We start from the raw sequence: 72,089 nt of genomic DNA, 5'->3' as shown, positions 1-72,089 counted from the left end.
AACATTAAAATGGATGTTTAGTTTATCTGGTTATAATTCACAATTTTGTTAAACCAGTTTATTTTATCTGCTTAGGTGAATGTGTTGTTTACAGAAAGTAAAACGCAATGAGGTGTTCAACACAAGCCTTTTCTACCAAAGTGAGGCTGAGATCAGTGGTGTGTCTGCACGGGTAGGGTCAAAGGTCGCCAGGGCCCTAGAAACATGTGCTGAATGACAGGAAGATCTCCCACACTTTCTCCACACGTTCCACCCAAAACACTGACCTCTCTTGTCCCCCCTGGGTGCTCGCCCACCACACTCATTAGGCACTTAAAAGAAACCTTACACCAGAAGAAGCACATTGGAGCATGTGCCAAATTACATTAAGAGGTGACAGCGGTCGAAACATGTGTCGATCCGCCACACTCCTCCATCGCTCCCATCTTCCACTTTAATCTGCTTGAGTCTCATGTAGGGACTGTTGTTCATGGTGATTGTGGCTAAGTTGATTACAGGTTCAAAGATGGACAAATTGACAACAGGCACTCTGCACATCGCTTAGCTGATGGTGATACTGGGGTAAGAATTAAACTATTTAATGCCACTTGGTTAATAATAAAAAAAATAAAAATAAACTTTATTGTGTCTGATATATCTAATCCTGAGATAAAGGAAAACAACTTTCAATTACACAATAGTGAGAGTATATATATGTCTCAGAAAAACTTTACGTATATGTCAAATTGATGTCGCACTTTTCCAAAACCCGGTGATAATAGAGAAAACAGCTGCAACGATTCAAACTATGGTGCACAAGTTTGTATTTGTTGTGGATTTTCTCATATCAAACATTATTTACATACATTCCAATAATATTCCATCTATTGTCCCTTAGCAAGTTGATGAGAAGTCTAGTTTAATATATGAGTTTCATGCATAAATCTAGAAATTTACCAATTTAAACAAAATTGTTTTATCTGATTTTTAAATTTATTGTTCCTGTGCAACATAACATATTAAAGCATAGTTCTCAATTTTTTATTAGGATTGAGGTCAGGACAATTCATAAAGGTTATCGTCCCTCTCCTAAAAATCTACATATTCATTTTGGAATAAATGTCCGAACCATGTTCATATCTCAACCATCCAACCTAAACTGTCAACATCAGATGAAAAACAATTAATTTGAAGTAACTAATGTTCCACCAATGTCCAGGCCTTTCATTTTCTGGAATTCATTGATTCAGTATAACTTAGTTTATTTATGTACACAATAATAGATTCAATTAATGAACGAATTTACAATGATCCTGCCAAATCCATCAAGTTATTGATGGATTTGGTTCCTCTTCTTGACCTTAAGTTCCTCTTTAAGGTCAAGAATTCACCTTCACTGTTGACAGTGAAGCCAGTTTAACATCAACATGAATAAGAAGAGGCTGAGTAAAAGTGAAACCCTTGCTCCAAAATAAAACCATAAAAACTTCACCCGACTGCTCACATGGACAAGTCAGATGAATGCTGAAGAAACATTTCATTTCATGTAATTTTATTTCATTTCATGGTTAAATCAGACAAAGACTGAAGTATTTGGTTACAATGAATGGAAGAATGCGAGGACACCACAAGGCAAGGCATTTAAGCCCAAGCGCGCAATATTTACTGGACTAAAATTGTTTATCAAACAAGGTGATGATACCATCACAAAGTATCACTGATAGTGACACCATTGAATTGGGAAAAATGGGAGGAATGATAAATAAAGAAGACAATGTCCATATTTTCAAAACGTAACCCCAAATTAGCAGCTTGATTGTTGAAACCTGGACAGAATAGGAAGTTCCAACATTACAGTGATCTCAAATACTGTAAGAGCAGACATGGAGTTGGAATGAATAAAACAGACTAACATTAATTTTCTGGAATGTACTTCCCAAAGCTCAGACCCCAAACCTAATAAAAATTATTAATGCCTACAACCCAGGGCTGTGCCAGGAAAGCAAACACTCTGATTTGATGAGTGGTCAACTATCCGGCCAGATTTATACCAGAAATTTGTTGATGGCTTCAAAAATACCATCTGCTTTTTCAGTGACTTACCAACAGCCTTATAATCAGATATTAGTAGAAAAGTCCCAAACATGAATGTGAATATAAGTAAACTTCTGACTGAGTTCATCATCACTTCACAACTCAGTCCAGTGCAGCCAGTTGTACCATCTGTTGTCAATTGCCAGGTCTTTCTGAGCTTACTAAAGCATTATTTTACTAACCTAAATGAACAACAGTTTTTCTTCCCTGTATCTAACTCAAAGGACTGAAAATGAAAGATAAGTATGTGAAAGAAAAGATCTGCTGTCTTGGAAAGTGATGACAGAAGCTGAAAGTTAGATGTGGGAGAGAAGTTGCAACCAAGTTGAAAGCAGGATTAGGATTAGTGAAAAATCTACTGAGATTTTATGTTTTCAAGTTCAGTGACCAGCCAGCCTACAATTACTAATAAAAACAGATAAGTGTACTTGTCTCCAAGTTATTCCAGGTGATTTTTTTAACATGCTACTGGTTTAATTTAATTGCATTCAGTTTATTTATATATTACCAATTCAGAACAAATATCCCAAGGCACTACAGAAAAGAAGGAAAAAAGAGACGTATACCATCAGAAGTGAGAATAATCTGTTTAATAATGAAACAATATGAGAAATAAATATTATAATCAACATTATCCTAGTTAACATGTTAAAATATGCAAAAAATGCAGCTGTAAGTTAATTGACTAACAGTGATGCCAGCAGCACAACATAGTAATATGATGTTAGATATGCATATAATAAATTGGAAAACTGCACTTCATCAAACACAGTTGGGACTCTGCAGGCTTCTTGACTTTTTCCAGACAAAAAAAATAAAATACTGTAAGCAATTAAGTTTTTGAAACATGCTTCTTGAAGTTCAGAGCACAAATACTGGGAAGGTCCGTTTGTAGTTCATCTGTTATTGAGAATTGGCAGTCCTGTTGAATATTTGCAAATAGTTTGATGCAATAATTAAATCCAAGAACACACAAAAAAAAACAAGTGAAAAACAGACATATTGAAAATAGCAGTCATACAGTGAAAAGTTACTTTATTGTGCAATAGATTCCTGCATATCATAAAAACAAAATCCTCTTCTGCCCTGTTAAGTTAGAAAGTTCAAATACCAACAATAATAACATTCAGAACTCTTTTGTGGTTGAAATTTTCCTTTTTACCTAAATATCTCAGAAAGTTTTGTCATTATTACATATAGCTTTGTTGGTTATTTCATTTCATACCACTGATATCAAGTGTAAGAATCTGCATCATACATCTATTTTATTCCTACTGTGAAAAAGTGATTGTTTTGTCAAGGTTTATAAAGCTTTTCAGCAGCTCTGGTTGTAAACGTGTCACTTTATGACGTTTTTGCATGATAATAAAAATACAAAGTGACCACGTTCAGATTTTTTAAAATTATTTTCTCTGTGTTTTTTGTGAAAAGAACACACAAGATGAAACAAGATCATATTCCTGGAAAACTCTTTCCCTCTTACTATGCTCCATTGCTAACATTGGTCCCTTCCACTTCTACGTCTCCCTGCAAGGACATGTCAAAAAATATTCTTGATTATCTTAATCATCCTGTTTGCTCATCTTTAAGCTTTTCCAGCTCTGCCTGTATGGATGCAACACAAAGCCTGCTGTGTTGCCTGTCCTCTGAGAGCCAGCCTTGCTTTTTTAGCTGGAGAACATAAGTGCTGACCCCAAGACAGAGCCCTTTCTCCCCTACTGTGAGTGACAGCCCTGCCTGAAATGCGGACACAGGACCTTGTTGCCCCCGATGGGAGGTAAGGGGTGCGCTCCCTCACAGCACCGCTGTCTGGGTGGCCTCAATCACAGAGGACATCTTCCGTTGAAGGTACAGTACACGCAAACATCTCAAATGTGAATCAGTATATTATGTTACGGTGAAAGTGCCTAACATTCAGCTTGCAGGTTTTCCTTGTGAGGGAAAAGTCCAACCTGCTTCAGCGCTTTAAAATTATCCGTGACGATCAAATTTCTTGTTTCTTTTCTCTGCAGATTAAACCCGGTTTGTGAAAGAAGAACATTAAATAATCAACCAGCTACTTTGGCTGTCGAAGAGGAGCTCTACGCATGACTCCTCCAATCCATAACATTGTATGAAACTCAAACTGACTCACCCCGACTTCTGCCTTTTTAAAACAACCTCACTCTTGGGCCAAAATCATTAGTAAAGTAATCCATCAGCCTAACCCTAAATCAGTGACCCAAACCACAATGTCAGGTTATACAGATGGTCTCATTCATAGTTCAGAAGACCCTATTTGATGTGATCAGAGGAGGATGAAGACACAGGTTCCAGAAGAAAAATGACAGAAAACATATTCGCATAAGGGGCAAAGTTCAATACATGTTTATCAATGTACAGTACCTTGAAAAGTGTGCACACCAGAAAAGTTTTACACGTTTTGGAAGAACCAGAAACTTCAATATATTTATTGTGATTTTATGTGACACATTGACAGAAAGAATCCCAAAGTTGTGAAGTGGGAGAGAATGCTGAATGGTTCTTAGTGCATTTTCAATTTTGAGAACCACCTTTCACTTCAATTGCAAATCTTTGGTTAGCTTTGCAGCTAACCAAGGTTGGACTGAGAACTCTGCATTTTTTGGCCATTGCAGCCCTCCATAATTATTTATACGATATTAGAAGGTACACGATGTACCACAGGAAATATTTGCACTTTGCGTTGTGTCATAAATGAAAATGAAGCATAGCAACCCACATGGAGGAGAGTAAGCATGTTAAAAAATATGTGTTCTTTCAACACTCTTCAACTTGGGACAGAAGACCACAGTGTCACAATTACACACAGTGAATGTCAGAGAAACTCTGGTACAGATAAATTTTCACAGTTTTATGGAATATGCTGTTTATACAAAATGATAGTTATGCTCTTAAAAAGTCCATATATCCATGTAAAAGAAAGAGCTCTTCATCAAAGTGGCTACTTAAAGTATGAAAACTTCACCAGTGTTATTTCACTGGTTACTTACCAATAATAAATCATCCATTTCAGTAGTGCAGTGTAGTAGATGATAATAACTGGCAGTTGCAACAATATAATTGTATTATCATGCAATACTTGCCAGTTCAATCCTGGCTTCAAGTGTTTTAGGTAGGATATCACCATCAGCTTTAACCAACAGCAGACTGAAAACTTTGTACATTCTTCTTTGATAAATATCTGTCAGTATCAGTTTACATCTCTTGACAGAACTTCTCAGTTGGATTCAAGTCTAAACTTTGATCTGGACCATTTCATCACAGGTCAGGCTGCATGTGTTGGATTCATGTTCTGCTTGAAGATGCATCTGCTTAGGTCTCAGTACTTTTTGAAGGTTTTTCAATATTGGCACAATGGATTTTTTCATTAACATTGCAAGTTTAATATTTCTACTAAAGGAAAGCGTTCCTGCAGCCTGACTCTGCCTCCACCATATTTTACAATGATGCATTTTGAGTGATGTGGGATAATAGTTTTCTGCCATATGTAATAATTTGAAAGAAGTTTAAGGTTGATGTGATCTGACCAGAGCACTTTCTTCCACATGTTGACTGAGTCCGCTAAAGATCTTGTGACAAAATGCAAACAAGATTTCTCATGGGTTGACATGATAAGTCTTACTGAGCAGTGGATTTTTGCAGCTCCTCCAGAGTCACTCAGAATATTGTTTACCTGTTTGGGTAGCTGGCTGTGTCCTGGTAGAGTTGCATCTGTGAACATTAATTTGTCAGATGTTTGAAGCAGAAAATATTGCAGTTTGACATAACCCTGCTTTAACATAATCCTTTACTTTATCCCTGACATTTTCTGATGTCTTTATATATGAGCTGTATTCCTATAGAACTCAAATGCCCCACGTGTGGAATCTATTTAATAATTTGTTGGCTTCTGGTGACAATTAGTTTAAATTTTATCAATGCAACAAAAAAATCACAATTAAAATTTTTATTGTTCTATAATTTTAAAACCATCTAAAAGTTATCTTCCATTTTTTTTATTAAATGGAAGGGAATACTGTTTTTGTGGTATTACAAAAATAGTTGTTTTTGTAATTTCACAAGATGCAAAAAGGTTTTGGGGGTGTGAATATTTTTCATAAGGCTCTGTAACTCCTGCATTGGGAAGGCAACGTCTTGCAAAACATTGCAAAACTGCCATCGGGCAAGCCAAGGAAACGACAGCTTCTCTAAATCCAGTTTTCTTTGGCCAGAACAGAAGAAGCCAGAATACACCAAGTACTTACTGCATGACATTTCTGTCATGGTTTACTGATGTTTTTGCATTGGATGAAATGTCACGGTTCTTTTTTTTTTTTTTAAGTTGTCACTTATTTGAATGTCACACTGCTTGTGAATGTGAAATCAGCCAACATTTTAAGAACCTAAAGTGCAAAAACCTTTTTAAAAACAACAATAACTCAATCTGAAAAGAATCTGTGGGTTGTTGAAATAACAGAGAAACATAATATGTACAGATTTATGAGTGAATTAAGCTGTTTTATGAACTAATAAGTTGCATACTGTTTAAAGAGGGCGGAAAAGCTCTGCTCTGCATCTCGCCAAGTATGAAGCTGTGTGGTGTACAAACAAATAAGGCCAAACAAGTCCAAATAAAGCAAAGTACTTTGGCTCCATTTATATAACTGGGCCTCTTACAGTTGGACTGGCTTCCCCTCTTTGACCCCCTTTGATGCGTTCAGCGCTGTGGTGCAGTCAGATCCCATCAGACAGGCAGCCATAATGTAGATACAGTGCACCTGAGCTGCTGAAGCCACCACAGAGAGCAAGTGGGCAGATGTGCTGGTATGCAGGAAAAACCAGCTCTATTTCAGGCTCTTCAAAAATCTCTGAGAGGGCTTCCTTGTAATCCCATCCGTCATATTTACTCCTCTCAAAGCATACAGGAGGGCCTGAGCCCACCCCTCTTCAAACAAGTCCACTGGATCAGAATCAAACATCTCAATCAGAGGTGGGAAAAGCCAGTGTTGTCGTGCACATACTGCTCACACATCAGCAGAGGGAATAAGCCCTTTGCATAAAACACAATGCAGTTCTTTTGGATTTTGGCGAGCCGCTTTATTCAGAGCAGACGTCCTGCCTCTGCATCCTCAGGGTCCAGCCAGCTCAGCAGCCTGTCAACTGGTCAGACTCTTAAAGAGGTATTTAAATGTGCGCCTGCAGCAATGCGCTCTCTCAATGACCTCTTTATTTGTTAAAATAGATTATTTTAAATAAATTACAGAGCACTTTCACTGAATAAACAGAGACTATGGGGCTGCGGCCTGCATTACATACTTACCACAGCCACAGAGATCCTAAATGACTGGTGAGCTGTGTAATCGCCTTTGATTTCACTGATAGGACTCCGATTCTTTGGCCGAAAGGAACGGAGCCGCTGTGGAATCTAAAAGGCAACACCACTAAATGGGGGAAAGGCAAGAAGAAAGTCTCATGTGGGGAATATGAACTTATGATGTTTCTAACCTTGCCATGTTGACGGAGGAGTCCATTAGAAGAACAGAGGGGAGCTTGAAGGAGTCCTGTCATTTCTTTCTCCGCGCAGCCAGAGAGGTTTAACACTCCTTCAGCTTGGATGTGTGCCAAACGCTGAGACGCCACCCTCAGTGAGCAGGGGCAAAAAAGAAATGGCCGGAGGAAAAGATGCAGAGCAGAGTTCTTCCTCCTCTCTTAACCTTTAATTTCTTTTGTTCTGGCCAGTCACTTCAAGGACATATATAAATATGTACATTTTCCTTTTTCCAGTGTTTGTCCTTTTAGTTAAGTTCAGACTCACAGCTCATATTTATTTCCATAACAGATAGAAATATGCAAAATAGTGTGAAAGAAAGAAAAGCTTAAAGCAGTGAACCTGAAAGTTACCAGAACTCATGATATTACATTTGCAACACCTAATTTGGACTTCAGTGGAGGAAATGATGCCTGAGAGCCGCAGTTTGAAGACCCAACAAACCAGCACCATCCAGAGGATTTGAAAGAGCCTTCCACATCTCCAGTCTGCAGTAGTCCACTGCAATAAAAATAGCCACTTTTAATAAAACATGTAATTCAAAAAAATGTAAATAAATGTAATTTCTGCTTTGGTTTTTACCAGCATTGTAAGTTGTATGTGCACAGATATGCCTATAAATTCTCCAGAAAGGACCATGTTATTTCAACAACTCATGCAGAGATGTTCAAAAAAGAAAGAAAAGCTTAACTACGGAACTACAGCAGAGTTTTACTTGATTAACTTTATGTTCACAAACAACATCTGTGGCCTGGTGATTTACTTTTTACCTTCAGCCTTCTGTCCAAGCTGTGTCATCAACTCTGTTTATTCCTTCAATCTGCAATCTATCATAAGACTTTTTCTGTCAACATTAAGGGGCCGCACTCGTGTTCAATGTTTTTGTGTTAAAAAGGACTTTCTTGATCAAAGAATTGTTTTTTCCTATGCACAACTTTATTACATATGGCAAAGGACATGTAGGTCATGTAAATTCATATAACATATCATCCCAATCATTCATATATAGTTTGAAAAGAGGTATTGTTACAAAGGTAAACATGTTTTGCAAATTACTTCTCTGCTTTGAAAAGCAATGGAAAGATATTCTGAGATTTATTTTTCATCTTTGTAATATTTTCACGGCTCTAAAATATAATACTGTTTGCCTTTTAATCACATTTGAGGTTAGAGCTGCTACTAATGAAGACAGGCTTCTACACCAACACACTAACCACAGAAATGCAGAACAAAAAGAAAAGAATCCAAATGTGCGATTCCTGCCATACCACATGTTGCTGCAATGCTACATTCTTCTAACGTGTTATGCAGAAGGTGAGAAACGGATACTCTCACTCTGGCCTACATATGTTTGCAGCTATTTCAGTCCGTGGAGCCAAGTTTTGCCTGGATCGTTGTTGCACAGACAGAAATATATAATAATAATATGACAGCAAAAGTGCAGGACGACCAAAGCAGAGAAACCATAAAGAAATTACATTTGATTAACCTTGTGAGTGCTTGTGTTCAATTCTCGAAGGTCTATTTATTTTTGAACATGTGGTCAACATTCCTTCGGCTGCACGTTTCCCGGCACGTCTATTAAGTCTAATCTGTGAGTGGCTCAGAAAAAAGAAAAACTGACGCACGTATGTGCACATATGTCATACATGCAATTTTAAAAATTGGTTTTTAAATAGGTAATATTGCCTGACTGTCAGTCGTCATGAGTACACAGAATAAAAATAGAGAGAGAGCAGCCTGTCTTGGTACCACATGTAATGGAAAACATCATTGTGCCACAATTCTGTTATTTACATCAGTGGTGAAAAAAGTTCTTGCCTTTCTGTGGTTTAGGAAGAGATGGCAAAAATAATATTCAGTTTTTTCCAGATTTATAAATGAGATTTAAATATTTGTTTATAGATTTTTTGGGGGTCATAGCAACATACAGTTTTTTTTCTTGGAGGTTTTCTGTTGTGTTTTTTGCGTTGTGCCTGTATTTCAACATAATTTCATTGATAGGTAATATGTTGGTCTTGCAAGGCAATCAGGCTCCAGAAAAACCCCAATGTGTCAGAACTCCATGGCCTTGTTTGAGTTGTTGTTAAGAAGCTTTCTCCTGACATCCAAACAAAATAGGTTGTTTCAGTGTTTTATAAATGCAAATATGTATTACTTCATCGTAGTCTCTCAAAATGTACTTCTTTGATGAGTTCAAACTGCCCTAAATGTGATTTTCTTGTGGACAGCCTTTACATACCAATGATTGAAATTGAAAAGTTTGGCGTTACAGCAGAGATTTGGCATCGAGTCTGCCACTTAAACTAAAGTCAAACTTACAAAATAAAGACTCTTGGCTCTTTCTTCAGGGCTGCAACCCAGAGACGCTCTTTTTCTTGTATAATCAGTGGTGTAAGTAAGCTTGCAAGTACAGCTCATTTGAGTTACAGTAGTGTTTGCGTATGACTTTTTGTCATGGTAACATTAAAAGACAGTATGAATAAAGTCTCATGACTGTGAAATGAGGTAACAAAAGCTTTAGAGATAGATTTTGTTTTCACTTGATTATTAGTAACAATAGCTCTATCATTTAGTGAGAATGAAATGACCCCATAGATGCATTTCATGCACTTCGGCACACAAACCAATGCGTTACATCTTTATGAGACAAAAACTCAGAAAAAGTACTATTTACATTCGAGCAAGGTTTTCACATATTTTACTTTTATTTTCTTTATTTTGTGTGCGTGTTAGCTTAATGTCTGAGGATAAATGCGGTTCAGTTTCACCGTTTACGTTTAAACAATGAAATATTAAAATCATGAATGGTTTGATGCTTCTTGATGCTTCTGACCGAATGTGGTCAGGTTTCAGTGTATTTAGGAGATTTTTGACGCTTTGTGGTTTGATGTTGTTCACAGAAAAGGTTTGCATGGCTGCCTCAGTTTCACACCAGCAAAAAGGTGCGTATATTTATGCAAGCTTTCACGCAGTTAAGTTTTATACGTGCTGACTTGTGCGTAAAATATGGAGCTGTACAGTTTTGTGCGCACACACACTTTATGCATGAGGCCCCAGAAACGTATATAGACTGTGAGATATTAATGACCTATTGAACCTATCTATGACATCATGATATTGACCACATGGATGTCTCTCAAGCTGAACTTTGCAAGAAAATAAAAGAAATCTGGCATTTTACTCACTATAAGAGGGAAGGATCATAATTAAGACACTTCAGATACTTAAAAATGAAAACATTTCCTGTGACATTTACTCTGTAATTACATTTTCTCATTCATTACTAAACTGCTCTTCATCGTTGATTGTCATTCACAAAACATAACAGTGGTTTTCAATGCAAATTTATCCAATGATTTCTGAATCATGTCTGATGCAAATTAAGGAGAGGAAAATGATAAGCTTTATATAATGTCATGTGGTTGAGTAACTTCATTAACTTGATTAGTTTCACCACAACACACTTTTTACTGTCACCTATGTAGTATTACATAGAAGTACAGTGGACCCCCTCCAATTTTGGGATTTTTCTGTGGAACATACTGTAACTGCTAACTATTCATAAAAATTTTCTCTTATTCACTCTACTATTATTCTTAAAAGTATTCTGATAATTGAGATTAAAATGTTTATTTCTTGTTTTATATTTTGTAAAAAAAAAAAAAGGGCTGCCAGAATTTGCATACAATTTGCATCTATTTGATTACATCATTTTGACCAAATTTCGTGTACTGAAGTTGTCACTAAATAGATTTGTAGTCATGCTTGATTAGTTTTTTTTTATTTTTCACTAATATTTAGATTAAAAAAAAACAAACTGTTCTACAAATTAAGACCACTTCCTGTTGGGTTCCTTCAGAAATTTGACCTGTTTCAGCTGGCCTCCTAACATTTTTTCACCTAAATGTTTATTAATAATGGAATGTGCTAATTTCTACACAGATTATGATCAATATGTCAAGTGTTCAGGAGTTAAATTAGTCCTTATAAGACAGTATATGAATTCATAATTAACAGCAATGCAGAGTTATAGGCAGACGAGACCTGAGATCTGAGTTGGACTTGAAAAAAATTTGCACTCCTTTTCGCAAGGACGAAGATAAACATTTGTTTCTCTTGAATCATTTCTGAAGTCTTTTGCTTCTTGGCAATGAACCAGACCAGCGAACTACCAAAGCATCTGTTTTAACCAAAGCATCTGTTTTAACCAAAGCATCTGTTTTAACCAAAGCATCTGTTTTAACCAAAGCATCTGTTTTAAGGAGGTGATTAAACTTGTAAGTGGCCAGTTAATGAACTGTTTTCATCAGAAGCTAATGACACCCACTTACCCTCTAAAGTACTATTCAAACAATTAGAGCACTTTATTTTTCACACAATATTGGTTTAGTTTGACAATTATTTTACATAAATTGTTACATTGTGAAAAAATAATCATGTAAACCCCTTCCAGGTTTAATTATTTTTATTTGTAGTCGTAGGAATAGAGGCAGTGGTAGATCTCTTAAAAGTACATTGCAAAGGATGTACTAACAGGTTCAAGAAATATGTATAAAGCTATTTATAAAACGGCAATTAAAAATGTCAAATGCTGAAGATCAAAACTGAAACAGGTTAACTTAAAAGAGGATGGCTTTCTTGACAGTGAACATTATGTTTATAATAATTATTATTATTATTTACCACATTTGGTTTCAGAAATTTTGTTACTGCAATTTTTTGCCAGGGATCAGTTTCATCTCTTAAAGCTGTAGCAAATTTATTATTTTTTTAAATGATGTTATATGTCTTTTATTGCTTTTTTTCTGACACAGAGGGAAGCCCTTGATCCAAGCATTGCAGACGAATGCTTTTGGCAGTTTTGCACAGAAAAAGGAAAAACGCGTCTAGTGGTTTTCACATTTGTTATCAATTTACTCCCGACTTATGATCAGGCATGATTCCAGACCTTTTAACCTGTGACTCCTCGAATTAAAGCTGCCATTATTCGTTACACATGTCTGTCAGCTCAATCGAAGAGGGGATTTTTTTCCCCCTCTGAGATTATGGTCCTTTCATAAAATAACTTCTAAAGGGAATTTTTCCTGTAATTCAGTGTGACAGAATGATCACATCTCTGCTGGGGTGTTGTCATTCTGGATGATTTCACAGCAGGAAAGTTTGTGCCATGCTTCATCTTTTACTTCTGTTAGGATTGTTCATAGTAAGAGTACCAATAAATATTTTTGCTTTTTTTGATGTGATGTGTTTGTGCGCAAGTTTTATGGAGAAAATGACTTGCCTAGATAATCACAAAAATTATCATGTCCAATTAAAACAGTAACATATTTGCAATTTGTCTAAGTAAACCAGAGTTTTATCTTTTCCTAAACAAAAATGTGAATAAAACCAAAGTCTTTGTCATCAGTGTTGCTTATAAAGCTCTAAATATGTATTCAATGAAAATGCTTGACCTGCAGAAAAACAAATAAACTACCATGTTTCCTGAGGTCTCCAAAGCCAAACATGTCATTACCTTTTTTTGTTCAGTCTGATTATGAATAATTAGAAGGAAAACTTAATTCATAAGCTATTAAGTGTTATGAATAGCAATTTCTGTGACCCTCTCAGTGGCTCTTTAAGGCCACTCTGAATACAGCGCACAGAGCCAGCTCAGTTCTCCGTTTTTCTGGCAGCTTTAATTGAGCCTAATAGCTGCACCACAGACATAGGGAACTTCTTTGACACCTAGACCAAATTTTCTAATGAAACGATCAAATAAGCATCATCCAGACTGGCCATATCAAAGCCTCCGGCAGCTGGCAGCATGTCACGGACTGACATTTGATTTTTTTAAGCACTGCCAGGCCTGTTTCCCCTCCGTGTCCTCTGGCCTTGTATTAACACTAATAATAGGCAAAGGTCTACAAGTAGAAGAGGCATAGTGATGAATGCTGGCGGCTTCTGCCAGCTGCTGCGCTGGAGATTATGATTTACTTCAAGCGTTTTTTGTTTTGAACTCAATTTTTATTTAATTTTATTGCGATCATGTGTGATAGACTAACATGAAGTAGTGCATGAATGTTATTTTTCTCTTTTGTTTTCAATAAAACTCTCAATTCTTCTAGAACACGCAGAATTTAACCGATTGCACTCTGATACCCCTAAATGAACAAGAGATTTATTAAAGAACATTCGTTAACATCATGAAGAACAAGAAAGAGCAGAAAGATTTAGATTTTGTGATGAAATTTGAAACAGACATAGACTAGAAAACAATGGTTGTCGTCTTGCAATCGGAAGGTTGTAGGTTTGATTCCAGCTTCCTCCTGCCATATGTCGATGTGCCACTGGGCAAGGTACTTAACCCCAAATTGCCTACCGGTCTGTGTATCGGTGTGCGCAAATGGGTGAATGTGACTTTAGTGTAAAGTGTTTTGAGTGGTCAAAATGACTGGAAAACCGCTATATAAGTTCAGTCCATTTGATGTTTTTTTTTGTTTGTTTTTTTCTTCCTTTTTTTAGGCACAAAAATAAGCAGCTCCCCTCAAAACAGGTGGTGATAATATCATTATACTCCCACTATATGTTATATTAGTATAGCAAGGCCTTCAAGAAAACATTTTCTGTGTTTAGTGAATTATTTTTGCGTGAATGACGGTCTCACCCCAGCCACCACTATGAAAATTTTCCACAGAAAGAAAACAAGAGTCGATATGAAACTGGAGTAAACTATTTCCCAACAAGTCATTGATCATAAAACTGAATCATTTTTAAATAAATCAGTAAAAAAAACCTTTTGCTATAACATGTTTTCTTGCAAAACAAAAAAAGTTAGGATTGTTTTATTCTGAAGCCATTTTATTATTTTTTATTATTTTTCCTAATTTTTTTATTTAGTAGCATGTCAAATAGAAATATATTTTAGAAATATAGTTTTTGACATAGATTGTTAATAAAAAACAGAAATTATACATAGCAGAAAACACTGATGGTGCTTGCAGTTTGACAGTTTCTCTGAAAAGAAAGAAAACCATTTGCCGAACCCCAAGTTCCCATGTTTGACACAGCGGCCCAACAGGAGTGGTTGTAGCTTTCCAGGAATCCCCTACGGAGCTGCTCATGTCGTCAGCCCGCCGCCTGCTTATTTTTCAGGCTTCTATTGGGACCGAACACGTGTAGCACGGTGCCCACTCCTTTCTTCCCTCTGCACTTGTTTGGTTACATTTGTCGCCTTGCAAGATAAGAACCAGATTTAACAGTTGCAGCGCTGAGCAGCATCTGGGTGAGGGGACGCAGGAGGATTGAGCCGCTGAATAACTTCTTACAGGGGGCATGCGTATATAGTCTGCTCTATCTCTGCAGAGTTGACCCGATTATGTTACATTTCAAGTGCTTTGTCACAGCAGAGAGGGCTGGCTATTCTGGTTTGCTTCTCCTGAGAGCCTCGGCATCTAAAGGGCGAGTTTTCTACAAGCCTGAGAGACTGGAGAGTGTTTCCAGTTACCCTCTTGCAGTTTATTCATGGAATATTTTCTGACACCTACTTACGCCATTATCGTCTTGCATTTTTGTTTTAACAGTCTCTGAGTTTTCTGTCTAAAAGGTCCAGCCTCAGCAGACAAGAAAATCGACCTCTTAAAACAAACTGTTTCACAATTAGTGATTTTCAGCTTATGCCAAATGTATTTCTCGATATTTTTTACAGATATGCCAAACATCACAAAATATACGTGCAAGTATTTTCATTACCTGCATTTTATTGTCATGTTTTATTTTACTTTGCTCATAATAAAATTATGGCTATGAGCTTTATAACTATTTTTTGGCAAGAAACATATTTATTTAACTTCATACAGTTAAAATGATGATAATCCAGACATACAGTTATAACTGTAATTTGCCAAACTTTATATTCATTGTTTCGTTCGTTACCATTGTTTGTTATGTTTTCGAAGCTATGCTGAATAGAAAAGCTATTTTTGTTCTACCTTCACAAATATAAACATTAACCACATAGGCTTTGGTCAGATTTAAATTGAGCTTTTCAGCAATAAACACTCATATATGTCCACTGGTGGGCATGGCAGAGGATCTGTGATGCTCTGGGACTTCATGAAATACCAGACAATCTTAAAAAGAGAATCTGGTGGACTCTGTTGATAAACTAGAATAGAGCTGAATCTAGCAGGATAATGATCACTCTTTTATTTTTGTGCCAGTTATTATTTTTAATGACGAATTTCCCCCCACCAAGTATATAGAAATATAAAAATAGTTATTTTTTTTTTATTATTATTATTATTTACTCATCTTTACCAGTGGTACCAAACATGTGGCCAACACTCTATATCTGCTATCTTTTGCTGAATAGTTTGCATTGAAAACTTGATATTTGCAACTTATTAATGTAATATTATATAATATAACAATATAAAATACAGATATAAGTTCACCCTCATTCAAAGATTCTGGATTATGGTGTTGCTCTAAACATACACATTAAAATAACTGAGATTTTTACCTCTACATTCTATAAATAGTGTATTACAAATATGCAAATGCACATTGAATAATTTGTTTAAATGATTATGACTTCTCAAAGTGCAATACACACACACACACGCACGCACGCGTACATATCACATCACATCTTTCTATCTTCATAAGGACTTCCGTTCATTTTTCATTCATTTCTATCTTGATCCGTATCCTACACCTAAGCTTAAACCTAAACTAATTTCTCAATTTAGTCCTAAACCTAATCTCTAATCCAAAACACCAATTCTCCCAGGAGAAAAAGTGTGTCCTCACAACGTAATAAAGAAGGGCCTTACAAGGTGAGAAACCATAAAAGTACTCTACTATACAAATAGACTCACAGCTATACTTTCTAAAGTAAAATACTCCAGAATAAAAATCAAATACTGAGCTAGTTAATTATAAATATGCAGTATTTTGGATTAGTCACATAGAAAATGTAACTAGATGTTCTAACTGTACAACAAAAAATTAAAATGTCTGGAAGCAACTTTTAGCTTTTGATTTCTACCATCAACCATTTTGCTCACAGTCTTAGAATATTTCACATAATCTGATTAAGTATGCAAAGTCCTATTTGAAGTTTGATTAACCTACATGTTTTAACTATTTGCAGAGAAAGCTTGTTTATAGTTCATATTTTGTGGCAATCTATCATTTAATGCACACTTCTGTATATGTGTGCTTCTAAGAAGCAAAATTCATCTACAGGCAAACAAGTGAATGAGATTTAAAGAAAATAAATTTCAAAATGACACACCTGCTTTCTGGAATAGTTATTGATCAAACAGATAATGTTGTCTGTTTACAGATGATATAATTTTCTTTTTTTTTACCTGCAACATTTTACATCATAGACTGTTAAAACCAGAAAAATAATAATATTAAAAAAACAGACTTACATGTCTAAAGTTATCTACAGGTTTTACACTTTATTCTTTTTTTTTTTAATTGATCAGTGGCAAATAAATTGTGATTAGTAATCTAGGTTTTTCTGTTTCATATCAAAATTATTTTCAAATTTTTCTTTTGTTCAAGTAGAACAAATACTTTTGAACATAATCCAGGAGATACCAAGAAAACAGCCACTAGTATGAACTTACCCACTTATGCAATCAGAGTATTAATTTCAAAAAAAATTATGACAAGTACGGCTAGAACGGGATTTAATTTTATTTTGCCATCATACTCAGTAGGCTGAAAGGTAAAGGAGGTGAAAAGAATATCTTCAGTTAGATCACTATTGTTGGATCACTGCAACAGATATTTCAGTTTTATGTTATATAGCTGGAAAATAAAATTGTTTTAGTTTTAGGGCTTTCACATTCATGTGTGCTGAAGATGCAGTGCTAGTGAGCTATGATTAAAACAGTGATTTTATTTGTTACTTTTTACCTTTAGTCATTTTCTGAAAACAGATGTTTTGTAAACCTGCTGTTAAACTTCAACATGTCTGAAAACATCAAACAGCCCATTTGTCCATTTATTATTTTTTTCATTATCACTATTATTTTTGCTGACTCCTGTCTTTCCAAACATGGCTAGGATAGTCGTTCAATTTGTTTCTATTTGGACTGACTCTACCATCCGTGGTTTACCAAAAGCTATACACAACTTGAAGTCCAAACATTCCTCCAACATGTCGGGATTTTTCCAATCATTTCATTGGTAATTTTTACCGCCTTAAGATTGTCATCTTGAGGCATTGGGTGCTAAAGCCAAATCAAAGACAGGGAAATAACTCTAATTCAATCTGTTTGACATTGACAGAAGTACTCTTTCTTCTCTTCTCCTTTCTTTTCCCCTCCCCTCTTTTCTTTCTTTTTGCTCTCTTCACCATCTGGCATTCGGCTCTGACCCCCTTGTCAAGGACGCAGATGGGAATTAGGAAAAGTGGACTTGTTTCAAACAATTATGGAAATTACTTTAATATCTTAAAACAAAAAGACGGAGCAATATATTTGTTTGAGATGTTGTCTGTCAGCTTAAATTTCCACTCCAGTGTGTCAGCGTGTGTGTTTCTACGTGATAAATAAACTCCGGTAAAGCATCCCGCAGGTGTGTTTTTAAGGGACGTAATCTTTCTGTTTAGTTGTTCTAAAAAAAAAAAATTAAATAAAAATAATAATAAAAAATTAGGTCTAACTCAAGCACCTGCCTGAGGAGCAGGTTGTGACCTTCAGCCTCCAACCCTGAAATGAACACCAGCTAATAGAGACCAGTCTGTTGAATTGTAATTGAATGTTACGTGGCTCTCTGAACCTTTTTTTCCATAAGCATGCGGGACTGAGGCAGATGCTCCAATGACAACTTAATTTCGTCATCGAGGAGCAGCGAGTGTTTCAGTTTAAGATTCTCCTTCGAAATTCGGCTCCTATTAATGATAATTAGCAAAAGAAAAGGTGAGTCATGTCTGAGTTTTGTTTGTCTTACATTTTGGATAATTTGAGACACACTTTTGCCAAAGAACAATTTGAATTTGGAAACTCCCAGCACAAAGAGTGTTGCTGTGTTCACCTCATATCAACTTTTAAATTCTTCCGAGAAGTTGGACTTTTACAAAAAGATCTGTATCAGTATGCATTTTAAAAGTCCACTTTTACCTTAAAGATATGTTTAGCTTCTTTTTTTAATTACTGCACCAAACAAATTTGTGAGATTTTTATTTTTATTATTCTTTTTTGTCATTTTCTTGATGACTTTTCATATTTATGCTGGTGAATTTTGGAAAAGGTAGCTATATTATTAAACTGAGTAAAGATATAAAAAACTCAATTGCTAAAAATGTCCTCATTTATTTTATGATCACAGCTGTTGTATTCTTTATTTGCATCGACAAAGTCAGAAGTTTATACTCTGGGGATCATTTTTAATTCCCATCTAAAAGGTATAATCCAACCCAACTCACAATCTTTCTTCTTTCAGACAAGAAACAACATTTCAGACCTGTTTCCCCATCAGTTGAAGGTGAAAGAAATATTTCAGCTTTTCCGAAATTCATGCTCTTGTTATATGTTGTTTACTGGACGGAACAAAATTTCTCTTTAGCACATATAAATCTAACAAATTGTTATTGAAATGTCACTGGAACATCCTAGGGAGTTTTTTTTTTTTTTTTTTTTTTTTTTTTTTTTTTTTTTTTTTTTTTTGCTGAGTTCAGAATTGATTTTAAAATACTAATACTCACATATAACAAATTAAGTAAAGAAATAAGAAATGTATCATACATTGAGAGTAATAAATGATTTTAACATAAACATAAAACAAAAAGATTTGCTAGTGCTTGGCTGGGCACTAACATATCTTATTTTAAAATAGTTTGTAGCAGTTCCTGTCTCTATTTAGGAACCTGTATTATCATAACTTATGACAGAAAAAAAATAGTAGCGATATTAAAATAAAAATGGTCAAAAACGCATAATTCAGAAGATGTTCCCTTCTTTACAAAGATAGAAAAAGTGAGTAAAAATGAATGACGAAGGAAAAAAACACCTGGAAAATCAGATCCAATAATGTCTAAATGTACCAAAAACGCTGATTAAATGGACTGAACAAGAGTCACTTTTAAAGTATCTGTACAGACTCAATTTGGACAAACTACATAGACCTAAAAGTCTCATTTTCAACTATTTTTTCGAGTTTTATGTTTAAGTTTAAAGTTTGAGCTTGGTGCATTTTTAGAAGTTTTTTATTTCAAAAAAAAAGATGAATTTCACACACTACTGTGCACACTCCAAAGCGTGCTCTACATTTGTATATTTTGGTACAACTTATTTATTCTAAAGGTCAAAGATGTAAAATGATTCTTTTTTTCATTTCGATAGCTTTAATAGTGTGTTGTTTGATGATAGATTCAGCCTTTTGTGTGTACAATAAGGTGACAAAGCAGCCAGGGGGAGCTGTGTTTACAGACGAGAGAAGAAAACAGCACTGGGGATTCTCTCGGCATGTCTGTCTGGTCCAGGTAATTTTTCTTATTTTGTCACAAATATTTTCAAATATTAAAATGTGGTGGACATGTTGAAGACTCCTCACAAGTCTTCAGCATAATATTACTCTTGGGTTTGTTGCTGTGGGCTAAAGAGAATTTGTAAGCAACTTAGGGGAGAAAATAAAATAAAATAAAAATATAGAAACAAATACAAAAATGTTAATGCCTACCATTTTCCCAGTAATATTAATTTTTCAAATTGGATTGTCTGATTTATTATTTAGAAGAAAGAAAACATAAGCAGGAAGATTATTTTAGTCACTACTTACTAGTTTAAACTTCTAATGTATAGTCCATAGTGACATTTAAGAAGCACAAAATGTCATATTATAAATCATTATGATGATATTAGCAATACTTATGTAAAAATATAAAGACAACATTTTTTTTGTTTTATATAGAATTTGAGTAACACATTAAGCCTAAAAGTGTTAAGTATATATTTAATATCACCTTTATATAGAAACATTCTAATTTCAAATAATTTGGAAAAATGTGTCCTTTTTCTTCCTTTTTTTAAAAAAAGGACCAAATATGTTTATGCTTATTCATTCTTAATTCTACAGTAAAATAGCTTCTATTGAGTTTATTTCTGTTGGGCCAATTCACAAAAAAAATATCTTTTTGTTCTTACAAAAAGTCTGATTCAGGTTCAGTTGATTATTCAATAAACTATATAAATCTTGTATGTTTTGATGTATTAAAAATTAATTTGTGTGGATGATTAGCGTTTGCGCTGTTACACTGAGGAATTCGGACCTGAGGTTTTCTTTCCCAGACTGTTTTTGTCTATCAAAATAAAACAAAGGTGGAATGTATTTGGCTAAATCATTAAATAAATATGAGAAAAGAAAATCTAGAACTGAACTTTTCTAAAACTGTGCACTCTTAATAGCCCCATAATTGAAGCGCAGGACCCCAGAGGGACCGACTCCTTTCAGGTCAGCTGCAGACAGGAGCTGCCAGACCCATGCACTACAGGGTAATTATCTACGTTTAAACATTTCCTGGTTTAAAGAACTTAAATACTGGGAGAGCAATCAGACAAACAATAGCCTGAGCTAAATGAGTGAATGAGGCGGTTAAAAAAAGAGAAGAGTCCTAAAGCACATGACCTGAGAGGAATTTATGACTTTAAAAGTTTTATTATCTTGAGTTGTAGCAACGCTGATCACTCAGATGTTTATAAAGGAAAATCTATTGCAATAATTGTGATATTTATCACACGTTTTTTCTATTATTTGTGTGCTCTTTATTGGTCCATGTTTCAAATGAAAACCCATAAATTTCTACATTCACTTCTAAATGTAATTTTGTAACAAATAGCGTATCTAAACAACTTTTTATGTTTTGTGAGGACAACTACACTCCTGATGTGTGCATCCAGTTCTTTCTTAAGCTGCTGTCTCACAGCTTGCTGTCTCACAATGAATGCTGGCATGTTGAAAAACACGCTGTGCTGCTCTAAAAATAAGGAAATAATAGGGATCAAGTGAAACATCAAGTACTTTCATGCCACTAAAATATGCGTTTTGTTTTTAATGTATTATTATTCTGAATCGTCTGTGTATATTGACATCAGCTGTGTGGAACTCTGTTGAGCTGAGAAAAGACTTTAAAATACTGGTATTAGTTTAAAAAGCACTGCTAAGCATCATCACAAACCTGGTGCTGCTGTATCTAACTTCCAGATCTTCCAGGTCTTCTGAGAACCAGAACCAAATGTGAAGAAGCAGCATGCAGTTTCTATGCTTTCTAATCTGGAACAAACTACCAGAAAACCGCAAAACTGCTGAAACACAGAATTCCTTTAATTCAAGGCTAAACACCCATTGGTTTACAGTTACTTCTGAACAATCGTAACTGGAACACTGACCAATACATTTCATGTATATTCGCTTGATAAATCTATTTGAGAAATTGTAATATTTAGTAAATTTTCTCAAATGTTTCCTAATTACTTACTGTATTATGGTGTGATGTACTTATTGGTGAAACATATAAACATATATAAACTTGACACTTGACTTGAGAGCTGTGACATAGTCCAAAATATTAATTAGATGTAAATGTCTAACAAATCTATGGAAATCTAACTAGTTAGCATTGGAAGCTAAAGTGTAGGAAGGTAATCCTGCAGTGTTATTTACCTAAAGTTGTGTATCTTATTACACAATTGAAACATAATCTAGATGCACAAGAGTGTGACAGAGGGATACATTATCCACAAGCTATGTTTGGATTGTGATAATACCTTTATGTAAAGTCTGCCTGAAGCATAAGAGAATGTTGTGGCTCTCAGTTTAGCCCCCTGCTGCACAAACTGAAAATTGCACCAATGCACCAATGTAATTACTGCAAATGTTCTACAGAATTTGTGTTGAAGCAAATACACAACAAAAAACTGTAAAACAGTGAGTTGTAAAGACAGGAATAGAATATTTTTCTGCTCCAACTGAATAAAAATAATTAGTTAATTAACAGGCCTATGGAGAACCAACTTTGCTGCTCCAGCCTGGTGTGTTTCAGCAGGGACACATCTAAAAGTTTCAGATCTCTGGGCCCTGAGAACTAGACTTGGGGTTCCTCGTTGAGAACGATGAGAAGCCAGATGAGTTTCAACTTTCCCATAGTAGAAATCAGTGTTAAAGGTCATCATCCCAGATAATTTAGTTTATGGATCCAATTCTGCTCCAAACTTTAAAATAGTACGCGTTTCTGCACAAACAACTGAAATAAATTACTTGTTTGGTATCATAATCTTCCATTAGAAGAAAAGGTAGTTATGTAATATTATGAAATTATTTGCAGGTGCAACGTTTCCTGCTGTCTGGCAGCTTGTCTGAAACATAAATATTTTAAACTGCAAGCCCCCTGAAGCTGTTTACACATATTGTTTGACCCAGGTGTGGATGTCTGAGACCCTTTATAAGGGGAGACTGACCCACCTGGTTTGTTGAGTTGATTCGCAGCATGATGCAAACAAAACAAAGCATCATATAGGTCAGCTTTCCAAAATGTATTTAACTTTCTTTTAAACAGATGTAGAATAATTAAAATATTAAAAAACACCGAACTTAAAGTGTTGTGTTCACACATTTCCACTGTGTGTTTCCATGCTGAGCCCACAATAAACTTAATGAATAGACACCAGGTAGATAATAAAGCGCGCAGCTCTGCACAGTGCTCAGCTCACTGAAGAGCACACCCCTCAACCGTCTGTCAGAGATCATCATTAATGTCGCGTCACTATTTTTCTCGGCTTAGATGCACACACACACCACTCAAGTAAGTAATCCTTTTCATCAGTCGGAGCCAGATTCTCAGTAATCAGCATCCCAGTATAGGATGCTGCAAACCAGTATCATGCTACGGTAATTTGGATTCTAATTAAAAAGGTCTCGGACGGTTTACTCAAATGATCGCTTGAAACTGATGCTGCAGATTAGAGCTGCAATGCCTCGTTTAACCTTTACGTGTAAGGCCTTTGTGATTTAAGCTCTCGCTACTCAGGGAACATGATGTGTATGGAAACAGAGGAGTTACGTGACAGCAGACAGCGAGTGTTTAAAAAAAAAAATACTTTTTTATGTAGTGCTATAATCTACTCAGACATTTCTTTTTGCTTAAAATTGTTTTAATGAGTACTATTACCATGCAGAATAGCCAGAAATTAACTTAAATTCCTAAAAGATAAGTACTAAATTAAAGAAATGTCGTAAAATGAATCAATTAAATTTATTTTTAAAACACTTGCCAACATTCAGCTGAGACTTTTTAACAATTTAACTCAAGTTTCAAGCTTCAGAGCCTCATGCTTTTCTCACTTTCTGAATGCTCCCAAAAATGAAGTCGACATTCAATCTTTTTCATGATCTGTATGTTTTTTTTCCTATCTTACTTACCCTCTTTTTGCCTCAGGGATTTAGTGTCCATCAAAAAAGCTGGAGTGGACAGATATATTTTGTTCACTCACTTTTCAAAATGAGACAATATTCAGTTTCTATGAAAATATATAAAAAGAGTATAAATTAATTTGAAGGCCCACTTCCAGCTACAGCCATGTTAGTTAATACTTGTGAATGTTGAGAAAGGCTCAGTTCAGCACTTTGCCAATTTGTTCCCTCATTTTGTATCCATACTCTTATAGTCACAAACCAGCAGTTTTTTATCTACGTACTTAAAAACTATGAATCTAATTAGTAATAGTACAAAGATTAATTTTTTAAATCTCTATTAGACAGTCAGTATAACCCTTCATCAAGCCAGAATAACTGTGAGTAGCTATTATTAACAGGAGTCATAAAACATTTTTTTCTTGCAATAAAATATGAATATAAAACAGAAAAATAATAAACAATCAGCCACCAAGGTAAGTATGAAATATTCACATTCAGTTTGAATTGTCTTGTTGCAGATGATTCCACTTTATGCCTGAAAAAGTCAAGTAAAAATACAAATAAAAATACCAAATCACAAAGAAGTGAAATTATAATGTCTTATTCATTTTCAAAACACCTAAAAAGTTGCTCATTTTACATTCAGAATTAATGCAGTGCTTTGGGAAAGATGCATTGAAAGGCCCAGTATAAGTAAGACTAACATTGCACTGCAATACACATATTTTTATTGGAAAACATTTATTTAGCCTCAGCATTTTCTGAATAAAGAATTTTACTTTTTGGTCATTTATACTTCACTTTGTAATCCATGATTTGCTGCTATTGTGGGGGGACAAATATAATTCTAACACAGAGATCTGTCTCTGTTGCCAACTCTTTAAAATGAGATGGTGACCCTCATGATTCAAGAAATCGAAAATAACGATAAATACCTACGGTGTATATCATCAGCAATATTACAAAGTTATAAAAACATGGAAATCTGGAAAAAACCAGTGAAATTGACCAAAGCTCTTTGTTTTTTCTCAGTGTAGCAAAACGTGGTATCCTGGGGTCAAGTATTCATAACATTAGTTCATTTTAAGGCCTAACACAGCTTTTTAATTGATTCCAGAATACTAAAAATATATCATTTGCAATAATTTAGTCTCCTTTTGTTTGTTTTAATGTTTTCAAACATCTTTACTGGTTTGATATTTGATCATTGTTTTTTTATCAGCATACTACTTCCTGTCTTCATCATAACAACACTGTTTCTTCTGATCTCTGATCTGTTTGGGTGACCTTCTGCTAAAGCCGAGTGCTTTGTGTTCCCACCTGGCCCCAGGTAAGCTCCCTGTCCGGTAAGCAGTAAACAAGCTCTCCATTGGCTTGTCTGCTCCACTTAACACCTGACATACCCCCTCCATGCTGACCTCAGACCTCTGACCCCAAACTGACAACCTGGGAGACGTCTTTGGAAACTTTCTTTTCTCCATTCTCTCCCTTTTTCTTTTCAGCCACTTGCTGAGTGCTGCAGAGTGAGACAAGGTGAAAGGTATCCTTAGAGAGAGGGGTTTAGGGGGGAAGGGGTGCAGGTGTTCATGCCTCCACACCTCTCAAGTTCAAAAGCCACTGAGTCCTTTGCAGCCAGGTAACGTTCAACAATGTGTCACCCACCCCCACCCGGAGGCGACACTGTCAGAGGGCTTCAGGAGGCACAGTCACCCATCCTCTTCCACACACCGGGAATAAAAATATACCTATTACCCCAGCTGCCAACACTTGGATATACATCTAATAATATTCAATAACATCTGTCATTCAAGTATCTGCAAAAATGCACAAGAGACTTGTGTGTATCTAACAAAACACCCGAAGAATCTAAACTTGTCACATTTACCTTAATCGTGTCCAGTATTTCTCAGCTCCCGCAGCCATATGAGTTCAAAAACTGGAGCCAGTCCAAGCATTACTGGTAACATTAGTGTCAGTAATTTAATGCGCAGGTGTGAATGGATTCTCAAACAAGCTGAGGAGGCTCCCAGCAAGGCCCCGCTCAGCACTGCCTGGGCCAGCGGCAGGTTTAAATAAATATGCCGCTGAGCAGACATGTCGGCAGCTGGGGCCCCGGTATGGCTGTCACTGTTTGTGTTGTGGCTTTGTGAGGTCACTGATGAGAAAGCAGAGGGACGCTACTGTCCTCGCTGCGAGAAGACAAGTAGAGGAAAGAAACTAATGAAGGAAACAAGCAGCACCTGAAGATTCCTTCTGAGCAGATGCATAAAAAATCTGATCGTGTTCTTGAAAGGGAAGTTCTGGATGAGAGCCTCTTTTTGCCACCCTATGCAAAAAAGCTACAGGTTCAGAAGCAATTAGAACTAAAAATAATAATAAAATACTGTCTGAAATAAGTAGACAGAGAGAAATTGAGTTATTATACATTGATTGAGATTTCAATTTTATATTTTTTCACATTTTGCAGAATCAGGTTTCATCTTTGAGAAACCTATGTTAGTGTAATTATTTAACACTGTCTAATTAAGTCAAAATGCATCAGTAAATGTATTTTTTGTGTTTAACAAACAATCAAACTTTTATGAATCTCAAATTTTTTCTTAAATAATTTATGATTGTGCAAACAAATTTAGTTTCTTTCGAGGTAATAGTAAATTCGGAAGATCTAAAACCTCAGACGCTAAAATTGAGACTCCTCAAAAGACCAAAAAGTTTTCAGAAACTTTGTGCCGAATGATAAGCTGCAAATACAAATCAATCCTTGTTGAGTGAACATTAAAACAAATAGAAAAAACTTTTCGTTTTAATGGTAGCTGATTTATATATTTGATCTAATTTATGCATGAATAATTAAAACAATTATTTATGGATATTTTTTCATTATTATGACTGCAATATTGAATGAGTCATTTTATTTTACCAAATAGTATAGTTATTATTCTGTTTTAGTTGATAGTTGCTTACACAATTTTGTTAAGTTATTTTGTAAATACTGTGGTATTTTTAGGTTATCTTACCTTGAGAACGTCACACCGTCTAAATTTACTATGTAGTTTCATTTTTATTTCTCATAATGAATTCTAACTCATACTTGTTTTTTAGATTATTGAATCTTAAACTTCAAGGCCTAAATTGATCAATACGACAAATGTTTTGAACAATCTAAAAGGTAAAGCAACAACCTGTAATGCTAAAACATTTTTAGCTTCTTCTCATGTATGTCCAGCAAGAAGTGTGTAAATAGCTGAACTGTTGCTGGAATCTGCACAAACTGAAGAGAAACATTTTTATTTAAGGATTGGACTTGAAGGACAAGACGACAGAGGAGTAAAAAAGGCAGTGGAAAAGAAAACCTGAAAGATGTGAAAAGTGAAATTCCAGGCGCAGAGAAGACCAGAGCTGCTGCTGTCTGTCGGCAGCAGAGTGGGGAGTCAATTAGGAGGTTCGATGTGCCAGATGAGATTGTTCAGGAATGGTTTATGGATTGAGAATTGAGTAGAGGAGGGCCAAAGGAGGAAGATCGGTTTCAGTGTTTCTTTCCAAGCTGCCACTGCGCCCTCATGGACGTCTTGAAAGCTGTTGAAAAAAAAGTGCCAGAAAAGTTAATTCCTTCAGGCACGCTGCCAGAGAGGAGAGTGCCCCTGTAAGTCCGACAGTAAATCCTGTGGATTCATACTGAGCTCCAGAGAAGACACCTGCAGGATATATGATACTGTATATTTCATGTCAGCCTTTAAGCTCAGGTACAAAACCAACACTGCGCATTGGCTCAGCTTTAACCTGCAGAGTAGCTTTATCATCACTCTGTTTTACTGTGTCAGTCCTGTGGGAAGTCTGCATAATGGTGAACTTTGTTTTGGCAATAAGGTTTGTTTTTAAATACTATAGTTTCAAAGACCTGAGAGGAAACGTGGATTTTATCTCTACATCCTTTTTTTTGTTTGTTTTTTCACAAAGCATAAGACTGGATGCTATCTGTTTATAGAGGCACAATAGAGACTGACAGTGTGTTTTACAGGTCATGTTTTTATTATTTCATGAACTATTTCAGAAAAAAATGCTGCACTCAAAATTTTGTTCTGTTGACCAATTTATAAGTAAAACTCCATCATTTTCACTGAGAGCGTCCTCCTTTTCTCCATCCGTCCATTTTCTGACACCCTTGTCTTAGTGGGGTCAGAAGGGGTGCTGGTGCCTCTCCAGCTAATGTTCCAGGCGAGTCCGGGTACAGGAACCCAGGACCCTCTTGCTGGAAGGCAACTGTGCTACCAACTACGCCACTGTACAGCCCTCCTTTTCTCTTAAATTGTTATATGTCAGATAATAAAGTGAAGTGTGAACTTGTAGCTTTGAGCTGTGAGTTATACAAACGGGGCAAGGAGTGCCGATGAGATGGTTAGTGTCAACATGTCAGAGGTCGGCTCCCCCTTAACCGGGTTGCTTCAGGAGGAGGATTTAGATAAAAAGGAGTCAGGATAACAAATGTGGATGTCTATGTAATGCAAATCAACAATCTTCTTGCCTGATCTTAACTCTGCTCTGTTATCAAGCAGAGGGTGCAGAAAGTGTGAGAATACGGTGTGTCTTTTTCGTTTTTCAAAATAAATGTTTCCCTGTTTTTGGTGTACTATAAACATAACATACTAAACGGGTTCTCTTTTGCCACTGTCTGAAATGGATTTCCATAACAAAAATATATTTCAAGAGCCACATTTAACAACAATTTCTGGAGCAACTGTGGTTTAAGAGTTGCTCCAGGTAGGTCAATGTTTATCAAGGATTAACATTGGCTAAATTGTCTTTCCATCAGCTTTATCACCAAACAGATGAAGACTTAGAAGGAAGAAGGCGGTGTTAAGATATTGTAATCACTACTTTCACTGTTGCACTTGAGTTCATTTATTGTACCTTAGATCACTATACTTGTTTGTTTTTCACAACATTAACAGGCAATTGGTGAATCACCTTTGGAAAACTGTATCTGGAAAACTTTTACTGATGAACACACGTCCTCAGGTGGTTTTCACACACTTGCAGCTACATCTTGTGACACCACCAACCGTGCCAACATTTACAGCCTTTACTGTCAGCTGATCCAACCACAGCAACCCACCAGCTGTGAAAAGTGTCCCCCCTATAAGCTCCTGCCACTGACTGACAGTAGCTTTAATGTTTGATGAAGGACCAGGGATGAACCAAAGGCTAGACTCCCAGAGTAAGCGATGCAGGGAACACCCAAACCTCCTGCTATTGTTGCCCTGCTATTCATAGAGCGGAGGATAGGGTTCTTCAGTACCGGGCTGAAAGTTTCACATAGGAGAGATACACAATGAAGCCAAGATAGCAAGGATTACTTTGCCCTTCAGATCCACACCTTGGGGGATCTTCTGTGGCCCTGCAGAGGCACACAGAGGACTCCACATTCAATGTTACATCTGGAGATTGCGGTAAATGAAAGACAATGTAATTTTTTACAGATAAAATATTACATTTTTAGATTTGTTATCTTAGATTAATTGCTGACAAGGCTTCAAATGGCCATACTCTATCCATACCCTCCACCATATTATCACTTGTACGAAGGATAATGAAATACCTGACACTCAGCCCTGATTCAGAGGAAATGCTGCATTTTTTCCACTGGGAATTGTGGACAAAAACATTTAATTAGCTGGAACTGCTTCAGTTCACTGCGAGTACTGAAGCAGTACTTGGGGAAAAGAGCAAAAATTGATCATCTGGGAAAACAATCCAAAGGTAACATCCAAGGATCCCAAAAAAGAAACCCCTATACCTTGAAGTCCTTTAATTCTTTGCTCATTTGGAAATATTTTGTACTTTTGCCTTTGATGTATGGTTTAGAGTTTGATCTCAGATACAGTTTCCATTTATAAATTCTTGTAATTCTGTAATTCTTGATTTGTTTTGTAATTTGTTTTCTATCCACTCACTCACTGCTTTCCTTGTTCCTTCTGTTTTGTCTATTTTGGTCTTTTACTTTTCTGTGTTTTATTATGCCCTGTTTCATTTCCCCATCTTTCTCTTTTGTCATGCTAGTCTTCCTAGTTTTCTCTCATTTCTCCTCCCATATCTGCATCCTGTAGTTAATTAAACTCCCATGTTTTTCATCCAGTATCCACCAAGATGTAAGCTGTTTTGTCACAGTCATTGTCAGTTTCTCCTGAAGCAACAGTTTTTTGTTTTGCAGACTTTTTACTTCTCGGCTTTTTATGTTTTCTCATTGATATTGTCGCAATATTCTTTTCTGTTTTTTGATTAAATATCCACTGCAAGATGATTTTGTTTTTTGCTTACATTTGGATCCTCCACAAACCCAGACAAAACAGACAATACAGAGTTTTCATTGATGCTAAATAAACTCACCTTATTTCTGAGACCTTTAGCTACATTTGTTACAATGTAAAACTAGTTTTTCTGGATTTGTCCCAATGGAATAATTTCTTTCAAATGTCTCTCCAGTGAGTTTAATCTGGTCAAGAAGAAAGAAAGCAGATAAGGAAACAAACAAAAAAAAAAAACAACAACAAAACTTTCCACAGAGCTCCTCCCCACTCTGTCTTTGTATCAGTTTTAAGATTAGTCACTGGATACCACAGATGTTAATGAATCATGTTTAAATGAATATCATGTGTCATCAAATCCCCTGTTGCAAGATTTAATTTCCACACCCCAAAAAGCATAAAGGTTGAAAATAAACCTCCCAAACCTGTCAAAGAGCCGTAAGTGGTGTTAAGTCCTGTCAAACGAACAAAAAGGAGGAAAATATTTTTCACAAGCTCCATCACAGCGATTATGTTTCAGTTGACATTCTCCCTCGATACACCTGAGACAGGTGACTTTTTGCGTTGAGGGGATTAACTGTTATGGTGTTTGAAGAGGTCTCTATTGTTCAACGCCAGGAATATTAACAACCCAGGAGTTGGCATCGCTGACGGGGTAAGACCTTAATAGGTACATGATACAATGACCACATTATTTCCCATCACAATAAATGAATCCATGACACATAGTAGGGTTCCCTCAGAGACGTCGCTGTGCACCACTGCTGTTCCTTATCTGAACGCTGCATTTCTAAATATGGCTCAATAATTCAGATGATAACTGGTTCAGTTTAATTGCAGCATAAAAGATTCAAGGTGTCCCTTAAGTGCAGCACATCAGGTGCCACTTATATAATAACAGATGGCTGTTTGTTGTCTTGGGTGTCACATAGGGAGGCTTTGTCATATTCACACTTCCCCTTGTTGGGAGAGGGATCAAGTTTTTCCTCCCTGTACAGTTTCTCTTTTTCATTCACCAACTGTGACAATGATGAATTATTGAGACACAGAAATTGATGAAGGAACAGCCAACATTCATCTTGCAAATGTGTTGCATGTGTTATTGTTTAAGACTCAAAATAACTTCAATAAAGAATTCATGGTTTGCATTTACAGCCAAATGCATTTTGAGTATGTGAGTTATCACCAGGAGTACATCACTGTGCAAAAGTATAAATATCCCTTGAATGGAGTTTTTGAGTTTTAGCTAATACATCAAAACAGTGTATTGCACAATGTTGTAGTAGTTGGTCTTAATTGACTTTACAAATTAATGGCATGAAATTTAGTCTCTTTCTCTTTAAGAAGCTCCTGCTCTTTCCGACACTCTAACTTCAGAACATCATCACAACGTTTCTCAACCAAGCCTTTAACTACCTGACATTTTGCCAATTCCAAAAGAAAACCTGCTAAATGCTGCAAATTACTTGAGGTCGGGGTGATTAGCCTGATATGCCTACAGCTAATCCTACAATGGAGTGGTCCAGAGTTGGCCTACAATCTACATTTAAGTTGACTAAAACATAAAATGAGAAAATAATTTCTTTACATCAATGTGAAATATTTGTGTGAGATGAAAAGGAATTAAATTTGGATGTTGCAGAACATAGATAATGAAATTTGCATACACTGAACAAAAAGACACACACCTTTTTCCTCACTGTCTGCAGTTAAATCAGACTAAATTTCTCTTATTGTAGGTCAGTTAGAATTGCCAAAAATATTTATATTTGTTAAATGTCACAACATCTGTTTTAACTGCATATACTTTTATTTGAAACAACTTAAGATTATCTCTCGTATTCCACCTTTCTACACATCAAAGATCTGATTATATTTCCTCTTGTAATCATTTTGGTTATTCAATTATACCTAATAGGAAATAGATCTTCATTCTACTTAGTATAATCCTTCTTGGTATATTCAGGTTGGAAAATGCATACCAAAGCATTGCTGGGGTTTTTTCATGAGAAAACTTCCTCTTTAATGAGTGAGCAGAGTGAACACACACATCATGTTTGGAGTTCTCTACATTTCCTGTCTCTAACTGCAGAATAATTTTAAAAACAGTTGACTTAACTTAACAAAGTTGTGTGTGAATACTTAAAAAGGGGAAACACCTGCTCATTTAGTTAATGAGCTGCAAAAAACATCGCTCTACGGAAAACAAACAGACATTGCGTAGTGTTTCAAGACATACTCATCTGTAATAAGACCGCAATAGTATAAAAAGTAAATATCTGCACTTATGCTTTTGTTAAACCACCAGCAAAGACTGGCTGAGGCTGCTTTCTGGGGCCGTAAATCAAGCGTTTCCACACTTTGGCCTTCCACTGGAAAAATAATGAGGGCATATGTGAGGCCTGAGGCAGAAATATCAAGAAATACGAGAAACGGCCAAGAGATACAGAGAAGTGAGGGTGAAGCTAAACTGGTGCCATTGGTGCCAAAAGTGAAAGGGAAGTAAGACTGCTGAGGGTCTATGTGGCCTGAGAGGTGTTTTAAAACACATTAATATTAATACTTTTACAAAATATGCTCAAACAAGTTTATCTTTTTGGTACCCACATTTATTTGCTGTCTGGGTAGAAGGAAAGGTAGGGCACAGTCATTGCTGTAAGGTTGGTGTAAAGCTCTCCTTGAGGTGTTCAGAGGGTGACCTTTTTAAAGAAAGGAAAAATTATACTAGTTTTAAAGTGGGGAAAATAATGAAACTGTGGTGCATTTTAAAACATACAGGAGTATGTTTTCTAGCTGAGCTCTGTAGTTTTGTTTGATGAGTAATTATTCAATCAAAAACATATCACGTATCGCTCAAAATCAGATGCATACTCTGAAGCAATAACTGCTGTGATGTGACAAAACATGGAAAAACTTTCAGACATATAAAAGTTTTTTTATACACCCGAAAGATTAGAGTTAATCTATTCAAGAGAAAGCTGCCAATATAAGTGTCGTGCTCTTTCGGCACATATTTTAATTATTCCAAGCAATATTCTAATCAATAAATAACTCTCTAGTGACAGACTTCACATTTTAAGGGTCCCTTCGCACCATTCTAGTATCGCCAGCTTTAATCAAACTCTTGTTCGTTTGCCTAGAAAGTCTGGTTTGTCTGGGGAGGGACTCCATACAAACCAGAATTACGAACATTTGTCTGCCTAAAATCCTTGGTCTTGGTTTGGTTGAAGTGAATTCTGGTGTGGTTCCAATACATTACATTAATATCAAGCAGAAAGTTGACTAAAGAGAAGAGTTTTCTGGGTGAATATAACTAAAACAAATCTGTGTCGAGCACAGAGAAAAATGGGTCATGGTCTTCTACCAAAGACAAAACAAAACCTATAACCACTAAAATGTGATGCCACTCCATTTTGTTTATATTTTGTGAAATAGAAAGTTGAGCTAATGTCTTCTTTAAATGTTTTTTGTCGCGTTCTTCAGTGGTTCTTGGTGTAGCGCCACAACAGGCGAGGGAGGGCACAGGTTTTTCAAAGGGTCTGACTCATTTGACACAGTGCAGTGTGAGAGTGAAACACACCAGCTGAAAATGTAACAAATGTTGTTTTCCCAATCAAACCGAGTCTACCAGACTGTTAGGTGTGAAAACACCTTAAGGTGTTTGAAATTTCTTCGGCGAAACAGGAAATTCCTCAGTTTAACTCCAAAGATCATAGTTATTAAGAAAGTAATTTGGGCAAAATAACTAAATATTATTTGTAAATTTGGCTTTATTACCAAACAGTATTATTCCTTCCTTCAGCTTGAGACCAACTCCAAAGGTAATGGTACATTTTTCACACACCTCTCATTGATCCTGTCACCGATGATCAATGAGGTGACTTGAGGATGGAATTGGCCCGGGCAGCGTCACCCTCTGCCATCTTCCAGCACCTTTGGCTCACACATCTCTGATCTGGAAACCCAAGATCAGGGACCACAAAGGGCTCTGTAAAGCATCTCACCCTTCCCTCTCAGTATAGTAATTAACCTGCCTCTCACCTCCCTGTCCAGCAGCGTCTTCAGAACAGCTTGGCAATCATCGGACACTTCACACAACAGCCTGCGCTCGGGAACCTGACCCTCACGGCTCCTTTTCTTCTTTTGTGACACTTTTCTCTGTGGCACTTCTCTTTCCAAATTGTGGCAGCCAGCCATGCCTCGCACACGCAATGTCATCACATTCTGTAATGCCTGCATGTCTGAATAAAACCAGTTTGGCAGATCAATGTGAATTAGTAGCTACTTGTAAGTGATTTCATATGTTATTAAACGAGTGGGGGGGGGCCCTTCTTGATGTTTAGCTCAAACAACCGACGTCAGTAAATCACAGGCTCCGCTCTGTCCGAAGGCAATTTTCAAAGTAAGAAAATATTAAAAACTTATTAACTTTTAGTGGACATTCAGTGCAGGTCAAGAAATGGAAACAGAAGTCGCCAATATAAGCATGACTCCTTCTTTGGCTCGGTGTATGACAAAAGCACCCCTTAAATCAGATGTGAACAACTCCTCCTTGTTCATCGTGCGGCCTGTCCAGAACTCAACATTAAGTATGTTTGTAAGGGTGAACCTTCAGGGCAGCGCACCACCTTTATTTCCATCAATAATTTCCTCTTCTTGGCTGATGACCGTTGAGCCCCCGGCGCAGGCTGGTTTTGATTAACACTGCTGTGTACAATAAGTGAGACCTGCAGCGTTGGTGATGCTGTGATGGATATTCTGAAAAAAGTCACACCGTCCAGGCTCTCCACACTGGCCACATTGTGTTGGACACAGCGAGGAGTTCTAACGTCACCTCACATTATATCAGCCCTGTCGTGCTTCACGACGTAATCCTGCTACTTTTTTTCCAACATGCAAGTTTCCTTACTGGCAAAACAGTGGGAGAACGCTGTCCGTTACCTCCAAGAAATGACCCACGCACTGTCGCGGCACATTTCTTTCAAACGCAGCAAGAAAAATCCCTCAATTTAAACATTTCTGCGCCGCTCTGAGGCGTGCCAGTCGCTCATTTAGCTATATATTGTTGTTGGCTAAACCAGTGGGGTGGTGTGGTGATTGGTGTCATGGTACTTCAGCCAAACAGCTGGGGCTCAATTCCTCTTGACAGCCAAACTCTACCCTGCTGAGGTGCCCTTCAGCAAGATATGGAATTCCTTCCAGCTGCAGGGACGCAGGTCGGAAGCAGCCTTCACCTGTGTTCAGGCTGACGTGGCTTTATGAAAACAAAACGCAACCTTTGGGCCCATCTGAAAAAAATACAAGAAAACAAAAATGTTGTGTTTGGACCTGCTTTGGGCTTTTCTACATTTTACATTGCAAACAAAGTGGCAAACTTTTCAGATCGTTTAAAATGTTTGGGTCTTGTAATGCAGCGTAAAACTGAAAAGTGTCCCTCTCAAGATGAATTTTCTGCATTTGTTTACGCTCTCACCATCACCTGAAACAAGAGCTTAAACTTTTTAAGATCCAGGGTTGTTCTCAGTCTGGGCTTCCCGCTAAGATCAACCTACACGATATCAGTCCGACTGTCCAGAAGGAAATGAGCATGGGGTGCCTGCCGATGGCATTCAGAGTAACTCGGTGGACATCTGAGGAGCGCTAGGATAAGCTGAACATGTTTTAGACATGTTAGTTTACATCATGTTCAAGTGTTGGACAGTTTATCACAGGATCAAACACATTCCTAAAAGGAGATGAAGGCTGTGACTATTTCATAATTATATTTTCTATAACCCTTTTATTGGAATGTCACACTCAATATTGAAGAAACACGCATAAATATCTAAACTATGACAATAATATTGGGATTTGGATGAATTTTAGTTTAATGGGTGGCACCCCATGGCTTGTTTTTTTTTTTTTTGTAAATCCATACACAGAGTGATTTAAGCCTCCATGTTGTCAAGTTCCAAGCACAACCTTAAATGGGTTTCACTGGGGTAAAGACAAGACAAAGTTATACACACTTGCCAAGTGGAAATTAATTTAATGTTTTCATATATTTTTACATAGTAAAATCTGAAAAGTGTGGCAGATCGCTTGAAGCTATATTTCATAAAACACTTTGCTCTAAATAAAGCTACCAGTCCTTTGGGACATCTCTTTGCCAACCTGAAGACTGAAGCATTTTGCCCATTCTTCTTCTCAAAGTAGCACAAGCTATTAGTTTTGGATCTGGACTTTGGCAGGTCCAATCGAAGAAATAAAAATTGTGCTTTAGATTAAACGTTTCCATTGACCACAATCACGTCTTGGTTTTCCAGTTGTGCCGCACTCTAATTTCAGGTGAACAGTCCTCTCTTTGCATTCAAAACCTGTGATCCTGCCTTAAGCTTCTTCCTAGCCTTTTTTGGGTCATGATTATCTTTGTTCACTAATTTCTAAAAACCCACAAGGTCTTCATGAAACAACTGGATTTATACACAGATTAAAAGATTTGTATTCACTAGAAGACTTCAAATGGCAACTGATTTCACCAGATTTTATTTTAGAGTTGAAATAAATGGACTAAATACAAATTCATGCCAAAATTTTCATTCTTCAATTCTAAATAACAAGAAAGAAATAATTATTTTATCTCAACTTCATAAAGACAGGCTAATTTATTAAAATCCTCAACAAAATACATTAAAGCTGTTCTTATTTCAGGATTACAACACACATTTCCAAAATCTTTGTGGATGAGAAAAACATTTCCATCACAAAAATAAGCTTCAATAGCTGACAAGTTGACATTGTGGAGGTTCACTGATGATGCATGCCCTCTGTACACATCAGTACACCATTTCCCAAAAACACCTGGTGGAAAACTTTTGATTCATATCCATATTTGCTCTTTGGAAGAGGCAGGTTAGACAGACCACATGTTTTCAACACAGCCGAGAAGATTTGTGCGAATGGAGTGGTCATCCCCGTTGGGAAGCGAACACCTGAAGCGATCATTCATAAATGTCAACAAAAAGAAACAAAGCTGTGATATGTGCCATCTTCGCAGACTGTTTCTCCACTGAGGCCTGAACAAGAGGCTCATTTTTGAGGCTCTGCACTGAATGAATTTTCCAGTCAGATTGAATGAAGTTCCACCCTGTTGCACGTTAAATGGGACGAAATTTGTGGCTCAGATCAACTTATTATTACCATATTTCCGAGCAACTAGAGGGTATAAGCCATATGTAATTACTAATAACGTTCATTTCATTTTGGCAGTCACTGTTGTCGCTCTACTTAAGTTACTCTCCGGCCTGCTGTATTATGAAAAGAAAATACATAACGCAAATTTATTCTGTTTTTGTTGTTCTGTCACAGTTAAATGTGTTCGGATAATCGAACCAACAAAAAATTTGGATTTCAAATAATTATTTTTTTCCTTTTTTTTTACATCGGGCCATGTTGAGTTGGATAGCTTTATTCCTTAATAAAATTAATTATCAAATGAAATCTGTGTTTTTATTTTCTGCATGTTGTCTTTGTTTAATGAGATAAACTATTTTGATAATCTGAAAAGTTTAAGTATGCCAAAAAAGCAAAAACAGAGGAAGTCTATAGGGGAAGGAATATTTTTCACAGCAATACTCACCTGTAAACTCACACTTTGTAGTGCCTGAGGACCCTGCAGAAACTCTTGAGTGGCTTTTGTAAAGCTCTCTGAGAAGTGTCATCATTAAATAAATGCTATTTCCAGTGGTTGGTAATGAATACCACTTAAAACTGAATAGCAGCTGTATAAGGTTTGATGCAGCATATTTTGAGGGAACAATGAAGAAGGAATCACAAAGGAAGTAGACAGAGAAAAACAAAGTTGAGTAATGATCCTGTAATCTGCCTCCCTCTATATATTTTCATTGTACCCCATCAGCTCCTTTCTCCTCATGTCTCTGACTAATGATACAGTAAGAAGTGACACCCAACTCTGTTTCCAACCAGCAACGCCGTCTCTGTTTGAACACAGGCTGAACCGAGGTTCAGAAACAGGTCAAGTGTCCTGGTAAATATAATAAATATCACCTTTACTTGGCAACATCACTGTGTTATTCTCCAACAGAGAAGATCTTTCATCAAATACTTGAATCTATGTAGGTACATCAGAGGATGACTCAGTACTGGAAAGGTGATGGTCATTTATCATCTGCTCATCTGCAAAGTGACATAATGTGAGATGTTGCGATGATGAGCGTCTTTGTATCATCTTGAATTCCCTCACAGTATTCTGACAAGGCCAGTCTTTGATTAAATATACAATAGGGATCTAATTTTACATCAACAACAAAAACATCAAAATAAAACTATCAGAAGTTTTTGGATGTGCTTTCAGTGCTTTTATACATAAATCATGATCAAGAAATTTTGGCTTTCTGGACAAAAAAAAACCAAACAAAAAAACTGTAATGTCAAAGTCAAAACAAATTCCTACAAAATAATGGCAATTAAACTAATTTAACTCAAAATGCATGAATATTCAACCTTTAAGTTAGAATTTAGAAAATGCAACCACAGCAGGGACTTTGTGTGGATCTGACTCATTGCAATGCCGCAATTTCAATCCATTCTTCCCTAAAAAAACTATTCAAGTTCTGTCAAGTTGCATGGGGATTGGCAGTGAATACCACTTTTCAAGTCCAGCTACAGTATTTTTGTACATTTAAAAACAAAATGTTAACCATGACTTATTTGTAAAAGCAATTAAAAGGTCAAAACATTCAAATGGGTAAGTAATTTTACAGGCACATTGCTGACTAAACGACAGTCTTTTAATATATGTGACGAGACTGCAGTTCGTGAATGTGCGGTGGCGTCTTTCAGTATGGAGTTTGCATATTCCCCCTGTGAATGTATGGATTCTCTCCGGGTTCTCCTCTTCCTGCTGTTCAAAAATGGCTGCTCGGTTGGTGGTTTCTTTAAATTGAGCGCGTGTGTGTGCATGTGTTTTTGTCCTGTGTGTTTCTGTGTTGCTGTGTGACAGACTGGCAACTTATCCCTCAACCATCTTGGGCATGAGCTGTTTTTCCTATTCATTCATTTTTTTTGCTTCATGCCAAACCCAAGACGTTGCGAACATCTTGTGCCCTACAAACCCCTTTGCCCTTAATTTCAAATTATGAAGACCGGTAGCTTAAATTTCAATAAAGAAATTGGATTTCCCTCTCCGTATCCCAACTGTGAGCAATCCTTTCATGCTTGTTAAATAGATTGACAGCACCAATGTTGAACACTAGACTACAATTTTTACAATTTAACGGTTATTAAATCTATTTTTACCGACTCAATAAATCTATTTGTAAACACTGATGCTGGTATCTGTACATCTTTACTCTTGCAGTTTTTGTTCTCACTAATTGTAACTAGTCTCATTTAATGCTCAGTCATTCACATTTTGCACAAGTTTTATCTGACCAACTCAGCTGCACATTTATTTGAACTGAAGTACGCTATTTTTCATAACTACACTGTATCTACATTTGATTTTTATTCTTTTTTCTCTTTTCATATTCCATATTCTATCTTTATGAGTCTATTTCCTTATATTGCCTGTAACTTTGATACTGTTGCACAGAAATTTTGCCATTGTGGGACAATAAAGAATATTTCTATTCTTTTCAGTTTGGATTGCACTGAGAAAGCACCAATGCACACTTTCTGGAGTGCGTCAGACTTTCAGTTTTGTGTCCCCTGGGCGTCTTTTTCAGAATCTCTGCTTTTTCTGGCCTGACTTCTCACCACACCAGCAGACTAAAAATATGACCCCTCTGAATGGCCACATCCTTACCCCTAAAATAAATCGAGTGCCTCTTTGCTGGAACAGATACAGGGCACCTACCAGGACTTTGCCACTGCTCTACAGAAGCAGCAAATGAGATGAGCAGAATTAGAATTTTTTCCATTTAAAATGCAAACAGACTTTCTGAGAAACCCTGCAGTAAAAAGAGTGTAATCTTCCTGTTGCATTGTGGAAACCAAGCGGCATCACTCTCCTTATGAGTGCTGAAAAAATGGAAGCCATGTTTTCCTACTTCAGGTTCTGTATCTGTCTTGCTTGTCAATCCAGTTACCGCTGGCTGGCCCAGTGCAACAGCAGATGGGAACTAATATAGGGACCAGCGGGACTGGAGCTCATGACTCAGTCCTGCCTTCTCCCACAGCAGTACGGGTCTGGCACTCTGCACAGGTGGAAAACGGATGAGGGTGAGTGGGTAATCAAGAGGGTGTTGGCCCCAATCTATCCAAACACACAAAACGAGAGCCCAGCCCACAACTATGGACCCTCTTACCAGCTTGTCATGTAGATTTTGAGACTTGTCATCCCACAGTTGCGGCAATGAGAAACCCAGACGAAGAGGAACGAGGAAAGAGAAATCCAAACAGGCATGATTTGTGCATACTGATTTTAAATAAGCAGGTCTCTGGGACGAAGAAGTGTTCCAGTTTTGGTGGTAGACCGAAACACAATCTGAGATCATAAGTACTGAGTAAATTTAAAGTGCTGAGTACATAAAAACATTTTCTGTCAGTTTATTTCTGCCTCTTTGCTGGAACTAAAATGATTGTAGTGACCACATAAAAAAATCTGACCGCTTACACACATCTATAAGTTATTAATAAGAATGATTTTGCTGTGACTTTGACTGTGCATCCTGAAACTTTCAATGTGTAGGTATTTTTTAGCCATTAAGCTTCTTCTGCTAAGCTTCTCCCCGAGAAGCTACGAGTGCTGTGCATTATCACTTAAATGCTATTTCCACACAGAATCAATAAGAAAATCAAATACGTTGAACCATGCCTCGTCGACTTGCCAGTGTCTTAATATTTTTGTCTATATCGTATGCAACGATCTTCTGGAAGAAGTTCCCACAAAGCTATATTTCCATCTTTAAAATGCTCAGCATAGTTCAATTACTTCATTCATAATTATTATTTCTTAATTTGAAATTTCAGCATTTCAAAATGAGAAAAAGCCCAAATATTCAATATTCCAAAGTCTGGTCAACCTGCACAAAATGTGCATATCCAGATATCCAGATTAATTGAAATCTTTTACTTCAAAAGTTTCTATACGCTTGGTAAGTATCAGGAATAAATGTCTTTTAACTGTATGACTTGAGTCAAATCTTTTGGGTTTCCTTCCACAAATCTGTGGTTGGCCAGCTCATTTGAGTTCATTTGAGGAACACATCCAATACTGATGATGATTGTGACCCCCAAAAAAGTCCCAACCCCAACTTTAGAAACCAAGAGTTTAGTTGATACTTTCCCCTTTTCTTTTGTAGAAGCAGATGGAAGAATTGTGTATTTTGTATTATTTTATTCTGCTTTTTATTTGAACATATCACTAAGAAAAAGATGTGTGTGGCATTAACACTGAATACAGATAATCCTTCATTACATGTAATTATTTTAACAGATAAATTATTAATCATGCAGAATCTCTGTTCCATTTTTAAAAGTGACTAATTTCTCATGATAGGTAAAGTATTCAGGTGAAAAATTATGAAACTGAATGAGACTGGCTACATATATTGATATAGTGTAGAGTCACTTATTGTACCAGTTATCCTAAAACTGAAGAACAAACCTAAAAAAAATCACAGATGTATAGTGAGCTAAAGAGTCCTTAATAAATTCATTTAGACACCAATCATTTTTGTCTTTTACCAATTCTTCCCCAGGAATTATCCTTGCTCCGATATTCTGTTGCTGCAGTTTTTTTCCTTGCAAAAACACCTGTCTAAACAGCAGCAAAGCCAAGAGCCAGACTCGCCTGTCAGCGCCGGTGACAGCTCTGGACAAGAATTCAACAGAGACGTATCCTAAGACGTCCACTCAGGCGAAACAATACACGTGCGCAGGAATGACCCCACCTGGGCTGCTTCACTCGCCACTGAGTTTCATAGCTGTTTGCAGTCAAAGAAAGTCCCATTTAAAGGCACCCAGGGGAAATATATGTGAAAAATATCCATGAAAACATGCTGTTTGTTTTGTTTGTCTCAGGGTTTCCAGATACACTTAATCCTCCTAAAAATGTCATAATTTTAGTGGTATTGACTTGGATACAAGAAAAGGCTAAACTCAAACCTTGTTACAGTTGTGTGTGAGCCAGGAAAGGCTGCACCGTGAAGGTGATTAATTAATACAGCTTACAACCATTTATAAAGCTGTCTGTATCATCTGTCCAGAGAGGATTTAGGTGCTTTTTCAGAGAAGATTTACTGAACAAAGACCAGGTGCCTCATTAGCTACCAGAGATTAGCCAGGTCTATGTAGACGAGGATCACTAAGGTGGTCAGGTTTCTGTCCCTCACGCTTAAATTTCATCGCATGGACCTTTAATCTGCGATGCACTCATTGGCAATGGTCTAGATCTCGTCATCTGCTGCTCACATGACCTCCTCCTGGGGCCTCTTCCTCTTAGATTTTGTTCTCAGCAAGAAGTGAAATATTGCGGTGACACCCAGCCCTGAATCTGTTACAAGCTAACAAAGGTTGAGTAATGACAAAGTCTGCACACATTCACCAGAGCTTGCATTGAGGACGGTAAAACTATACCTCTCAAATGAGCATCACTTGCTGTTTCAAGGTTTCTGCAAAGTTTAACAAATTAGTTTTTAAGGCCAAATAAAATATAATTTGAGTCATTTCACTGTAATATGAGTCATATATTGAGCAAAGGAAAAATGTGCCCTTTCAGTTATAAATCTATTACTATATATACTCCAATATTCTGTTGACAGTACATCCTTAATCTTAAAAAGTGATTCTGTTCAAAGGAGTTGTCTAGTCCAATCCTCCATAGAATAAAAAATAAACATGGTTTCAAATTTTACAAAGAAGTATTGAATAGAGTGGAATGAATTGCTGGCACCTTTAAAGAAACAATAAATCCTTGGATTAAAGTGATGTTTCAGAGTGTTTAACCTTGATGAGTATCATAGCATTTAATCTGTCATTCAGCCTATTCAGAAGCAAGAAACATGCCTCTGCTGAGTTCTTTTGCAATAAATTTGACAAATGAAGGCCTGAAGGAGAGTCCATGGCATTATCAAAAAGTTTGCGTTTTTGGTCTGATGTGTACAAAAAGCACCAAACTCTGGTCCACCTAAAAATCTAGGTCTCAATTCAGCTGAACTGAATTCTGGTGTGATTCAAATCCATATGTTATTGAAGGCAAACCGCACTGCTCCAAAAGCAGGAAACAAAATATAGTGCAGGGTATTCTGAGCAAGTACAACCAAAACAAATGCATGTCTGTCGTTAGAGGGAGAAATGGCACATGGTCTTTACCCAACAATAAAAGTGAAATCCTGTAACTAAAATCTGATGCCAGTCCATTTTTGTTTACATTTTGTAAAGAAAGAAGTTGCGCTCGTTGTCTTCTTCAGAGGTTTTCATGTGGTTTCCAGTGGTTTGCGATATAGGTAAATGGGTGAAAAGGGTTTTCAAAAGTATGGTTCATTTGACACAGTGCAGTGTGAAAATGAAACAAACCAGCTGGAAATGTAATCAAGTGTTGCAATCTTGGTCCCCAATCAGTGAGATTCTACAAACTAACAGTTGCTACAAATGACCCAAATTCTGCAAAGACTGATGCAGATCATGGAAAGGTGACGGTTTGTGGGCCAACAAAGCAAGTTCATCACAAACCCTGGGAGACAAGGGGTCCTTCAAGAGCTTTAAAATGACATGAACCAAAACAATTTTTTAAATGTTTTAAGAATTCTCATCTTGTCATAAACACAAGCAAGCGATCCTACTCAAGTGTATGCAACTTTATTGTCTAATAATAAAACCAAACATTGAAAACTTCAAAACTCACCATAATGAACAAGTTTTGTATTAACACAAGCACATCTTGCTTTCCATGTTGCACTTTTTATTTTCAAACAAATCTTTCTTGCTTTACAATATATAGAGCTCTACATTCTCAAAAAGCACATTTTGTTTACATATTCAGCATTTGCAGAATCTTCTCTGACTACTTAGATGAGTTACTGTACCAATAAACAGAAATCAACAATGCAGTTTCAAGTTTCAACAGCATGCTGACATAATAGCATCATGTGGAAGCTGATTGGGAAAGAAGACATTTAAAACTGAGCATATTTAAGGGACAGACAAGCTAAAGAACAAGCATTTAAATCAGCAAAATTAAGACCTTTGGCATCATTGCCATTCTCCAACAGGAATATTTATTTTACAACTGAAAGTCCAACTACTAATCTAAAAAAAGCTTAAATGACTCAGATATACTCAGATATTTGTTTTAGGATTTCAATGTTTCAACAACTAACAAAATGAGAGTGGAAATATAAAATTATAAGAAGAACTGAATCACTAAAATCCAGTCAACTAAAACAAATTGGACAGAACTACTTTGCAGGTTGTAACTTATTGTTGGATCAGGAGAAATAAATATTTAAGAATAAATCTTGGAATGTCTAAGTGAAATAACAGCATACTGTTTACACTGAGCAAGCAATCACCTAATTGTTTTATTTCAGTAACAGCAGCATTTTCACTCTACCGTTTTGGTTTGCAAGTAAACAGCACATATAGATGTAAAGATCTCAATAAAAGTATGAAAGATATAGATTTTACCTCTGCCTGTCCTTTATTTGCAATTTTCAATAAAAAAAACAAACAGAAAGTATATTAAAGCTGAAATATGCAGACTATCAAACTAAAAGGTAAAGCAAAAAAAAAAACAAAAAAAAAAAACGTTTCTATAACATTGTTTTCAGTTTCTACGTTGCTCCTTTAAATTACCAGCTTCACCCTAAGGTATAAATCAGGTAATAGCTTTAAAGGTGTAGAAGAAATTGATAGCTGCACATAAACTTAAAAAACTGAGGTCCTTTTTTTTTTTTTTTTTTTTTTTTTGGTGAACCACCCAAGAACTAATTCCTGCTAAATATCCGAACTACATGCCAAGGCCTCGGAGCCACGCAGTCTGTTCTTCATCCCAGCAATACAACTGACACACAGGAACACAGAAACCTTGCTCCAAATACTTTCTCCTCCAGTTCACTCAAAGTTCTAATACTGCGTGAAGACGATCGATTTTACATTTTAATGTGTGTGTTTTTGTGCTTGAGGATCACTGAAGCACACACATGGAGCTTCGAGGCGTGTTGGCTGTCCTGGCTACCGTGTCCTGACTGTAGTTCACGATGTCCGCCTTCACAACGCGCTGTAAAAATGGAAACGCAAGCAGAGGGTTAAAAATCTGCAGCAACAATTTCATCAGATACCATTACTAAAGGAATCTGAAAAGTGGAAAGTTGAAAACATGAACTTACACACTTCAAAAGGGAACCTCTTTTTTTCAGCATGACACTAAATCAAACTTAATGTTTCCTGTTGTGGATCAGTTAGGATTAAAAATTATTTCTATTTTGCGTAATGCCAGAAAAATTTGAGATTCTTACTTTTTCTTATTTTTAAATACAGAAGTACACATGCTGCACATTTTCTTAGTACTTGCAAGATCTGCCTTTTATATGGCATGATTTGGTTAAAACGTTTGGGCTGGCAAAAAGCATTATCATCAAGAAAAATGGAAAGAAAAAAAAACATCTAAAATTTAATTGTCCACCTCTCCATTTACTGGAAAGGTAATGCCTGAATGCCTGCCATTACCTTTCCAGTCTGTTCCTACTTATTGGTTCCTTTCGCCAATAAACAGGAACATTACAGGTGATGTTTACATATTTGTTTTGTATAATAGGCTCAACATTTCAGTAATATCTTCAAGTGCTGTCCTTGAACTGCAGCATCATTTGCATAGTAAGATCTGTGCATGTATTTGTATCAGAAATGCATAGAATGTTCAGCTGGTTAAAAAAACTGCTGGGTTTTGGGGTTTTTTTGTGTTTTGGGGGGGCAAAGTAAAAGAACTGCACATTTTTCACACAAAGTAATTCCATAATTTTGAACAAGGATTGTAAAATGTAACATTTAATGGGGGTTTTAAATGTGTACAGAGTGATTTACTACATTTGCTGACTGTGGGAACATATGCAGCATGCAGACATACGTGGCGTTGGTCTGACTGTGAATGAGCATGATCTCAAGCTGCTGAGCTGTTTCTTCAACATAAGGCTCAGCATGTATGCCAGAAATTAATACTCTGGTTGAAACAAAGGTCTGGAGGTACCTGAAAGTTGAAGTTACCATCAAGACAAGTCAGTAAAATATAATTGAATCCTTTGTAACATAATGGCAGAGAGCTAATGAGTAATCAGGTTCTATTATATTTTTCTAGAGGTCATATTTGATCTACAGGGAATAGGTTAACAACTACCGACCTACAGTGTCTGCATTACAGCAGAGTTTAGATCTACATAGTAACTGAAGTGACATACTTTAAGTTACTGAAGCAAACAGATTTTGCTTTGCTGAGCGTTGTCCTGTCTAATTGGGCCTTCATCATGTGAGTAGTCCACCAGCTCAGCTTTCACAATCCTCTTAGCAGTGGATCAATGCAGAGAAGGAAAGATAAAAAACAGAAAACAGAAAAATGGCAAAGAGAACAGTAAGACAGAAAAGAATGAACACCAAGTTTGAGTAAAGACAAGAGATGGGAAATGGAGTAAAAATAAAATCCAAAACATGAAAAACAGCTCCAGTGTGCACAGCTAAGCCAAATATACAAAATCAACGAGAAGCAATGTCTATATACAAGCAATAGAAAAATTTAAAGTCAGACACTAATGTGCATCCACCCTTCCATTTTCTGTACACTCTTATCCCTGGTGGGGTCAGGAGGGTGATGGAGAGATTTCCAGCGAACATTTCGGGCGAGAGGCAGGGTACGCCCTGGGCATGTCGCCAGTCTGTCGCACTAATGCACAATAGTTTTAAATAAATAATTATTGAACTAATTTAAATTGACTTTAACAGGAATAAAAAAAAGAACCTCAGATTAGAAACAAGATCTTAAATATATTCCGTTCATCATTTTTAACAAACAAACTCATTTATTATAGATGCGGACATATATTATATATGGCTTATTTGCTTCTCAATTCACTTTATTTTTTGCACTGACGCAGGCTGAGATTTAGACTAAAGTCATGTTGCAATACTCTATTCTTATTGGGGTCATTATTTTTTTATTAAAATAAGTACGGTATATATTTGATGGTAGTTTTACTAAAGTCAACCCTTTTTCTGCATGACCACTGGGACTCAGTCCACACTGCTGAATTTCCCGGCTGCTTGTCTGATTAATGAGTCGCCGAAGCCTGGTGTCGGGGTTACTGAGTGATCTGCAGCCTCACTATCTGATCCAGCAGACAGAGAACCAAGACGGAAAGGGCTGCCAGGCAGATATAATACCGTCGGGGGGTTGTGACCCTCATGTTCAACTCTCTAAACATGACAGCTGATAATGAGGCTTTGCTGGGCCTACAGCTACAGCGAGGGCCATGACCTGCTCAAAGCCTCATCTCTGGATGCATGACACAAACATTAAACTCTGGCGTTCTTTAAAAATGCTCATATTTTTTTTCTTTCTTGGAAGAGATACGATGCACATTCCTTTTTTAATGCTCCATAACATGTATGGTTATTGCTTTTATTTCACTCCAGTGTTTCCCAAACAAAGAAAAGATCTGTCTGCAACAGTTCTTTAGTAAGATTGTGACTTTCTTATTTAGCAATGTGTTTTGTTTTTTTTTAATCAATAGTGATTGACTGAAAACACCAAATGCTGCAAGGTCAACAATTCATTCCAACCAGCTGGGATTCCATAGAAAGACTTTTTATAGCTGTTATATGATGACTTGACTTTGAGTGTAGTATAATATACCTGGGATCTTAAGTACTTGAACGTGAGTGTCACTGTATAACTGGGCCCTGTTGGAATAAACTGCAGTGATCTAGACTGATTTTGAATCAGTACTGGATACCACCTGGTTGTGTCAAAGTGACTCGGAATAACATTAATAAATTTTATGACACATAAACAAAAGTTAATTGAGTTAGCTGAATGCATTAATTTAAAATTGATCTACATTTTAAAAATGTGTTGAAAATCTATCAACTGGTAAACATATTTCTCTTAACCATAAAACAGATATTTGTAAAATGAACTGTTTTTTTTTTTTAGATTTTTCCTTATTTATGTCGTTGTCTGTAGTTGTTTATTTGGATTGGAAAGACTCCTTGCCTCATTCATGTTCACAATGGGTTATTGAAGTTATGCAGAAAATATTCTATGTCTACAGTGAAAGAGCACAACATCTGAAATTATATTGTTTTCTCTGTTTTCTGGTGTTCTACTGGCAGATTTTTCACTTTTAATAAAAGATGTTTTTCCATAAGCGAAAAAATCTGCTAAGAAATTGTACATGATAAGATTTTGTGTTTCAGCAGTGCAGCTTTTACACCGCCTGGCAACAATTTCTGATATATACTGTCAGAGACCGAGACTTTTCTATAAATTTTCTATATAACTGCTTAATTTCACCCAATCCCCAACCCATCCCCCTTTCCCCTTCTTCTTTTCTTTTGGTACATTTCTCTGAGTCTAGCAGATAAGCGAATGGTTCCAAGAATGTTAATTTATAAACACTATGATGTTCTACATATGTTTCCTTTTTTTGCCCTAATCTTTTAAGAGCTTCTTTTTCAACAAAAAATATCTTTATTAAGATATTCAATTGGAGGAATCCTCGCCTCAAATTGCTCTGGCACATTCATATTTTAGAAATATTTGGCTATAAAAGTAATCTTAACTTAAACTCTACAGTTGTTTATTTGAATTGCTCCATTTTTTGGCTCATGTCAGATCATCTCAACCCCTTTCCTCAAGGTGTAAAGTGGATTCACCTAGCCTGATTAGTCCGGATTAAAGCACTTTTCTTAACTGACAGAGCTATCAAGGGAGGGCTGGGAGAGGAAAGTAGATGGACAGCTCTATTAGTGTGTAGCCATTTTCTGTTAGTCAGCAGCCCTGTTGGTGATGGGAGTGGATTTTGGGAATTTGGTCAGTCCTTCTTCTATATGCTCTCCCTTCTCTGGGGGTCCTGACCTCTCTGTAGCCCCCATGCTCATCAACCACTGCCCAGCCAGTATGGCTCCAGCCATTCATATCAGACCCAGGATTAATGCTTCTGGGGGAGGTGGCCTTGTAAATCCTACAGCTGCCACCATTGGGCACCTTGGGCTGACTGGCAAGCGGAGACCTCGTTTCATCCTAAAACGGTGGGAGATAAGCTAAATAAATCAGACAACCCACCCTAACCTCTTCACCCTTACAACTGCCTACCTTTGACCCCGGACTTCATGCATTAATGCGGTCAGCGTGGTTCTATTTACAGAAGGACCGCGTCAATGGTAGAAAGACCATCACAGAGGAGCAGACGTAACAAACTCATGTTTACACAACAAAAAGTACAAAAAGTCAGGGTGTGGTAACCTTTGATGACCTAACATACTCTCTATGACCTCCCTTAAGTTCAAGCATAACACAGAATACACAACCCCTTGCTAAAGTACTGATACCCACTTAACTTTTCTACATTTCATCATGTTATCGCAACAAATCTTAATGTATTTTGAGGGATTTCATAGACCAAGCAGAGTTCTTGAGTTGAAGGAAAATTTTGAATGTATTTCAAATTTTTTGCACAATTTAAATGTGAATTTTATTGAACTTCCTTTTAATCTGATACTGTAAAACAAGATCTAGTGCAACCAACTGGCTTTTAGTACTACACTTAATTAGTAAATTATGGAATTTGGTGTTATTTACGTGTTTAATGTCTAATATGCTAATAGCTCACCTGGGACTGTTCTATTTCTGCTTTATTTAGCTTGATACCAAGAATTTCAGCTGCTACTCGTTGGAAACACAGATAAACCTGGAAAAAGACAAAAAAAATAAATAAATAAAACATGCAAACTTTATTGAAAAACATTGAGCATGACTCAAAGGAGGGTTTTACAAACCGAATCCCCCGTCTTGGCCGATACGAACTGACTGATGAGGCCGTTCTCCTGGCAGAGGCGCTGGTGTTTGTCTGCCTTTATGGTCCTCATGTGCTCCAGGTCAACTGCAAAGAAAAGATGCCCTAATGTGAGAAATCTTACAGAAGATGGATGGATGGATTTATATAGTGGTTATAGAGCACTCTCACCGGGTTCACCGTAACATATCAGAACATAAACAAAAAGGATAACTGTTTACACACGAGTGAAGATGGAAGACGTCTGCCTAGTGTACAGAGGTGGTATACATAAAGTCACTGCAAAACAAAACACATTCCAATAGTTATGTTCAACCCAAGTCATCTTCTGTAGAGGGTTTTGAAATTATTTATGGCAGAAATTTCAGAAAGGGAATGAAAAACTTTGTGGCCCAGAGCCCCCTTTCCCAGCTGGTGTTAAAGCTTGATGTGACACATTCCTTGGTGTAAGTTTAGCACGGTTCTACCCTAAAGCCATGAACCTCTTTTTGACCCGAAAAAGAAAAAGCAGCCCATCTGTAGAGAAAAACATAAGGAACAATACATGAATGACCAAAGACTTGAGGCTACACTCATATTGAGAGAGCAGATAGAGAAAAGAGTTTGACTTATGACCATCCTGGGCTTTTAAGGTTGGTGCAAGGATCCAAGAGCTGAGACCATTACCTACACACTGATCCAGTGAGAATGCACAATGACAGCATCCTTTATAGTTATTGTCAAGATATTCCTGTGTCTTTAACTATTGTGTAATGACACCAAGAGCTTTCCTGCTCTTTTTCCCCTCACTAAGGGGGTCATGCAGGGGTCGATAAGGAAGGTCACCTGGGGGTCCTGCAGCTGAAAGCAATAGCTTCTCTCTTTATTTCTGGCTTTGTGCAGGGAGCTGGCCACGCCCGGTATCTGGTGCATACATGTCTGTGTTACCTGGAGGAGGTCAGGCTACTGTAAGGTGTTGCATTTCTCTCGCCCTGGCTCTGAGTTTTAGTCTTTGTTGAGGTTTCATTGAAGTTGTCAAGGACTTAGCCCGTTCTCATGCCCCTCAGAGTTTTTGTGAATATGTGTATGAGAAGATGGTGGGAATAAAGATAAACTCAGAGAAGGGTAGCTGATGCAAGGCAAGAAATGTAAACTGCAACAATTATAATAATAATAATAATGCCTCAAAGTCAAATAATTTATGGAGAACAATTTACCCATGAAGCCTTTCTGATAACTACTCAATGTGACTGTTTAGTTGCACATAAACATTGTTGCCTCTCACAGCAAGTCATCAATTCTAGTCTTTGCCAGAGGAGATACCCAGCATATAGCAAGAAGTAAACGATGTTAATCCTTTGGATCCTGTGCACTTGGGAAAAGTTATTCATCATTTGTCACAATCAGATTAACCAATATTAACACTATAGTTTGTGAGCTAAGCAAGGCCCATCATTGTTGGGTAAATGGAGTTGTGTTTGTAAATTCAACTCACAGAAGTGTGCTTCGATAGGAAGATCTAAGCTGCAGAGAAATTCTGAAACTAGTACTTCATGTGTTTTCATAAAAAAATCAAGACAGGACTTTATATTTTACACTCACATGCTAAAATAGAAAAGAGAAGAAAGGACAGGAGATAATTCTGTAAAAGAATTAAGAGAACATTTAAATTAAATTTGACATTAATGTGTAAAGTGTCACAGGCAGAGCTTAGAAAATACAGTTTTATTAGTATTAGCGTTTTTATTAGATACCAATAGATTTATACCAAAGAAAAGTGGTAATTTATGCAGTTTTGTGTTGCATAAAACGTACAACTTTAAAAGAAAAAAATAGATTATATTATGTAGAATAGCAAAAAGTTAAATGTGTATCTCTAGAATGAGAATAAAACGACTGTTCAGGAGTCGCTTTATTCTCACATCTCCTTTGAACGGTAGATGTTCAAAGTTAAATTTCTCCAAACATTTGTGAAAAGTCTAATTATTGATTTTGTACATGGTGAGATTTATTTGTCTTGATGGACAACTAGACTACCTTCAATTCTGTAAATGGTAAGAATCATAGCCAATAAAGACATATGTAGCTCCAATTAGTAAGAGAATAATATCAACTTTAAGACAAAAAATGTTTTCTACACTGTGGTCTGTGTAAACTGAATACAAGGCTAATCCTAGAGTTTTAGTGTTTTACTCCATTTTTCTCCCTAATGTACCCTTCTCTACTTATCAGGTCAAAATAATCTTCCTCCAATGATCTGGTTTCCCTCCGTTTCTGTCAAACTGTACATCAGCTTAACAACCTCTAGGAAGTGACTGCAAACACGAAATAAACTGTTTAGGCCTCCAAGCGAATAGAGATAGTAGAGAGGATCATCACTCGTCATGAGCGATTGCTCTCCCTCTCTCTGGTCACCATCAGTGTTTATTTAAACGGTCTTTCTGTGGTTGGGCTGAATTACCAGACAACGGTTAGAGATTAATATCTGCTGTATGAATTAGGCTTTTACCATAAATAATTAGTTTGTTATAGCAATGACCTATTAAACTTGGGTAAGACCAAATGAGAGGAAAATATCTCCTCCACCAGTTAGTCTAATGTTGATCTCAGCTGAGCTTCTTCATGGAAAGAATCCACTTACTGGCAGAGCCGGTTATCCTGAATCCCGGCAGACACAGATGCAGGTTTTTATGTCTGTTGAATATTAGAAAATGAGGTTTATTTATAACCTGATTACTACAGATCAGAATAAGCTTATTGCGTAGAGACAAAGCAATCTCTTATGTCTTTCATTTTGATAATGACAAAGAGAAAAGAGGATCATATTTGTAGCCATATTTTTACTAAAACCCATATTTAGATAACAAAAGTTTTTGACAGTTGGAAAATTATTTTTATTCAACAAAGAAGTTTGTTTCTGATAGGAAATGAGACACGCCTATGTCAAAAGATAATAAAACAAGCTAAAGATGCATTATTTAAGACATGTCATATTTAATTTTAATTGAGATTAGAAGGCGTCCTGTCTTTGCCACTTCAAAATATTAATATTACTTAAAATCACAAGAAATATGTTGGTCAAATTAAAAGATTACTTTAAACTTGAGTCTGCTAAGGGCATAAATTATGTTAGGCACGCACAACTGTATGTAGATGAAAGACAGCAAATAAGAAATCCAGACATTCAGTGTCCACTACATTAGTTTTATTTTTATTGTCAAGCAGCCATCATCTTGAGGTGAGTCAGTCTTTATTAGGTCAAAAAGAGCAATAGCATTGTATTGCATGAGATAAATATGCTAGGGGCAGATGTACTTCAAACATACATGCATGGCATACATGGTATACATATGAGAACTGTGGGGCTAATGCTACAGGCTCTCTCTTTGAAACAGTGTGTCAGGGACATAAAGCCTAAAAATGTATCATCGTCAGTCTGTTACAGGCGATGATAATACCTGGCAAACTATTACCGACTATGCTGTGTTGGAAGAAATATTTCAATCCAGTCATCAAATATCGCAAAGCCCCATTTACTCTATTAATTTATTGACACCAATAAATTACGTGCGTGTTTGTAGAGCACATCCCAAATTACAATTATTTGAATAAAGGCCTAGGTTTTTGGGACAGTTATATAAACCTAGCATTTTATTGTTAAGATGCAAAAATTACTATTATTAGCACCTCATCAAAGTCTTATTTAGCATTTTTAATCTAGGCCTTCATAAAGTCTGGGTTGAACTTGTCTGGCTTAGAGCTATCTCCAGATGATCAGAGAAATTAACATGAAAGTTTAGCACCAAGTTTGGCATACTGCATTTTTAAATCAAAAACTTTGACAGATCCAGCTCTGGTAACATCGGCAAAACAAGCAGAAATCAAAGATTGAATTGGATTAGATTGTGAAATCCTTGGTGTGTCATTGAAAAGCACTCTGTGATAACAGAAACACCTACTCACTGTTCTGCCCAGTTGGCTGCTGAGGAGCAATTGGAACAGTTTATTCAGTGAGCAACAGCTAGAGAATAATCTTGAAATAACACAGTTAATTGCCGACAGCCCAATTTTAAACCAAACAGTTGGTGCGTTAGGGAGTTATGAGGACTTAAGGTGGAATGTATGAAGTGTGTGTGCCCCTATGTGTTTGTGTATGTTAGTAATGGCTAGTTGTGAGTGTGCAGTCAGTCTCGAGGCTCTACAGGGTCATATCCCATTAAGTGAAAGTTACAAGGTTGAGCTTAATCAACCCCAGGGGAGACCCTATCACTTCCACCATTACCTCACACTATACCTTTAAAACCCTGTTGCCTCAGTTTCCCAAAAATATCAACCATGAATCTATAGACAAGGATAATCAACTTTAATACAGACCTTAATGGCATGACTTACAATGTTGCAGTCCAATTCTTCACTTAAATCTTCATGGACCATTGACTCTAAAAACATCTCTTAACAAATCACCAGTTCTGTGGTTTAATAAGGCACAATGAACCTTAAGGGTAGCATTAACCATTCTGTGGTTGTTAAAGTTTAAAAGAGCTGTACAGTTCTTGTATAGCATTATTAGATCCAAATATGTGAAGAATATTGTTCAGAAATTTTCTAAACTTAATATGCAGTTCACTACATCATATTATAGTTTTTCAAAAGACAGATTTTAATGATAGAATATACTCCTCAGTGATGCTTGGAAGTAGGAATGGGATGGTCACAAGTATCAAGGTACATCAAGGTCTCAACAATTACAGTTTTTAAGAGGCTGAAACTTTCTATCATACCATCTCATCAAGGAACATCTCATCAAAGTTCCTTTAATGAGATGTCAAGGAAAGTGCCACAGACACTGAAGTATTCTTCAGCTGTTTGGGGCATAGAGTAGCGCAGCACTGGCCTGCCTCACTTGCTACTGCTCAGTATCATTTAGCTGGTAAAAAGAAGATTGAAACACTTGCTCCTCACTATAAAAAACAACAAATACCCATTTGAATATATCTATTGTAACATATATAAAAAGCAACAAATATGGGGACCATTTTATTTATTCACTTTTTTTTTTCTCATGATGGCGTTGCCACTTGATCCTATTTCGTACGTTATGATGTCTTACGCTATTTTCATCATTTCCAATTCTTGTCACATCTAATAAATTGCAAATTATGCTTTTTAAAACTAAACCACAATGAATTTATCTTGGATATTTTTAGAGAAGAAAATTATTTCAATTAGACTAGACAAGCATACTATGAAAAACCTACAAACACCATACAGTAAAACATAAATACAAATGCACAATTTGCCCCAAATATAAATTATTGCCAAAAACTTTGCTACAAGAAATTGACTTTCCAAAACATATAGTTAGCACTACAGCCAGAGGTCATTTTTGCAGAGTGTAATTGAAGACGTGTGTGTTTTTGGTTCATCCATTGTGAAAATAGCACTCAGGTTATGATGAATAACCTTAGCTGAATAATTAATCCAGAAACTCCAGAAGAAATTCTCCACCTCCTTGCAGCACTAAAGTATGTAGTTTAAAATAATTTTTTAATCATACCAGGAGAATCTAAAATCATTCACTCAAAGTAAAACTTGATGCAAAACACCTAAAATCAAGGGATTGTGTTCATACAGCACACTAAAGCGGTTCTATGTCTGTATGCATTTTAAGAGCCATTAGTGGAACATAAAGTAACTAACTATGCAATTACACATTCAGTCTCATAAGTTTCTTAAATTTTACCACATATTTCAATACCTTTTAAAGAGCCACAAAACATAACAATGAGTACATGGTCACTTAGGATGTTAAGTAATCCACACTTGTATATAACTGCAGGGGTCTGAAAGAAGCAAGAGTCATTTTTCCTCGCGTAAGATTAATTGTTAGCGGCATTTTATTCAGTCAATAAACTTTCTGGTAGAAGATACAGGAAAATGCTTAACAGTTTAAAAAGTCAGTAAAAGTGTAATAAATCATCCTGATGTGATGTGTGATTGAATTAGACGCTGATTTAACTTTCACAGCACATGCAGCTAATAAAACAAAATAACTACTGGATTTTATGTGAAGCATTTAAATGACTGAGTCCAACATGACTCAAAGAGAGCTCTTAAAACTGTGGTTTTTATACCCTGAGCAGAATTATGCTGAACATATAATACATGCAACATAATGCAAAAAAATGGCTACTTTTTCCCCCTTCTGAAAATTACACACTGGTGCTTATTTTCTCATTTGAGAAATGAAGTGAAATGACGAGAAGTTTCACTGATTTCTTCAGACTAAGGACCTTTTCAGAAATCAAATAAGAGTCCATTTCATTAGAATGCAACAGTGTAGGTATTGTCTAAAGTTTGCAGTTTGTTTTTAAAATGCTGGAACATTTAATTTACTGCAGGAGAATCTGAAACTTACTGTAGTATAGCCTGACCAGCCAGTTAAAGAAGAGGAAAGTAAAATTAGAGCAGAAATCTCCATGCCCAATGTGGTAACAATTTTTCACTGACTTCAGACATTGTCTAACTTAATCTAAACTCGCAGCAGAATTATTAGAAATAATAATCAGTATGTTTAAGTGTGAAGGTAAGTTGATAATATTATCTTGGCTTTTCTGAATGAGTACAGACAGATGAAGTGCTGTTAGTTAGGCTGGGTGTTGTCGAGGAGAGCGAGGCCCATGCAGGAGTCCTCGGGGGGTTCTCGACAGAGACAGAGCACTCTTTGTGCAGCGGTACCCCTGCCCCGGTGGCCTGAAACGGGCCGGCACCGTCGCGGGACTTCCTTTTCTCGAGGTCAGAAGTGTTCTGTCGACAGCTCATTGATCACAGATCATCTCGTCATTCAATCGCTGCTTGCCAAATGATGTGTGGACACAAACACACGTGCAAACACGTGCACATGAATTCACACTTTAAAGTATAATCAGATACTCCACGGCGGCTATTAAAACAATGCGGTCTTCCTTCCCGGTGAGGGAATGTATAGCAAAGTGTGCAGCGGTAGCTTTGCAGGCGGAGAGCGAGCTGGAGTGCCAGTCTGTCACTGGTATAGTAAAACATGGGGCCAAGGGCCTCGCAGGCTGGGTTAACGGGCTCCAAGGACTCGTGAAAAGTGAACAAAAAGCCCAGTTCTGAGCCGACCGCACAAGACGCAGCCCGGGGTTTCACTGGCCATGTCCTCTGCTCTCTCCTGTTGCTGTTAAACTAAGTGGACTTTTATGGGAGAGCAGTAATGGTTGCCTCTGTGAGCCGGCACCATAACTATAATAATTATACAGGGCATGGGAAGGTTTTCAAAATTATATGCATCTCATCTCCATATGTCTATCTGTTATTATGAAGTCTCCACATGGACATTGATGCATTAGACTGGCTACAGATGTCTCAGCAGTGAACCCTAATGTGGAAAGTGTTCTGATCACATCTGCCTGAATAAATGTTAAAAATGTGAAGCAGAATGTAGTTTCAAAGATATGATGTCATATTTCACATCATGAAAAACTAGCAAATATAGCAACAAAAAAAAAAACTGTGGAAGACCTCTGTTGCTTTTTTTGCATACATGTATAATATATGCCTGTGGATTCACATCAATCAGTTATTTGCCCAGTCCTGTGTCAGCACGGGCCCTTCCAGGAATTCCTCCATATCAATGTTGTGAAGCAGTGAAGAAATAAAGTATAGGCTGAGTGTGATGAGGGTTCCAGGCTGCACTTCGGTCAGGTGGCTAAGCTGTGCTGTGCAACTCAAATGGCCCATGACTTACCACACAAGAAGCTATTCGAAGACTGATCATCTACTGCATGTGCAACAATATTTGCTTTATGGTTGGCTAGAATGAATGAGGACTTTCCATGTTTCAACAGGCATAAGAATCAAGAGAGACGAATGCAGGGTCAAAAAATTTTACAATTAAATCCCAGCACTTTCATTATTCTGCATGGACAAAGAAAGAAGAGCTGTAAATGAGAAAAACTACCAATACACTGTCAATACCTCATAGCCCCCAAAATAGAGCAAATGTCTTAATTAACGGTAAGTACAAGTCTCTGCAGTAGTGATTTTACACTGATTTATAACCCACAGTGTAATGGAGTTTTAATTCTTTAGTCATCACTCTCCATCTTGTAACCCGAATCCCCATTTCCCATCTTTTCCAGATTTTGCAGACAGACAGCAGCAGACAGACAGTAAGTATGGTTAGCAAGAACATTTGATACACACATTCAGCATGACCCTTTACCTTAAATAAAATGTGAAGAGAAACAGGAAAGATTGGATTTGCTGTAAACTGTAAACATTCCAGGTCTCTGCCCAACCATACACTACGCCTTACTGGGTCTATATGCTGTATATATAATGTTTTACAGCGTCGAACCTGTGGTTCTTGCTGCCCACAGAGCAAAACAGACACTGCTGACGTGTTCGTCCCTCCTATCTGGGGTGGGGGGGTTGTTGGGCATGAGTACTGGGCTTTTGTCCCACCACATGTCTATTGTGGCTAAACCTTTCCCCTGGGGGCAATTAGGACCTTTTAGTTTGTTGTAAGAGGACCTAAGTACGAGTGGGTTGAGCCAGAAAAAACATTTTTGAGCTAAACCAAAAACAGAAGTGCATTGAGCTCCTCTGCACTCCTGGACTTCTGAGCATCTCTCTATTAAGAAATGTGCAGGCCTACACTGAACAGACAGGAACTGTGGCAGCTTTACAGGGGCAAAAAGGTGACAGGGTAGGGAGAGCTGGGGAGAGGGGTGGACTTCAAATCCACCAAAGGCCAAGCCAAGAGGGCAAACAACTCAAGACTGACAATGTTGTTGGGCAAAGTCATGCTTGGTGAGAAATGTGGAGTTAGAGGATATCCATGTTTTACTTGAACTTTCACACAGCTGAACGGAAACCTGGGCCAAGAGAAGTGTAACGGTATGCAGTGAGATCTGCCTTAGCATGCAGAAAATAAACACATGCATGTTGTTTAACACAACAGAGACACAGAGCAATGAAAAGACATTACTGTAAGCAGAGGAGACAACAGCTGAGGTGTTAGTCCACCCCTGTGAGCGATAAGCATAAAGAGTGGGTATAAGCGCGTGATTGAAAGAGTCCGTGTTTGCACAAGGATAAAAATGAATGTGCAAGCATGTTCTTAGAGATGTTGACAGATAGATGCTTGGGGAAGAAAAGAAACTACAAGAGCAAAAGAAAAAGGAAGGTAAGCCATCTTTAAGGGTGCATATTCTCTCAGCGCTGAGTCCTTATCTCTCAGATAACATTTCCCATGGCAGGCCTGAGTGAATCGCCAGTGAACAGTGATGGAACCACAGTGCAAAAAAAACATGAGTGATGAGGAAGGGGTTAAGAGAACTGAACCCATTTAAGTCACCCAAATAAGGGCTGTGCAAGCCTGTGATAGATGCTCCAGAGTTCCTGAGGGAAAGAGAGCATGGCAGTGGGAATGGTGATGGGTGGGGAATGAGCGAGGGGTCCTGCGATCGCCACTTAATGAAAACAAATTGGACTGACAAACGACACAGGCTTAATGTCCAAAAAGAAATATGTAAACTAAGTTTGAACAGTCACGTAAACCACTTTGAAATAACACTCAACCTTTTAAATAAATGTATGCTACATAAGTAAAATAAATATGCTAAATATAAATACATGTTTATATTTAGAGTTCCAATGATAATTACATTTTCCATGTGTATTTATAGTCTGACTGACCAGACAGTCAAAACCAAGCAGAATGCATTTGACATAAAGAGTGACAGAATCCAACTTTTTGGAACTTTTGTAAAAAAAAATAAATAAATAATAATAACTAAAAACTATACCGCAGTTCCCCTGCATATATTAATCCAGTTTCTGAAAAGCACTCTTAGATTTGAGAAGTTACGGATTCAAAGTTGATCAAAATGTCCCAATTCCTAAAATTATAAGCTCATTCAATCAAATTCCACAGAGACTGATGTTTCTTTTTTTCCCCAGACTTTATGTGGAACAGAAATACCCCCCCTCCCCTGTTACAGTGCATTGACAGTCAGTAGGCTGAAATAAGGCTACAAGACAGTTTCAGGTTAATATAGAGAAGTGTGGTCCATCACTCTGATTAAGGTAACACTGTTTAAAAACTACAGTGAGCAATTTACCAAAACCATGTCTGTTAAGCAAACAGCTGCAACCATGACTTCTTAACCAATTAATATTATATTGGCATGCTTCTGTTTTTCTATGTATCAACATTAAAATAATAATGAATATAGCTTATCCATTCAAGTAACAACATCCATTCAGGAAGAATTGTTGCTAATCTATTTCAAATAAAAACTTTAAGGATATTACAGTTTTGTTTTAAATCTTTTGGATAAATACTTCATCGTTTCTTATTAACATTAGAGTGGTCTATGCCTACATTACTATAAAGTTCTTGTGTGTCATACGGAGTTGCATGAGGCGGCACTGTAAGCACATTTGTAGTATATTTGGATAAACTGAGCACTCTTCCACTACTAATGCGTTCTCAGAAACTTCACAAGTGTGTTTTTTTTACCAAAGCGTATGTGTATATTTCAATGCATGTGCATAAATAATGATGTGCATACATGTGTTCCCTCAGAAATCTTTTTTCAGTCTGAATTGTTACAAGTGGTGCCATTATTTAACAAAAGACTCAAGCCAGCATTTAGAGGCAGGAATGACACTGATGATTTAGTTACCCTAAATGATTTACAAAAACCAGATTGCAGTCACAGTTATTCTGGAAATGTATTTGTTATCAGCAAGCAGAGGTAATGCCAGTAATAAAACACCATGGTGTAATACCTCTTAAAATACCCCATAAAAAACACCAGAAAACTGTCAAATACACAAAACTATGTATTTTGACTTGTTCATTGAGTCTCACTAAGAGAATACCATCTACAATCAATGTTTTCCTTAAGTTTAACTCATTGGAAAGCCTATAAAAACAGCCTGAGTGGTTAAACACCACAATCTCCCCAGATAGGAGCCCTCACAGAGACATAAATCTGAAGTGTTTTGCTAAGCTCCTTGTTATGGCTGTACTTCTATTTCAGCAGTCACAAACATGTTGCCTCTCTCTGAGCAACATCATGGGAACCATCTGAAATCTAAACTTTGCTTGAAAAAGAATGTGGTGTATTCATTTGCCCAACTTACTGTTAATGTCTGCCAAGCATAGAAGTTGGAGGCAGAGCAAAGCTACAATTCTTAGAGGAAAAAAACTCAGATGCAGAAGCAACAAAAGAAATTGGAAAGTATACTTTGTGAATAAAACAGAAGAAGTCAACATGAAATAACCTCAATGCCTGTGCCTTATTGATTTTAATTATTGAGTCCACAATTAGACTTTCACAGTTTGCAAGTCTTTTAGGGTATCTGCCTTTACAGTTTGCACATTTAAAAGCCAAAAATGTTTGCCCATTTGTTAAACAACTTTAGTTCACAGCCCTCCAAACTGACTGTGCTTAGGTTACACAATAGATCAGGAAGAAATCATTGCGTGTTGTATTCATAACACAAATGACAAATGAATTGTTGGTTAATACATTCTGGGTGTTAAAAGAGATGGGCAGGGTCTCACATACTCCTCATTTCCCACTCTTTGGTGTTTCACAGGCTCTGAGATTAATTTACATTTACCACAATTTATCTTATGCCAAATCTGATAAGCAAAGAAACACGTGTTAATCCTTGTTAACAAAACGCATTCCCACACAATGATGCTACCACCACCATGTTTCACTGTGGAGACGGCACATTCTGGGGGAGGTTGTGGTTTAAACTTCAGCTTTCGTCTAATTTTGGTTTTAGTTTAAGTTAATCTGTATTTTTAGTTTAAGTTGTCTTAGCTGTATGGCATTAGTGTTTCTCATTTTTGCTCTTTTTGTTTGCCATGTCTGGTGTTTTTTTTTATATACTCTGGAGAAAATTGTTAAATCTTGATCTCATGAGCTTTATCTCATTCAAAATTGTTCTTCTGTCCCTGCATGGCTTTGAGAAAACATTCCAAACAGGTTTGATATTTGTTCGCAAACAACTATAAAAATTCTGCATTTCCTTCCACTTTACAGTTATGCACTACTGTTGGTCTATCTGAAAATTTCTGTAAAATTATTCAAGTTTGTGGTTTGTAAAAAAGAACATTTTAATTTCAAGTCATCACATACATCACAAGACACTCTCAAACTTCAAGATCCCTGAAAAATGACAGAGTCTTTGACAGAGTTCAAAGATTCATGCAGTTTTATAAAATAACTGATTATTCCTAAAGGTGCAATCTGCATGTGGTTTGTTTTTCTTTTTGCAGCCTTTAGGAACAGAAAAAAAAAAAAACAACATGTACCATGAGCAGCGCCGTAGCCATTAGGGTGAGGGCGTAAATGTAAGTGGGAAGCTCCAGAGCCTGACAAAGTGATGAGACTACCTAAATATTACAGTATGCACACTTAACCCACACATCTAAAATCTAGCCTAAATACAGAGGCGCCCAGAGCTTAAGCCAGGGTATCCGAAGTCGCACTGGATGTGAAGACAAGAGAATCTGCTCCAGACAGCTGAATTAAAGCATGACCTATGGTCCCTGTTGAGTAACATTAGGGAGCTTTCAGTGTGCAGGCTCCGCTCTGTTGACTGTTCATCATTGCTTGGGAAAGTGGACAGTTGCCATTACATGCACACACACTATGCCTTACTTTACAATAACACAGCGGCAGCCATGACTCCACATTTGTCAAGAGGATGTTTAAAACGAGTCTTCATTATTGGCCTTTATTTTGGAAATGGAGGAGAAGGCGTGCAGACTGATAGGAGAAGAATCATCTGGTTAACATCGAGTTCCTCACCTTAAGCGACTACGTGGGACGGGATAGGAAGGGTGGGGGTGACGGGGTTGAGCAGACGGGTACCAACTAGGAGGGAAAGAACTGCTGATAAGCAGTAACCTGGGTCTGTTGGCTGAGGGATATTAAATCATAGTCAGTCACTCCCATGAGTTCACAAACACCAGCATTCCCATTGCTCTAAAACTCTCTTATCGCACCAATCACTTATCTGGATGCTCCAACAAACACATCTGCTACCATCAAAACACTCACTCCTCCACACGCAAACACACACATGCAAAAATATGCATCAGAAAGCAATTCATCCAGACAAGCTCAGCCTGACAAATCTGACCTTATTTTAGTCATAACTAATTGAAATAAAAACATGTATAAACAATATGAAGCACAGGTTTTAAAGTGAAGCATTGAACTTACAGTGTCTTGTAAAAGTACTAAAACCTCTTGAACGTTAATGTCCTTTTGAAGGGCTTTTTTTTGACAGAGAAAGACAAATTAGTGCATAATTGAAAAGCTGAAAGAAAGCTGCACACAGTTTTGAAATATTTTCCAAAGTAAAAATCTGAATTTCTTAAAGGCCAATTACTGGCCTTTAAGCCAATAATTAGTAAAAGAATTTTCTATTACTAGAGGTGTAAGTCACTACCAGCAACCATGGCTCAGGCTCAGTCAGATTGAATGGAGAAAAAAAAGTATTTTAAGTTAGATTTAGATTTGGACTTTGGATAAATCTATCTTTCATTGAAGCTTTCCGCTGTGAGGCACTGTTCTGTTGAGAGGTGAACTTCTGGCACACCTTTGTCTTTTGCAGCTTCTGTTTTTTTCAGGATTTCACTGCATGTAACTCCATCCGCCTTCTGATCAGCTTTGACCAGTTTTTATGTTCCTGCTGCAAAATAGACCTCTCTTAGCATGATTCTGCTATTGCTCCATAGAGAAAATTCTATGTTCTCCAGAGTTACAATAGGCCACTTTTTGGCCACTTCACTTATCACTCTTTGTCAGTTTTGGTACACAGTCATGTCTTCACACGTGTGAAGCCTTCCCATAATTTTTCAGTTTTTGGAAGGTTGATTCATAAAATTTCCAAAGCTTAGAATATTGTTTTAAAACCTAACCTACTTTTTCCCTAAGCAGTGTGGTTTTATGAGACTGTTGGTCAGCCAAGGTTCTCTAGGAAACCTCTGAGGCGTTCAAAGAATAGCTGGTAGGTGACTTCAAGGCTTTAAGGTTAAAAGTACAGGGGCGTGAATGTAGAACAAAAAAATAAAATAAAATCATTATTTTTTTTCTTACACTTCACAATAATTCTCTACTTCATTTCGATCCATAACATAAAATATAATTATAATACATTGAAGTCTGTGACTGCAACATGACAAACAGGGATATAAATACTTTTACAAGACATTGTGTCTGTAGGTGAATGTTATACTTACTTTTGTTGCCCACCAAGAAGACAACAGGCTGGATATCAGATTCTTCATTTGCCTTCTTCACCATGCTGAACCAATCCTCCAGGTTCTCAAAGCTCTGGTAGTTTGTGATGTCATATACTAAAAGAACACCCTGTACCAGAAAAGGAAAAGAATGTTATTAGTTTTTGATTTGACAAACATGCATTCAATTATGCCAAAAATGAAATAGAAGATACATTTTTGTTTAACTTTATCTGAGCCAGATGATAAATATCAGATAAAAATTGAAACAGTAGGTGGCACTGCTTCTCTTTTTACAGTGAAACAGTCTCACTTAAGGATGGATAAACAATCTCCCACTAAAATTATATTGATATGATTACAAGAATTCAAGAAGCTCTCTTTAAAAATAAAAATACAGGTTTGCACATAAATAACTTTATAATTTGTCATTCATGATTCAGATTCACTGAGGTCAAGTCAGGTCATCTCTTCTGGGCCATTGAATGTAGACAGTTTTCTCCACCCTCAGTTATCCAGAACAGTGTAAAAAAAACAACAGCCAAGTCACAAGACAATAACAGACTCATGTTTGGGTGAACAGTCAGGTCAAGTGATGTTTACATGAACATAAAAATAAAATAAAAATTATAGAGACAGAAAACCTGCTGACTGAAATTAGGATCAATAACAGTGATAGCTCTGCGATTGTTATCAACACTCAAACTTTTATTTTTCAAAGAACTGGAAAGCAGTGAGTGCAGAGGAAAATAACTCTCCTTTTACAGCATGATGCAACATGACTGAAAAGCTTTTTGTTGCTTTTTGTTCAACTGACACGCACTGTCACAACACGTAATGTTGGTGATGACAGGTTAGACCTCCAACAATTATCCAGAGCCTTTCTGAACAGCCATGATTGATTACAGGATATTCAGTGCCAAACAAAAGGCGTTAAGTTTTATGCAACTCTGATGAGAAAACTTAAAGTAAGCAAAGTGTTATAAATTGGCAAAGATGTATGACAAGAACGAAAGAACAAAAAAAATACATGATTTATGATTAAACTTTTTGTATGCTTTGGAAAATGTTGAGAAAGTCTCCCTATCAAGGCAGAAAAAAAACATATTTTTTGTCTTCTCTGGCCTCTCTTTAGATGAAAAGTTATACATTCATATAGCTGGTACACTGGAAGAAACATTCACAGTATTAGTAGGGCCCCCTACTTGTGCATATTTATCCTGACACCTAAAGCTACAGGTGGCTCTCACTTTATAAAATGTGATTATAGATGCATTATCAATAGAAATAGCACCTTGCAAAAGCATTCATAGACCTTGAACTGTCATTTACAACATACTTAATATGAAAATAGAAAATAGTTGTGAGTATTTTGAACTCAGCATAAATCCAGCTGTTCTGTCAAAGACCAAAGAGAGAGGGAGATAGTTCAAACCGTCTCTTCCATCAATCAGCATGAGTAAATATCAAATCCCTGATTCCAGCGTCTCTCTGCCCAGCTGTCTAACCACACAGCCAAATAGATTTAAACAGGAGCGGCAAAAGCAAAGGAGGTAGGCTAGAAGTGCCTGCAAAACATGTTGCTGTGAAATATTATCTCTGCTGCCTGGATAGCAAGCTGTTACTGTGTCATAACAATCATGAAATTTTCATACAACAGTCTTCAGTCAGAGGCCTCTTCAGATTTGTTTGTTTCTGTTTTTACTTATAATAATGTATCCATATCCTTTTTGCAATAATTTTTGCACAGGAGAAAAAGGAAAAAAAAACAATATACATATATTCTCAAAATATTGGTTCAGTTTGAAATTAACTATTAGATTATTACACAAGCAGAAATGTTCCTTTTTAATGATTTTTGAGCTCCAATATGCATTCTAGATGTGATATTTTACATATTATTTAGCAAAAGAGCAAAAGTGTGACAGGCTATGATTTTCTGCTGACAATGTTTGGAAATGGAAATCTAGGACCATGTGATTGTACATTAACAGTTATATTTTTTGTGCTTCAAGTGGTTCAACAAACTATTCAGAGCAAAGAAACATACTGTACAAAGGTCAACAACATAAGATAAGGGTAAACTTACATGAGCTCCGTATACATATTTATCCAGCATCTTGCCCCCTAATGTTTGGCCTCCAATGTCCCACACTTGTAGGGTCACATTCAAATTGCCTGGAATAAAGACAAAAGAGAGAAATAGGCTAAACATTAAGAAAGATTGCATTTGCAAGAGAATAAATAAACCTGCAGCCCACCATTTTTTTATCGGTTACAGATCTTAGACTAAAATGTTTTAACAGGCAGGAAAGACATAAAAAAACTTAAATTATGCATCAGTCAGAAATATACAGATTATTCCAGCATTACAAATATTTATCAAGATATAAATATCTTGATCAGTTACTTTGTTGACGCTCTGTCAGCTAAAAAGTGGATAAATTATGACCTGCCTGGCATTTAAGGATTTCTTTCCAGGATTCTCTTTCAGTAAACACCATAGTCCTGCTGATGGATGGATTTCACCACAGCCTATGTTTTGCATAGCAGATTTCTTTTTTTTTTTTTTTTTGGGTATATTTTGACTTTTTTCACAAAAAATGAAAACAATAAAGCAGTAATTAATCTTTCATACTATGGACTCCTAAACTGGCAGATTATATGTAGCTAAGATCCAAGTATATCAAGCAGAGAGATAGAGGGGAATGAATATGTCCGCTTACCCTCTAATTTTAAAAGTCTGTGACTTTTTATTTCCCTGTTTGCATTATGAAATTGCCTGCCAAGTAGGTAAAGTGAGGAGAATTATGTGCTGTTAGGGGAAATAGCAATAATTAAACGCAATAGTAAAGACACAGAAGACTGTTCTGCTTATGCTTGTGGAAAGAGAAAAGAAGAGTTGAATGATGGGAAGTGAGAGAAAGACCAAAAACCAAATAAATATTTTCTTCCTTCGGAAAATGAAAAGGGCTTAAAAAGGAAGAGGGAGGACCGGACAGTGAAGAATTTGTATTTGAGTGACGGCCTGCAGCTCCGATGGGAATGAGAGCGTGTGCTCTGGACACGACTGGATGAGTCGACCCCTTCAGAAGTCCTCTTTTTAAATAAAAGACAGGAAGCGTTGAGGTTCACAGTCACTACAGCTAGACTATACACTGTCAACGTCAAGTTACACCAGGGAACGCAATGAATTACAGCTCCTTGGTGTCATAAAGAGCCATCCCCACACACCCAGCATGCTCAGACACCAGCTTTCTTTGTGTTTTAAAAAGGCTTGTGCTGACTCAACACAGGGACTGTAATTCTGCATATTTACAACGAAAAACACAAAATGTATCTATGAGCAAGACTGAAACACTAAAACTAGAGATGCAACAATCTGATTTTTGCTGGTTGATACTTATTTATGGTTTTCTTTCAGGTCTGATCTACTGATTCCATTTTTTGTGGCACAAAAAAATATCTTATTTGTTTGAGCTGGGAAGTTTCAATTCAACTGAAAAATAAAAGAATTATGAAGTGCCCATATTTTTGGGAGTACAAGTTACAGTTTTTGGCTGGTCCTGCAACATATTCTTTTTCCTTTTCATGGCACATTTTTTGACTTCTGAGGCTTATACTGCAGAGTGACTTACCAGTTCAGAAAATACAATATTTCTTTTTAAATGTTCAATAAGAATATTATGCTGGTTGATGTATTTATAGACCAAAAATGGTGGGAGCTTATTGTCCTAGTATTTAATTTTTTTTTTCTTCCCATTTCACCTACAGATCCAATAATGTCAAATTTTGTCCTCTAGCTATTTGATCATTAACATCAAATAGATAGCATGTTGCTAATACCGCTTATCTTAGTGGGATTTGACGTTGACTCTGAGAGTTTATCGTGGATTTTAGCTCCTGTCAGGCCCCTGCCTTTACCTCACTGGTTTGGCAGGGACATCTGGAAGAAGTATTGTTATAAAAAGCACACACAGAGGAGGCTGTTGTGTGCCAGTCGGCCTCGTCTCACCTCTGCCTGCGTTGGAAAATGTACATTAAGTTTGACAAGCTGGGCCTTCATGGGGAGAGGAGCCAGCGCTGGCTATATGCTACTCTCCCCTCTGCTGCAGAAGGCCCTTACAGCCCCATAGAGACCCGCACAACCTCTCCAAACTGAGGTGAGCGGGGGTCCTGACGAAATTTGGGACCACCCAGCTTGAGGAGCCACCCTCCTCTTCATCAGCTCATCAACACCCGATTTCCCAGAAAATGGGCCATTTAACAACTCGAGTGTTGACTCCAGCTTTGCTGCCGCCCCAATAACACAGACATATGAAATCTATATTTAAACTGAGCCAACGGTTTTAATGCTGAAGAGATCACTGGGTTTCAAACTGAAAAAAATCATGTTGAAAAGAGAAGAGAGGTCATACAATTAACAGCATTTGTTCAGATTCACATTAAGTAGCTCAGCACAGCCTGAGATGATAGTTGGCTCTTTTCATCCAGACTCCACCACAACATTTTTGGGGGTTTAGTTCTCCTAAGCCTTCTGAGCTGAAATGAACACAAATTCAAAACAGAGTCCCTCAGCCAACTCACGAATCAGCATGACTTTTACTTTTAGCACTTAATTTGCCTTGCTTAATGTTGTTTTATTAGTCATGAAAGAATGGAGCCACTTTGGAGATTTCTGGATCTTAGGCTTTGGCTGAGGATGAAAAAAATACATTTAAATGCAGAAAATCCCTATTTTAAAAAGAGAGACTTTAAAACAGGGTTGAAACTTTCTTTCAAACATAGCAAAAAGCCATAAACATTTAATTTTTAGATTTGATGATAATATATAAAGTGTCTTTATTTCAAGTGAGTTATATATAAACGCAAAAATTGCATTTACTCAAGCATGAATTGTTACTTTGGGCATAAATCTGACCAGTGGTCTTGTGGAGAGCATAAAAATTTGTGCCGCTTGCTCAAGAGAGGAGAGCTTTCAGAGCGAATAAGCCTGAGAAGTGGCAGACACTCGACAATGAGGAGCGAGCAGAAAAGTCACATTCAGCTCACGCACTGACGTTAATGAAAAACTCTGCCTGGAAATGAAAAAACAAGGAGAAATAAGTGACAGAGACTAATAGGGAACAACAGGCACCTTTGTGTCATAGACGTTTCTATTAAAGTTGAGGTTATATAAAAGAAATACAAAATCTACTGTGTTCTCCCAGCAAGGCTGACTGGTCTAGCTCTGAAAATACATATTCCCTGCAGTTGTGCAACGTATGTCTGTGCAGTCTCTCAAAATGAGAAGCACTCCCTAAAGATTATGAAGGTGTCTCACCTGGAAGGCTTATTCTCTTCAGAAAGAAATCCAGGCCGATGGTTTGTTTGTACTGCTTCCCAAAGGCCTCCTGTGCAAATCTGGTGGTGAGTGATGTCTGAAACAGAATGACAAAAGGACAGACGTGGAGAATTAGAGCCAGACATCTCTTGAGTCATCAAAAGAACTAAAAATATGCCATTCAAAGCAAAGTTACGGGTGCAAAAAACGATTTAAGGATACAGGAGAAGCCTTTATTCAGTGTGTCTTATTTATTTAGTTTAGTGTCTATGCACCACAGTGTGAAAAGGGGTGAAATCTGACCCATTTTATTGAAAATAAACATAATGTTAAAGAACTTCCTGCAATGGTGATATTTTGTCCCATAAAAAAAAAAACGCTAGTTTGTTTCGTTTTTCTTCAGTTTACTTTTTTGTTGTTGTTGTTGTTGAATGATTGCATTTTAAAATATTTCTTCCAGAAAACTACAGTCCAGTGATTCTTCACCAGGAATCCATGCAGCCATAATTTATTAGAAATGTAATCTTTTCAACAAGTTTCATCTTTCAAATCAGTCAGAAATTCTGATTGACTAAAAGGTGAACTGATGTAATCGTCTGCTTCCTCAGCTATAAGAGTGACAGTTCAAATCATAGTAAATTACAAAAACAGGTGTCAAAGAATGTGTCATGTCTCTGGACTAAAGACTTAATAATTGCACCAAATTATTAAACTTCCATCACTGTCATTGTTGCATTTGAGAAAGAGGAAAAAATAGCATGTCAAGGGCTCTCCTAAAATCCGTGGGAATTCATAGCACAGTCAGTACATGCCAACTGTAATTCATTTTGATGGATGAGCCTAAGAAAAAGCATGAAGAGGTGGATGTCTATTAGCTATCTTTAGAGCAGCGTGCTTACATAAACACAACAGAGAAGGGAAGCAGTGGGATTCCCTTAGAGTTCATGACTGTCAGTAAATGAATTTTAATGTGATGTCTGACAATCACTGCTAGGTGAGGGATTTAAAACTCAATTCTTTCTTTCAATTTGCTAAGCTTTAAGCTAAGCCTGTGTCCTTTTCAGCTGAAAGGGTTTAGATTTAGTCTAATGGTCTTACAAATAAGGCAGGACGTCTTTCAAATCAATCAAGTAAGAGACAGTACAATATAGGATAAATAGGATAGCCTCTTAAAATGGTTTCTGGAGTCTTTTAGAGACATACAAATGTATTTGGTTTTCTAGCGTTGCAATTTGTCTCAAGTTAAAAATTTACCTTAAATGACATTAAAGAAGTAAAAAAGTTCCTCATTTATTAAATGAATAAAAATCAAGAATTGCCTACATTTTCAATCCAGAAAACAGGGTGTACTGCTGAGCACGTTTTTCAGCTTAATGAAAAACTTATTGTATATTTTAAGAGTCATAGCAGGTCAAGACTTCAAAAATAGCAGAACGTTAATATCAGCAGCAAAAAGTCGGATCAGTGCATCTCAAATCTAAGTCTTACTGTTTCGCCCATACTGAGTTTTCACAAGTAATATGCCCATTAAAACTAATTTAAAATAGTTATTCAATGTAAAATCATTATTCAATATTTTTTGGAAAACATTTGCTGTTTTTTCTAGAACTACCCAGTGAAGAACATGTTTCAGTCTCAAGCATAAAGAAGAAATTGCTAGGAGTGACTGACGTAACAAGGAGAAAATCAGCCGATTAAGTAGCTCAAACAGTCAGTGACAACATAAGACTAACAAGCCTGGACTGCAGAAATTTATTCCACATGCTCATGTTGGGCCTGTTGGCCATTTCTCTTGGCATTGCAGTAGCTTGCCTCTCTTCCTTCAACACAGTTTTTTTTTTTAACCATGGTACAAATGTAACTAACCGGCCAATGTAATTGCTGGCGTAATTCTGACACACAGACAGAGAACAGCACAGGGTCACCACTGATACCAGTGCCGGGAAACTGGAGGCAGAAACTTGCAGAGAGAAAAAACAAACATGGAACACTGACAACAATCATGTGATTCAACAAAACTGTCTTCTTTTTCTTTTAAAACAGAGACAACAGACAGAAATGTTGTCTAGCTAACAGTTTGATCTTCTGTTACTCTTCTGTGCCTAGTGTTCCTTTTTGTCCTATGGATTACAGAGCAGCAAATACT

The 72,089-nt window shown here is 36.8% G+C and overlaps 1 protein-coding gene across 1 annotated transcript; it reads right to left on the bottom strand.

The window, feature by feature from the left end:
• Positions 1-44,222: 44,222 nt before the first annotated feature.
• rab28 (RAB28, member RAS oncogene family) lies at positions 44,223-71,443 on the bottom strand. The gene is made up of 7 exons (XM_055030926.1): positions 71,432-71,443; positions 69,944-70,040; positions 66,710-66,798; positions 64,621-64,750; positions 50,323-50,426; positions 50,157-50,234; positions 44,223-45,556 (listed from the first exon to the last, which is right to left on the bottom strand). Exons 1-7 carry the CDS (start codon positions 71,441-71,443, stop codon positions 45,464-45,466), a joined length of 603 nt encoding a protein of 200 aa, XP_054886901.1. The 3' UTR covers positions 44,223-45,463.
• Between the last annotated feature and the right edge of the window lie 646 nt (positions 71,444-72,089).

This window comes from Poeciliopsis prolifica, unplaced genomic scaffold, assembly GCF_027474105.1.
Source record: "Poeciliopsis prolifica strain line A6 unplaced genomic scaffold, Auburn_PproV2 SCAFFOLD006, whole genome shotgun sequence".
NCBI lineage: Eukaryota > Metazoa > Chordata > Actinopteri > Cyprinodontiformes > Poeciliidae > Poeciliopsis > Poeciliopsis prolifica.
This window is presented reverse-complemented; position numbering and strand designations above follow the sequence as displayed.

Excerpts from the sequence above, each read along its gene's own strand:
- rab28 (XM_055030926.1), bottom strand. Across the intron at positions 66,799-69,943 it reads GAAGAGAATAAGCCTTCCAG|GCAATTTGAATGTGACCCTA; the intron begins GTGAGACACCTT and ends TCTTTATTCCAG. Across the intron at positions 50,235-50,322 it reads CGGCCAAGACGGGGGATTCG|GTTTATCTGTGTTTCCAACG; the intron begins GTTTGTAAAACC and ends GTCTTTTTCCAG.